The following is a 72,089-nucleotide window of genomic DNA, read 5'->3' as shown; positions in this document are numbered from 1 at the left end:
ACCTTTATGTGTACAAAAGAGAGAAAAATAATCAAGATTATATTCACTTTTGTCTAGCTAGTAAATTACAATTCATTATTACTTTCTTAATTGCTATAAACACACGTGTTCTATTTTCCAGTAAACTTATACTTCAGTATCATGTTGAATTGAACACCGCATATCAAAATTCATTAGTAACACACGTACTGTGTCCATCTTCAAAAAGAAAGATTTCTGAAAGCGTCTAAAACAGTAAAGTACAGAATAACTACAAAACGTATCTGACAGATAAGCATTTATATATATATATATATATATATATATATATATATATATATATATATATATATATATAACTGGGGTTCATCCCAGAAATACCAAGTTAACTACACTGTTAGATAAAGTGAAATAATAAAGATTTATAGGTCCTATAGAAGCAATAACAAGTTAACTGTCAAAAAGAGAGAACCACAAATAACATAATGTCATGCGGCAACTAAATAAAGTAACATAACAAATTTAAAAAATCCAATTGAAGCATGCATCCATGGTCTACCTTAATGTGAATCAAACTAGCACCAGCCTCATTAGCAGCGGCCTTTGCTATCAATGTTTTACCACATCCTGGAGGTCCATAAAGCAAAACACATGTCTATAAATCTTCTCCCTGAAAACAAATAACTTCTCCCTGTAGACAAATATAAAAAGAATATATCAAATGAGTATACAAGCAGCTTTTAAAAGTAGTGATTCAACAATGTGATCATATTCATTTTACCAAAGATGTAGTTTACAGAACAAAAAACAATCAAGGAAAAAGAATGTCAAGCACACGGTTGTTCTGACACAGTGAGAGAAATCATTAAATATCTGGATTGCTAAAAACAAACACATATACATGAAAAAGAGAGATCATCAATGATTGAAAAAATGGATTACCTCATAGAATGCAGGGTATTTGATAGGCCTGACAATTGGATTCAAAAAAATTCCTGCTTTAATGAATCCTATCCACCATAGACGCTCCAGCAGATACCTATATCCTCAAGAACAATCCAATATCAAAATCAAAACCCAAATCCAAGAATCAAGAATTAACACCGAAAACGCTGAAAAGAAAGGAACTTGATAATGAATGAGAAGACCACCGTGTTTGCTACCGTCGACGATCAAGGGGACTGAGAGTCCGAGAGAGAGGTCTGGTTTTTCGTCGAAGTGAAAGAAATGATTACAGCGTTGACAGATTGAGTTGTTTTGACATAATTTTTTCAGCACCTAACGCCCAGTCCCCGCACCTAGACTGCCAAATAGATATCCAACAAAACCTTATTAGCAAAATCCCCAAATCAATATCTAACAAAACCCTAAAACCCAAAACAAACCAAAGTCGAAACCCTAAGATTGACGAAGAAAGAGGCTTACCAATGAACAACAATGAATCGGACTCGCTCCTTCTTCAAATCGAAGAACTTGACCAATGGTGACGAGGGCCTCAAAATCGGAGAGAGGTTGAGAAGACTCTTCTCTATACCAAAACTCAGCCCGGGGAGTGCGTTTGTAGCTTCTATCTCTTTTGGGGGGAGAAGAACCTCTCCTGGTTTTGAGACATGAATCAATCTGAGTTTCTGTGGAAGTTCACTCTAGGTCGAGAGAGGGGCTGAGTTTTTGTGGAAAGAGAGTTGAGTTTTTGAGTCTTGTGGAAAAAACACGGGGTCTAAGGGCAAAACAGATGGATAAGTTAGTTGTGTCAAAAAAATATTTTTGGTCAGATTAAGAGAAATTATTTTCCGGTTTACTCAGACAACATTTGAATGATGTCCTAATTTTCCACTTTTTCATGAGAATTTATCAGTTCTTTCAAACGACAGATATCTGTTGTCTTAATTTTCTAACTTACAAAAAAGATGAAAAAACTGAAATAGTATGGATTCTCATGCTATTCAGACAACAGAATTAATTTATATGTCGTCTAAAGAAGTTTAAAAGATTTAGACAACAGAAAACAAAAATTCTGTCGTCTGAAGTGTGTCGTCTGAAGGCATTATTGGCATAGTATTACAACTAGAAGAAGTAATCATATTTAGGTCAGGCTCACATAAATTGGGTTTCCTTCAACAATTTGTTGGTTTTGCTCCTTAGGTACTCATGTTGTAGGTCTATCAAAATGATAATTTTTTTCTTGATTAATTATTTTTTCTAAACAAATGAATTTAGAGATGGAGAGAAAGACGAAAATAATTTGAGGAGTTGGATTGCATGTAATTATTAAACATTTTTAAGTTGTCTGCAATAAATGAATTTAAAGGAGAATGAGAAAGAAATTAATGTATAGATATTTAATTAGATATATAATGAAATATATTATTTAAAAGGGTGGTGCTATTCACACACCCCATCCAATTTTTATTTACACATTACCCTAACTACCCTCTCTTGCAATTATGTTTCTTTTTCTTTTTTCTATTTAGCAAGTCGATCATATATTAAACATCATTATACAATAAATCAAAATTTTTTTGCCACCAAGATATAATTATGATTATGTTACGAAGATCTTCCAAATAACACTAATTTTTAGTAGTAGATATGGTTTTGCTCTCCACATTCTAATCTCAAAAGAACGATGAAAAATCATCTCGCTAAGTTAAGTTTACAGCGCAAATACTTCAATTGTGTATATTAGAGCATGAATTATCCAAATAATTTGGCAGAAAATAACAAAAACCAATGTACCAATCCACAATATTGCTTCATAAAAATAAAAACTAATAAGCAAGAGCAACTAGAAGCATCAAAACCAATCCACCCTCAATAGAAAACACAAACCCTTCCCTTCACAAAAAAAAAAAAAAAAAAAAAAAAAAAAAAAAACTTGCTGAACCCCCCCCCCCCCCCCCAAAAAAAGAAAAAGTATTTTGAATTCTTCTGTTTCTGCGGAAAAATAAGAGTTTAGGATTTGGGGATAATTGACTTGGCAAATAAAAAAAATAAAAAAATTGCAAAGAAGGGTAGTTAGGGTATTTTGTGAAAAAATTTGATTTAAAGTAATAGATAAATAGGGAGGTGTGTGAATAGAGAAAAATAGTGTGTGAATAGCACCACCCTATTTAAAAAATAAATAACATATTATGTTTAATCTCCATTAGTTGTTATCTGATTTGATGGTCTATAACCTGAGTATAATCTTGAAGCTGCCACTGCCTGCAAAGGAAGATCACCACCCTTCCATTCTATTAGCTTCCGACTTTCCAATTTACAAAAGTGTGGATTTAACAAAGATTTCCATAAACATTTAGCGCATAATGTATCTATTTTTTGTTTTTTGTTTTTCTTGAAAGTGGAAATCTAAGGATCATGACTAGGATTATGCTTTGGTTTTGTATCATGATAGTGGAAAGTGGAAACCAACATAAACAATCCTATACCCTGTTACCCGGTAGCTTTTAACTTTGTCCTCACATCCACAAATGAGGAAACCCTACGAGAGCAACAACCACAAACTTTAATTTCATTTATGAAAATAATTAATAAAAAATGTGGAGACACTGGAGAATATGGCTTAAAATAGCCAAGGTTTAACCTTTTCGTTGATCTTTATATCGTTCTTAAAACACTAAAAGCAAGCACTATGAGGTTATAATTAGCAAAGGTGAAAATAAAATTGACAATAGCATACTTTAATCTGGCAAGAAGAAAATGAGCAATAAACCCTAACTTTCCATCGACAAAAAATAGTAATATCATGTAATACACTAGTTAATATGACAAACTTTGTGGGTGGCTGGGTGGAAGCATGTAATTCTTATACCAATATGATAAGAATCAAATGATGTATGCTATCATAAAGTATTAAAGTACACTCACGATGAAGGGGTATAAAAATCCGATGTGATAAATTAAAGTTGGTTTGTATTTGTTTACACGTTTTCGTGCTCCGATCCTACTAATAAATTTTTTTGCTTTTGCTTTTTCCGGCAATCTTTCCTTTTTGCTTTTTAATACACTAGTTTTTTTTTAATGAATGGAGGTCAGCCCTTTATTGATAAACAAAAACTTACATCAAGCAAACATCAGCTGCAACAGCAGCTTGAAGGAAAGAAGGTGTAGAAAAGAAGAAAAAATCTTGAGGCTCACTGCATGCATGAGCAGCAAGGATATGGGCTACCATATTAGCAGTCCTACCCTTGTATGTGATATGAATATCTGTGTTTGCAGCCAAGATTGCTGCCAAGTCGTCGTACAAACGTCCAAGAGGCGAGGTGTTGCTCCCAATATGGTTGGTCACTTGGCGCTGCACCATGAGTGCATCACATGGTGCAGCAGTTTCCACCACAGCAGGCCTAAATTCCTGGTGGAGTAAAAACGCCACAGCCATCGAACATGCCAAAAGCTCGGCATGCTCAGCAGATTGTAGTCCAGTCAATGGTCGACCTCCTCCTGCCACCATATGTCCAGCCGAGTTCCGGATAACAAACCCAATACCACCCTTCCTAGTGATATGGTGAAAAGCACCATCCACATTCACTTTAAAGGTACCTATAGGTGGAGCTGACCACTTCACCCCCCGAACCCTTCGAGTATTCGATCGAAGATCTGTGGAATTGTAGAAAGTGAAGTCATGAAGCCTAGTCATGGCCTTCAAAACAACATCACACGCTTCACCTCTCTTTTGTTCCCAGACCCGACAGTTTCTTTCTCTCCAAATCTCCCAGAGGAAGCAAACCAATACACCCAAATTTTGGATCGAGAGAGATTGAACACAAAACTCCAGCCATCGGATAAGATTAAAACCCTCAGTTTGAGGACTATAACAAACCTGTCTCAGCACCCCATGCGATTGCAAAACAATTGAGAATAAGGACATTCTTTGCAAAGATGCAAAGTAGTTTCTCGGCCACCCTCACATAAAACACAAGTCTGTGAATCCAAGTGAACTCTTCGTGAATCTAATCTTTCCATAGAAGGGATAATATCATGACAGACCTTCCACATATGTATCTTGGCTGAGTTAGGAGTATTCACCTTCCAAAGTTTTTGCCAGAAATTGCCATTCACTGGGAGATCGAAAGGAATAACGCTCGAAGAGACTTGGACAAAACTGCTATAGGTCGATTTGCCCGAGAACACCCCATCCTTGGCCAACCTCCATACTAATCTATCGTCAACTACACGTCGACTCAAGGGAATCCTTGTAATAACCTCCACTTCCTCCGGAGAAAACAGATCTTGTAGAAGAGACACGTTCCAATAACCTGTCTCAGTAATTAAATCTTTAACCATATGTACCACTCCCCCTGAGTTAGGACCTTCAGTAGGTCTGCCCAAAGGTAATTCCGGTATCCAACAATCCGCATACACTCCCACCTTGGAGCCATCTCCAATCTGCCAGTAGGAGTTAGCTTTCAACGTTTCTCTAGTCGATACAATACTTCTCCATGAATACGATGGTGACGCATGAGTCGGTGCTGTCCAAAAAGTATCCTCCGGGTAATATTTGGCCTTGTAAATCCTAGCTACAAGAGAAGATGGATTAGTAACAACGCGCCACACCTGTTTTGCTAGCATGGCCGAGTTAAACATTGACAAACTTCGAAACCCTAAGCCTCCTGCTTTCCTAGGATTACATAGAGCATTCCAAGTCTTCCAATGAATCTTCCTCTTATCCAAAGTACTTCCCCACCAAAATCTTGCACACATTTGTTCCAAATCATCACAGAACCCACTAGTGAGCTGGAAGACACTCATAGCATAAGTAGGAAGGGCTTGAGCAACCACTCTAACTAGAATGTCCTTCCCTGCCCCCACTAAGAAACTTACCCTGCCAATGAGAAATTTTTTTTGCCAAATTCTCCTTAATATATTGGAAGGTAGCGGTCTTCTTCCTACCAACATAAGTGGGAAGGCCAAGATATCGTTCATGCGAAGCAACCACCTCCACACCCAACAAGCTCGATATTTCATCCTGCACCCCATTCGGCACATTCTTACTGAAGACTACCGAGCTTTTATCAAAGTTAACCAATTGACCCGAAGCCCTGCCATAAATCTCAATAACCTCTTGCAATTCAACGCAAGCCTCCAAAGAGGCGTTTGCATATATCATACTATCATCCGCAAATAATAAATGGTTGACAGAAGGAGCATCGGGACACACCTCAATACCAGGCAACAGACCCATCTCCTGCTTCTGTTGTAACAATGCAGAGAAGCCCTCTGCTCCAATCAAAAATAAATAAGGTGACAGTGGGTCACCCTGCCTCAACCCCCTACTCGGAATCACCAACCCTCTTGGTTTACCCCTAACCAGAAACGAGTATCTAACAGTAGTTACACACTGCATCACCATTTCAATCCAAGTCTGAGCAAAACCTAACCGAACCATCACCTTTCGAAGAAATAGCCATTCCATTCGGTCATAAGCCTTGCTAAGATCAAGTTTCAACGCCATCCACCCCTCACTGCCATCACGTTTATTGTGCACAAAATGTGCAATCTCATTAGCCACAAGTATATTATCGGTAATCAAGCGTCCAGGTACAAAAGCACTCTGAAAAGGGGAGATCAAGTCCGGCAACACCAGTTTCAATCTGTTAGTTATAGCTTTAGAGCAAATCTTATAAAGAACATTGCAGAGAGCAATAGGCCACAGGTCCGACATGTGCTCCGGATTGTCCACCTTAGGGATAAGGCAAATATGTGTAAAGTTGATCTGACGAAGTATCTGACCAGAATGTAAGAAACTAAGAACTGCTGCTGTGACATCAGAGCCAATCGTATCCCAATAATGTTGGAAAAAAATTGGAGGCATGCCATCCGGTCTAGGGGACTTGGTAGGGTACATCTGAAACAAAGCGACTTTAACTTCCTCTTGAGTATACGGCGCACACAATAAGCTATTCATATTTGAAGTCACTAAAGGTTGTATGGCATTTAATATAACCTCCATAGCATCATAATCCAGCTCAGAGGCCGCAAACATCTTTGAGAAATAGGTTGACACCACTCTCTCCATACTATAATCCTCATCACACCACACTACTACACAAGATTACATCAATGACGTTTGAAAAACGTCATTAAAACCATTTAATGGCGTTTTTAAACGCCATCCCCAGACGCCGTAATAACAGACGCCGTCTTTTCCTAGGCAAATTAATGACGTTTTGAAAACGCCATTAAAAACATTCAATGACGTTTTGAAAACGCCATTAAAAACATTCAATGACGTTTTGAAAACGCCATTAAAAAAATTCAATGACGTTTTGAAAACGCCATCAAAGATATTCAATGACGTTTCGAAAACGCCATTAAAAATATTTCCATGACGTTTTTTAAACGCCATGAAATTTTTTCCAACTTTTAAAAAAAAAATTAGATAAATTGATTTTCTGATTAAATGCAGAAAATCAATTATAGTATTGGCTAGAATATTACACCTCACTATGATAAAATTCTATTACTATGTAACTCTGAATTAATAAAATCAGAAATATCCAATCTACAATACTTCCGTCATTGTAAATTTTATTAATAAATTCTCAAACAAGTAAGCTTAGGGGAAAAAAAATAAAAAAAGATAACACATGTTGCTTTAGCTAGTCTAAACCAGAGTATATGGAATGGAGAATAGCAACTGCTCTTGACATTTATAGCATGCTGTATTCACCAGTTTTCCCTGATGCAGACAAAGAAATGTTCTCTCCCAGTGAGCTTGTTTCCCCCTGCATCCAAAATATATAGTCAAGGCAAGAAAGCCAACAAAGAAAACACACATTACTCGCAACATATCTGGGCTTCTTTCCAAAGTTTGGTGATGGACTATTTCCTGAATCTTAATCAATGTACAGGAAAGAAAACTAAAACTTTGTTTATTTGTCAAACGTAAATAATTTCTCAAAGAGCAACTACACTTGAAATATGTGTACTTCTACCTACAGAATGACATCAATTAATCGAATTACAACAAAAATTTTACTTATGAGAATGACCGCTTTCTAAATGAGCAACAAACAAAATTGAAAAGAAAAATACTAGAGGGTAAGACATAATTGGAATACTAGTGGAGATACATGACAAGACAAAAACCATAGAACTTCAACTTCAAGTACATTGGATTAAGCAAGAAACACATAGGGAGGTTCATGAAAGCCATACCTGAAGCAACAAATCGATATCCCCAGGCAAAGTGGGTTCTTGGCCAGGAAAGTAAGGATATTTACCAGCAGCTTAAAAACCCAAAAATCCATATTAATCATGCTGAAAAACATGAAAACAGAGAAACAAGCACGTAACAAGCACATATACAAAGAGCTAATCTAAAGAATAACAAATAACATCTTTAGACAAAGAGCTTTATCAAACAAGATTGACATGATATTTCAAGAAGTAAAAATGTGGTAGCGAAGTTGCTTTCTGCTACATTGACAATGGGTTGCCTGGCAAACTTACAAATAAATAACAGGAGTAGATCTCGGCCGGCTTAGAGTTCTGAGTTTCAAAACATATGTATAAGCATTAGAAGAAGCATGAATAATTAGAATAATGCAATACAGGAACAAACACTTGGTCCACCTCTCCACCAATTACATTACACTCGTGATATTAGACTTACATATCGATGTAAATAGCATTCTTCTAGACCCATGGTTGTTGTTTTCTGTACAAACCTGCTTAAATGTTAACAAGAAATCCAGATAAGAATGTTAATATTCAGTCTATTTTAACATACTAAAATTCAAGGACTGATAAAGGTGTGAAAGCCTTTCAAACAGATTGTTTTGTAACAAGGTTGCTGCAAATTTGAGAAAATTTCATAAGACCGGTAGCAAGAAAGAAAAATTCACCAACAACTACTCTTTCAGTGATTTCATGCAAAACTCTCCAGATTTGAAGTAGACATGTAAAGCTACTATTTTACAAAATTTCAGGTCATTCGCAGTTCAAATGAGTGGTCAAACAAGAGTCCAAAGTAGCAGAAAATACTGATTTCTGCAGAAATCCTGAAACAATGCAGTAATTTCAAAATGGCATAAGTATTTCATTTTAACTCCGTTTTTCATGAAACCAAGCTCAAAATGATCATTGAAGAGTCTATTTTAAGCTATCAAAAACCGAGAGTAAAACAAGAAGTATAGGGTTTTCGAAAATCATGGAATAGCCCACTGGTTCAGCTTGGGTGCTGTCTTTGAGGCATAACTTCAAACACATGGTGCGCAGTAATTGAACTTGATCCCTCCTAGTCCTAATCATCCTAATGGAGTCACTGGACAAAATTGCCTTAAAATATGGTATACCCAAAACCAAAAATACTCAAAATCAAAACCTCTACAACCTGAAAATTGTCTGAACCTGGAACCCATCGAAATCCTTATTAGAATCACAGTTCGAAAATACCAAACGAGATATCAAATAGACCCAATCACATAGGGATTTTCAATGTAAAGAAAATGTGAGAAATTTTCAATCAAATAGACCCAATCACAGAAAATACTCAATAGGAATAAAACCCAAGAGATATTTCAGATTTAACCTGTGAAATTTTGACAGAGAGCTAGTCAGCCTCTTCTTCTGCTTGATGCAAGAGAACAGTGACTTGACATGGGGATCGGCCTCGCCGTAACATCTTCAGGAAGCAAGAGACGATGGATTGAGACCGAGGATGAAACTCAAGTTGTTTCTGCTTCTTGCTCCAGATCGAGAAGAAAAGGGTTATGGGAGGGAGCGACGGAGAGAGAACAGAGAAGAAAATAGAAGAAAAAGAAAATTAAAGTTGATTGGAATGTGTGAACAAGAAAATAGGCTGGGTGCGGGCGGGCAATTTAAAAAAAAATCAAATTTTTTCAAGTATGACGTTTACAAACGTCATGGATTAGCCTATAATTATGGCGTCTAACGGACGCCGTTTATTATTTCTTAGTATGACGTTTATAAACGTCATGGATTAGTCTATGATTATGGCGTTTAACAAACGCCGTCTTTTATTTTTTTTTATGGCGTTTTCGGAACGTCATGTTGTTTAAAATTTTTTATGGCGTTTCAAAAGTGTCACAAACCTTTTACTATCAGATTATTCATGACGTTTCAACCTGAAAACGTCATTAAAATGTTTTTTGATGACGTTTTTGCTAAAATGCCATAAAAAAACTGTCATTAAAGGCTATCTTTGCAGTAGTGCCATACTCCACTATCATCATACAAACCATCCAATGTATTCTTCCTCCGCCTATTTGAAGCCTTTCGGTGAAAGAATCCAGTGTTTCTATCCCCCTCTTTCAACCACGTAACCCTAGATCGTTGCTTCCAGAATGACTCATCTTGAGATAACAAACCTTGTAAATGCTCCATCAAACGTTTCTTCTCCTCTTGTACCTCCTCTGTAATGGTTACATCCATCAACTCCTCCAGCCGAGCACGCACCCCCAACATCTGCTGCTGACGCCCCCGAAAAATTTGCTTCTGCCATTTATCTAGCCTCAAGCGTGTAGACGCAATCTTCCTTGTGACACAGTACATCGGCGTGCCCGTCACATCAGAGCTCCACCCCTCCTTAACAACTCCATCACAGTCAGCATGCTGAAGCCAGTATGTTTCAAATTTGAAGCGGTGGTGGCGAGATTTGGTTGCCAAGGGAGTTGTGCTAGCTTGAAGCAAAATAGGGATATGATCTGAATCCGACGGAGGCAAATGACGAAGTCGTGAATGGCTGAATAGATCACACCACGATGGCGTACACACTGCCTTATCAAGGCGTAATTGTGTACAAGAATTCCACCAGGTTGTCATCGATCCTAGAAAGCCAAGGTCCAATAAATCGCCATACCCTAGAGCTTCACGAAAACCCCGCATTTGTCTCTCTGGTCGAACTGGTCCATCAATCTTTTCACTGCTGTTCAAGATTTCATTGAAATCTCCAATCACCAGCCATGGCAATGAATCAAGATCGCTCAAATCCTTAAGGAGTTGCCAAGACCGGTCTCTTTCAGCAGTGCAAGCATATCCATAAAACCCCGTAAGCCTCCACAAGGGCTCACCCGGATTTCCCCCGATCTGCAAATCAATGTGATGAGCCGAAACAGTCTTCACCTCCACCTTAATATCCTCATTCCAGAACATAGCTAACCCTCCAGACTGACCCGTGCTCAAGACCTCCTTATATTGCTGAAACCCTAGGGCACGATACAATTTTAGAAAATCGTCAACCCGGGATATTTTTGTCTCACAAAGGAAAACGAGTTGGGGCTTGGTCTGAGAGATAAGATCCTTCAATGCCCTCGTAGTTGTGTCGTTGCAGATACCACGACAGTTCCAACTAAGAACGTCCATACTTGTGGCCGTGCGTTCGTCGCGTTCTAGAATCCTAGAAATCAAGATGACAAACTTTGTGGGTGGGTCTGGGTGGAGGCGTGTAATTCTTATACCAATAGGCGGATATTTAATTTACTTAATGTACAATTAAAATCAAGAACTATACTTAGTAGTATAACTTATTGAAAATATGAGAAAAAAAGTTAAGTATATATTTAGTATTTACAAATAAAGAGTCATTTTGAAGTATTAGAGTACAAAAAAATAAATATTTTGAATATTTTTTTAAATCCGACCACCTAAGCGCCATGTAGGCTAATCACGGCGGCTGGCCACCACATAACGCCTAGGCAGTAACTAGCTAGGTGGCCGCCCAGAGGGGGTTTTTAGACACTTATTTATGTATAATCTTTTGTTTCATGACTGAAAAGAAAATGTCAGACTAGTCCAAATTTAATAAAATGTGCGCCTAGAAGTAGTGGCGGACACATGATTTCATGTTCTAGGGGCGAAAAAAGTTTTTTTTTTTTTTTTTTTGGCAAAGAGTATTTGGGAGGGGGGAGGCAGGTCCCCCCGCATAGGAACATTATGATCGACCGTTGCCTCGGTTACCTGAGGCAGGCCTTGGCAGGAGCCCAACTAACATCTAGGCCCTCAGCCGATGATTACAATTGGGAGTAGACAGACCCCGCAACGTCCCAAAACCCACACTACCACACTGAAGTGGTCAGGTGGTAGGACCCGCAGGCATCCGCAATCAAGGCTACGAGATGATTTAAACACTTGTGAAGTTGGCACGTTTCACCAGCGTTCACATGGACCCCGCTAGACTCCAGCACTCAACAACCTACAAACAAGGATACATTGACAACTTTGGGGCTCGAACCTTGAATGGGGGTGCCAACTAAGGCAATATCTTTGCTTTTGCCAATCCTGCCAAAAAAGATTGAACTACCATAAAAAAAAAATCCAATGAATATAATACGTTATCAGAACACCTTCCAATGAATGTACACAAGTTTCTTATTATTTGGCAATTAGTCAAGAGACTGCAGAATGAATATAAATGTTGTTTAATTAGCGTGTAGGTCTGGGGGCAAATTAACAATGAAATAGTATAAAGATGAAGGCTTCAGTTGGCAAAATCAAACATTGCACACTGCCCCCTGTAGTCCTAGTGTGCGTCCGCCATTGCCTAGAAGGAATGATGGGATATTTTAAACTTGATCAAATGGCAGATTAACCTACTAATAAAGTTTTCTGCCTCTTATATAAAGGCTTTGATTCTGCTATCAGAAAGTGGAAGTTTAGGTATAGCATCACCCAACTAGCTAAAAGAATGGAAGCAGGAAGAAGTAGCAGCAGGAAGCCTTACTTGGTCGTTATTGTGATACAAACAATATATGCAGGCATGTTCTTGCTCTCCAAGGCTGCATTGAATGGTGGCATGAACACTTATGTGTTTGTGTTTTATAGACAGGCTGCTGCAACTCTCTTTTTAGTTCCTCTTGCTCTTTTTCTCGAATGGTAATTTAAACTCTATTTCTTTTCATTATCTCTAACAAAGAGAAGGATTACTGATGAGGAGGACCTTTATCTGCATATGATAGGAAAACGGCGCCACCGCTGTCTTTCATGACCTTCTGCAAGATTTTTCTGCTTTCATTTTTCGGGTAATTATGTCCGTACGATCGATCCATCTCTTACTACGCTTTCACTTGTTGCTACTATATTAGTTGATCATGCCTGCTCTGATTTCACCACCAAAACCCCAAATCAGATCAAAGAATCAAAACCAAATGGAATAAAATAGCAAGCAATTGGGTATTTCTGATATTTGATGAAATCCCAGTCGAGTACAACAAATCTTGATCATGTCCAACATACCCACTTCTCTCTCTGAAATCTGCTTAATTCTTTCCCGACTTACCATGTCCGAAGAAGACCCGTCGCCCTTTTCTTGAACCCTACTTCAATCTAAGCAGAACCCATTATTTCTCAACTAAAATTGTATCAACCCAAAAACTCGATCAAATTCCCAATTCCTCAATTTCCTTTCTTTGCTGAGTATGAGAAAGATCAGACGATTCAAGCTCAGAAAACTACTCTGCCGGGTCACCCGATGCTTCTTCCTCCGAAAGCCTACTGAATGCAAGTACTTCAAGTCTCTCAATCCAACTTTCAATTTGACCCCTCGCAAATTACCCATCTCCTCCATTTTTAGCTCGTTGACTGAACAGTTCTTCTGTCCTAACACCACTTAGTCGCCTCAGCGAACCAGATCTGTTAAACACGTCACTGGGATGATCACCCACTTGGGTGGATAGAACAAGGTGATCATCAGTTATAATTTATAAACATTGAGCAAAATTAACAAGCTGCCGCCAAAAATACACAGTACGCACATATGCGGGAAAACACTACGCAAGAACGCAATTATTAACAGCACTATGTACGGAGTATAATACATATGTATATATACGTACTCCAAAATTCACTTATATCTCTATTACTATAAATGGGGACGCTATTTTGGTATTAAAGGGTTTCACCAAATTTTAAAGTGCCTGTAATAAAGAATGACATAATTATCAAATTAAGCTAAGAAAATATAAATAGACAAAAGTGTAAATTGAAAAAGTAACTAAACCACCATTACTATATGTCTAAAAAAAAAATCACTATTCTTTTTAGTCGATCAATTTCATTAACCTCATAATATCACCCGCGATAAACACGGGCACGTTGCTAGTATTAGATAATAGTATGGGTTTACATTTTTTTTTTTTTTGACAATAGTAATATATATACAGTTCTTTAAGCTAGTGAATTAAAGAAATTACTATGATTGTGTTGGGTATACAGGATTACTGTAAGCTTGGACTTCTGTGGCGTTGGCCTTCTTTATACCTCGGCGACTTTGTCTGCTGCAATCAGAAACAGCCTTCCTGTCATTACTTTTCTGTTGGCACTTCTACTCAGGTACGTACGCACGCTCCTAGCTATATATAGTATTCAAAAACCTTCTCCTCGGTTCAAATATACGTGACCTGCTGAACAGTATCAGCCCGGCCCATAGAGATAAATGCTAAAATGCATATGTTGTTTTTAATTTTTTTTTTTTTTTAAAGAAGATAATTTCAATAAAAAAGAGACATGTAAATCCAAGAGTGGTGAATAATTTTAGGGTTTATGTAGAACTTAGGATTTGCTTTGCCCCATCGCCTTGTTTTTCAATAACGAAAAAGAAAAGTGCACCTAGATAGCCAGTGAGACTATGAAATCTTATCCTCAGCAAACTTATATAGGATGCATTCAGGAGACAACATTAGGACAAGTAAGCAATACATGCCCAAAACATGCTTTGTAATTTTTCCTAAATAAATACAGCAAACTAAAGAGTAAATTATCAACATAATATGGCTGGTATCCGAAAGTGGTAACTAAATTGTGACGCAGACTGAGGTATGAGACGACCAATGAATTAATAAAGAAAGAGAAGTCCTGGTACTTAAGCAAAATGTGATACGAGTCTTTTACCCAAAGGAATTAGAATAACCTCAATGACAACAAAGTAATCCGAAACTTGCTTCAGTTCATTTTTCTGAGTCTATATAGATATGAAATAATTTTTTCCTATAGGATGGAAGTATTGAAGCTAAGGACAACCTCAGGTGTGGCTAAGCTTGCAGGCATATTATTTTGCACGGCAGGGGTGGTGACCCTGGCCGTATACAAAGGCCCCCGTTTGAATCTCCTGGGGCATCATAATCTCTTTCATCACCATAACATCCAAGAACATGAAGGCCATGTTCCATCTGGAAAAACATGGATAAAGGGTTGCTTCCTCGTGCTGATGTGCCACATCTTTTGGGGCTTGTGGCTTGTGTTGCAGGTGACCTGTTTCATAACTCATCTACTCTATTGATGGACAATTCTTGGGTCTAAATCAAAATGGACGGGATCATAAAATTAAATTCTCTTTTATCAGTTTCTTCTAACTTTGTAGGGTCATGATCAAAACTATTTAGTTTCAATCTAAATCATCCTTTAAATATATATATATATATATATATAATTATAGAGAGAGAGAGCCGTTCAGAAGAGGACGTCCGCACTGCTCCAAAAGTGCGGACGTCCGGGATTTCTTTTCGATTAGGCGCCGACAGAGACCAGGGGCATCATATCCCGGACTCCCGGACCAGTTTGCAGTGAAGACGAAGGCCAAGGAGATCGAGGTCAAAGGTCTCGGCAGCGACCTCACCCAAAACTTCAAGCCCGATCAAGGTCAACTACAAAGTGGTAGCCGGCGAGTCCACCCGACTGCAAACTGGTCCGGGATGCCCCTGGCCTCCGTCCGGTAAGAGGGGCGCCGCTGTCGGCGCCATATATATATATATATATAGAGAGAGAGAGAGAGAGAGAGAGAGAGAGAGAGAGAGAGAGAGCCCTTCCACTAAGGGACCCATTTTTTTGATCATTTCTAGGGATATAGGGTATTAGACCAACTTTTCAATTACATTTTGGCATCTCAACTGTTCAGTTTTTAAGTTCTAATGTGTAGATCATATCTGCAAATTTTCAGCCAAATCGGTGATCATTAAGGTATCAAACTAGATTAAATCAATGGACGAACCACTATGACTGCAAGATAAAAAAAAAAACAAAAGGAAATAATTTGGTACTTAGTACAAATTTATTTGGGACCGAGTATTTTCCTATACTGATAAACACAAAAAAAGACCAAGGAAAAATATAGAATTTCATCATGTGTAAATTCATCGAGTTGTCCTTTCAAAAAAAAAAAAAATTAATCGAGTTTTCCCTTGGAGGTGATATAGGCAGGAGTTATGAAAAGCTACCCTTCAATGCTTCTCTTCACAACTCTACAATGCTTTCTAAGTTCAATCCAGACGTTTGTCATTGCCATCGCTGTTGAGAGAAACCCCTATCAATGGAAGCTCGGATGGAATCTCAAACTTGTGGCAGTAGCTTACAGCGTAAGTACTCTCAAACCACAATTTAATCTCCTAATGTGGATTAGTACTAGAATTTAATTGGTAATATCAATTTGGCTGCAGGGAATTGTTGTTACCGGCATTACTTTCCATTTACAAGCGTGGGTAATCGAGAAGAAGGATCCAGTTTTCTTGGCTATGTCGACACCATTGGCTTCTATCATCACACTCTTTGCTTCTGCAATTCTCTTGGGAGAAATCATTAGTCTGGGAAGGTAAATGACAATGTTTGCTTACTTTCATGCATCGAATTCCCTTGAAAATGTAATCACAGTTTTGGTCACCATCTTTTCTATATATGTTAATTTTGCAGTATCTTAGGTGGGCTCTTATTGGTTGGAGGGCTTTATAGTGTTTTATGGGCGAAGAGCAGAGAGCAAAGTATAGTTGATGAGAGTTGCTTAAGAGCTGAAGCAAGGGCGTAGCTAGGGGTGATGTTCAAGTTATGCGATGTTTCTAGTTTCACACAGCTTGTAAACCTTTCATTAACCCCTCTACATCTTTCCAAATTTTGTGACTTTCCATTATTCATTTGCTTACATTTCAATAAACCATTCAAGTTCCAATAGATTTAAATCACAAACATATGAAAAAGCCATATAACTATCATTTTGTTAGTATGAGAATTGTATGTTGGCATTCCCCTTATACAAAACTTATCCACCTGTCGGACATGTGCTGCGACTCAACATGCCTTCAGCTTTGCTGTCACCCTCTTGCTGCCCCTTGCTTGCTTTCGGCTGCATCATTGCATGACTGCCTCACTTTTTGCTTTCGGCCCCGTGCCTAAGAGTGTTCTAGCTAAAAGTGTGTGAGTGATTTGATCTAAGCATTTGGATCAGTAACACATGACAAGGACCCACTGACTCATACAAAATTTGGGTTGTGCGCTGTGATCTTCTGGTGATTTGTTAGTATTAACATATTGGCAAGGAGAGGCAATATCCCATTGAGATGGATCCGGGTGAGGAAGAAAATCTTGGAGAGGTAATTAATATCTCCTTGAGATGGATCCGGGTGAGGAAGAAAATCTTGGAGAGGTAATTAATATCCCCTTGAGATGGATCCGAGTGAAGAAGAAAGGTGAAAGCAACCATATCTTTTCCTTGCTGCCCACTTAATTCAATCATGGAGACCTTGCTGTCGTAAATGAAAAGGGAAGGACATGGCAGCTAGGTTCTCCATCTTTCTATCATGGAAATCTTGCTGTTAAATAAAAGGTTTCGATCTAGCCTTGTTGTTAATCTTAATATCCACTCAGTGCAATCATGAAGACCTTGCTGTCAAAGATAGAAGTAGGGAGCAAGTGCATCTGGACCTCGTGGTCTTACTCCAACCAAGCTGAAGAAACTTGGTTATTGTTCCTCCTATATATATAGGAGTTCTGTGGTTTTTGAGGGTGTGTGTCTGAGTTCAAAGTTCAAGAGATTAAGTTAGTCATGAGTATATTTCATTCTTGATATTCTCTTGTATTAAACACCGATGAGTTCAGTTGAGAAAATCAACTATGTTTGAGTTTTCAAGACCGATGTTTTCAAGACAAGTGGAGCACATTTAGAAGCTGTAGACAAATTACTGAGAGGTAGTTCAACTGGCTAAAAGAGTTTAGCTAGAGATAACCGAGTCCAGAGTTATCCGAGAGGTTGTAAGTGTACCTTGTATTTTGTTTACTATTTTATAGTGTGTGCTTAAGCACTTGGCCCGAGGCCCGCAGTTGTTTACCTCACTTTTGAGGGTTTTACTGCGTAAACATTTTCCTGTGTTCTTTACTTTTCTGTTATTTATTCTTATGCTTGCATATGGTAAATGCTTTATACTGTTGGTTAGGGATAGATAGGTTTTTCCAATCCCTCAACAACGTCCAGGAAAATTGATTGCAAATAATTGTTAATTGCCTATTCACCCCCCCTCTAGGCCATTCTAGTACTTTCATTTGGCATCAGAGCAGGTCACTAGTTCTCCTAGTGAGATCCGTAGGGTGTCTAGAATGGATAGAGATAGAGAACGTTCTGGTTCTATAAACTGTCCACCTTTTTTTTATGGGAATGATTATTCTCAGTGGAAAATTATGATGCAAGCCTTCTTACATTCACAGGATGAACATATCTGGAATATTGTTGAACTTGGGTGGGAGGTTCCCACAAAGGAAACTAAGTCTAAAGAGAGTGAGAGTTCTGCTTCCGTAAAAGAACCTAAGTCTAGGCAAGATTGGTCTATAGCTGAAGTGCGTGACTTTAACAATGATGTTAAAGCACGGCACAGCTTGTATACAGCTCTTTCTATGAAAGAAAAGAAGCGTATTGGAACTTGTAAGACTGCGAAGAAGGCATGGGATCTTCTTCAAATGACTTATGAAGGAAACAAGAAAGTTAGGACTCAGAAACTTCAGAAATTAATTTCTGAGTTTGAGACAATGACTATGGGAGATGATGAGTCCATTGATGATTTTCATTCTAGACATATGACAGGTGACAAAAGCTGGTTCACTTCTTTCTCAGATGAGTTCACATGTGGATCTGTTACTTTTGGAGATGGAAGAAAAGCAAAGGTAATCGGTAAAGGGAGTGTTTGCACACCAGATATTCCCAACTTACAGAATGTTTTATATGTGGAAGGGTTGCATTCAAATCTGATCAGTGTGAGTCAAATGTGTGATGATTATGAAGGTGTTTATTTCAACAAAGATAACTGTGTTGTACTTGATAATGTTGGCAAAAGTATCATGGGAGGAAAGCGGTCCAAAGATAATTGTTTCTGCATACATGCAAATGAAACTAACATGTCTCAGGTGTGCATGAAGATCAAAACCACAAATGATATTTTGGAACTTTGGCACCAACGGTTGGGGCACATCAACTTTCAAGATCTTGTGAAGTTGTCCAGCAAGGAAGGTGTACGTGGCTTACCAAAATTAAGTGGACAAACAGATATTGTCTGTGAAGGTTGCAAGCTTGGTAAACAAATAAGGAGTTCACACCGTGTAATCAATGAAATCACAACCTCCCAACCTTTGGATCTAATGCACATGGACTTAGTCGGACCTATTCAGACAGAAAGTATAGGAGGTAAGAAGTATATACTTGTCCTTGTTGATGATTTTACCCGATTCACATGGGTAAACTTTTTGAGAGAAAAATCTGATGCTTTCACTAGTTTTAAAGGGCTATGCAAAAGGATTTTAAATGAGAAAAGCTCTTCAAATACTAGCATTGTTAGGATTAGAACAGATCATGGAACTGAATTTCAAAATTCTTCATTTGATAACTTTTGTGATGAACATGGAATTATGCATGAATATTCTGCACCTATCACACCACAACAAAATGGTATTGTTGAAAGGAAGAATAGGGTTTTGATTGAAATGGCAAGAGTATTGCTGTGTGGTTCTGGAATTGCTCAAATGTTCTGGGCAGAAGCTGTCAACACAGCTTGTTACACCACAAACCGTGTTTTTCTTCGCTCAGGTACTGATAAAACTCCTTATGAACTGTGGAAAGGTAAGAAACCCAATGTAAGTCATCTGAAAACTTTTGGTAGTCCTTGTTTCATTTTTCGTGATAGAGAATATCTTGCAAAGTTTGATGCTCGTAGTGATAATGGAATTTTTCTTGGGTATTCATCAAATAGTCGAGCTTTTAGAGTGTACAACAGAAGAACAAAATCTGTTCTTGAAACGATCAATGTAACTATTGATGACTCTATTGCTCACTCTGTACCTTTCTTTGCAGATGATGATTACTCTTCTCTTAGCAAAAATCAAGGACAACCTGGGAGTGAAAGTGACCAAGAGACAAATAAATTAAATGAGGAATTATTTGGTGCTCCTTCAGTACATAGACAAGGACATAAGCAAGTTCAAAAAGACCATTCTATTTCAGATATCATAGGTGGTCTGAATGATGGCTTAAAAACCAGGAGTCAAGTGACAAATAAGGTATGTGAATCTGCCTTAATCTGTTTCGTGGAAAATAATGTTGATAGGATCAATGAAATCTCTCATATTGGTTTTATTTCATTAATTGAGCCCAAAAATGTTAAAGAAGCCCTGTGTGATAATGATTGGATTAATGCAATGCATGATGAACTTAATCAATTCAGCAGGAATGATGTGTGGTTTCTTGTTCCTAGACCTAAAAATTGCAATGTTATTGGAACTAAATGGATTTTTAAAAATAAGACTGATGAGAAAGGGTTTGTCACTAGAAATAAAGCTAGACTTGTAGCTCAAGGATATGCTCAAGTAGAAGGTCTTGATTTTGATGAAACTTTTGCCCCGGTTGCAAGACTAGAATCAATTCGACTTTTGCTTACTGTTGCTTGTCACCTTAGGTTTAAAGTCTATCAAATGGATGTTAAGAGTGCTTTTTTAAATGGTGTTCTGCATGAACATGTTTATGTAGAACAGCCACAGGGATTCACAGATCCTCACAATCCTAATCATGTTTACAAACTAAAGAAAGCTTTGTATGGATTGAAACAAGCCCCTAGGGCTTGGTATGAGCGTCTGTCTGCTCATTTACTAAGCAAAGGATATGAGCGTGGGGCAGTGGATAAAACTCTCTTTGTTAAGAGAATTCACAAGCACATAATGATAGCCCAAGTATATGTAGATGACATCATATTTGGGTCTACCTCTGAATCTCTTGTGAAAGAGTTCACAACTGCGATGGAAAGTGAGTTTGAAATGAGCATGTGTGGTGAATTGAATTATTTTCTGGGTTTGCAAGTTAAACAATTTCAAGAAGGTATGTTTCTGTCACAATCCAAGTATGCAAAAAACTTGGTGAAAAAGTTTGGGATGGAAACAGCATCTGCAATCCCCACACCCATGAGCACCAGCACAAAAATCAGTGAGGATCTTGCTGGAAAAAGTGTTGATCAAACACTGTACAGAAGCATGATAGGGAGTCTACTATATCTTACTGCAAGTAGACCAGACATTTCGTTCAGTGTTGGTGTGTGCGCACGACATCAAGCAAATCCCAAGGTATCTCATCTTGAGGCAGTTAAGCGCATCATCAGATATGTCTCAGGTACGTCCGAGTTTGGTATTTTCTATACTTTTGAGACTAACGTGGAAGTTGCAGGTTACTCGGACTCAGATTGGGCAGGAAACTTGGATGATCGACGCAGCACCTCGGGTGGGTGTTTCTTTGTTGGAAACAATCTGGTATCATGGCATAGCAAGAAGCAGAACTGCATTTCTCTGTCCACTGCTGAAGCAGAATATGTTGCAGCTGGAAGTTGCTGTACACAGATGTTATGGATGAAACAGATGCTCCGGGATTACGGTTTCAATCAAGGTAAGCTTGCCATTTTTTGTGACAATTCAAGTGCTATTAACATATCAAAGAATCCTGTCCAACATTCTCGTACTAAACACATTGATATTAGATATCACTTCATTCGTGATTTAGTTGAAAAAGACATACTTGGACTTGATTTTGTGCCCACTGAACATCAATTAGTTGATTTGCTTACTAAACCCCTTGATCACACTCGTTTCGAATCACTTCGTAAAGCTATTGGGGTCTGTGCTAAACCTTGATTACATATGCATCATGCTCTGTGTGTTTCACTTAGTTTGTATAGATGCATGGTTTGTCCAGGAGTTTTTTAGTTCTTAATTCTAGTGAAAGGATTGCATGCCTGTCTGCAATCCCTGTGATGGTCGTGAGGAATTTGAAATCTAGCTAAAGCATATGATTCCTGATTTCATGCTTACTGGTAAAACAATGTTAAGTGGTGCGACCTTGTTACCTAGCCAACCTGGGAGTCTAGTATGATCCAAGGTCTGTGTTTCACTCTTATTCCTTGATCTACTCACATGCACACTTGAATCTCTTGTGGGGATTACATCTTGTCAAAAGTTTGTCTGGACTTGAGGTTTAAAATTTCTAAGTTCATTATCTTAGTGTGCATTTTCTTGGTCCTTCCATATTAAAATGAAAGAAATATTCTCTTGAAGGAGTTTGGTCAGGCTATTCCCAAAGTAAACAGGTCTCGGTCGTGACGAACGATATGAGATTTTGGGATAGAAACAGGAATGGTTTGGTCCCCCGGTGGTTGTTGATATTATAACTTGTGACTCGAGTTGATAAGTCCTTGGAGTATCCTTGTTATACTTAGTGCCTTAAGACCACCTGGTCTGAGAGTCACTGGCGTAAAACTCGCTACATGGGTCATTAAGTTTGTGCTTATATTTAAAAAAAAAAAAAAAAAAAAAAAAAAAAAAAAAAAAGGGTGTTATAAGGTTGAAAAAAAAAAAAAAATGTTATAGTTGATTCCTTGCACATGAACTTGTTCTCATTTATGACCTCAGTTCGGCTACTTCGATTGGATTACAACCCCACATTGATTCTTGTTCACTATTCATTCAAGATAAGTGAGCACCAATTTTGTTCATGTCTACATTCCCTAAGTTGGCTGGCTACTCATGGTACTCATTTTTCTTGTATCTAACGCTGTAAGTGAGTAAATTGTTAAAATCTTCGCTTCTGCTCGTTTCATTGTTAATCACTGATTTTCATAAGGGATCTGGTCATGTCTCATTGCCTGCCTCACATTCAAGTTCATTTTTTTTACTAGCTCAGTTTGAGGGGGAGTTGTCTCAGAATATAGTAGTTTGAGGGGGAGTTGTTGTTATTCTTTTTGTTTTTGTTTACCTTGTTCTACTTCTGCTATTCCTGATGAGAATGTTCGTGTGGAGGATACTGAGCCTGTTGAAAATGTTGTAGAAGATACTGCTAATCTGTGTGTTCCATTCTCTGTTGACATGGGAAGCTATCACTTTTCTCTCCCAGCTGGTGTCCGTATTGAGTATATTGAGTAGGACCCCCTTGCCATTCCTAGACAAAAAGGGGGAGAAGATGTTGACTGCTATTTCTGGATAGTTTCTGATGTTTTTGTGACTTTTGTTGGATGTTAACTGTTGACGTTTTTGAACTTTGGTTAATTCAATTTCAGTTGCTTTTTACTTGGTATGTTGTTTGTTTGTTTCAGGAGCAATGGAAGTGTTGGATATGATGGAAGATAGATTCTGAGAGTCTAGGATTAGCAGAGCGTAGTTTTGTATAGGAATGCCAAAGGGGGAGATTGTTAGTATAAGAATTGTATGTTGGCATTCCCCTTATACAAAACTTATCCACCTGTCGGACATGTGCTGCGACTCAACATGCCTTCAGCTTTGCTGTCACCCTCTTGCTGCCCCTTGCTTGCTTTTGGCTGCATCATTGCATGACTGCCTCACTTTTTGCTTTCGGCCCCGTGCCTAAGAGTGTTCTAGCTAAAAGTGTGTGAGTGATTTGATCTAAGCATTTGGATCAGTAACACATGACAAGGACCCACTGACTCATACAAAATTTGGGTTGTGCGCTGTGATCTTCTGGTGATTTGTTAGTATTAACATATTGGCAAGGAGAGGCAATATCCCATTGAGATGGATCCGGGTGAGGAAGAAAATCTTGGAGAGGTAATTAATATCTCCTTGAGATGGATCCGGGTGAGGAAGAAAATCTTGGAGAGGTAATTAATATCCCCTTGAGATGGATCCGAGTGAAGAAGAAAGGTGAAAGCAACCATATCTTTTCCTTGCTGCCCACTTAATTCAATCATGGAGACCTTGCTGTCGTAAATGAAAAGGGAAGGACATGGCAGCTAGGTTCTCCATCTTTCTATCATGGAAATCTTGCTGTTAAATAAAAGGTTTCGATCTAGCCTTGTTGTTAATCTTAATATCCACTCAGTGCAATCATGAAGACCTTGCTGTCAAAGATAGAAGTAGGGAGCAAGTGCATCTGGACCTCGTGGTCTTACTCCAACCAAGCTGAAGAAACTTGGTTATTGTTCCTCCTATATATATAGGAGTTCTGTGGTTTTTGAGGGTGTGTGTCTGAGTTCAAAGTTCAAGAGATTAAGTTAGTCATGAGTATATTTCATTCTTGATATTCTCTTGTATTAAACACCGATGAGTTCAGTTGAGAAAATCAACTATGTTTGAGTTTTCAAGACCGATGTTTTCAAGACAAGTGGAGCACATTTAGAAGCTGTAGACAAATTACTGAGAGGTAGTTCAACTGGCTAAAAGAGTTTAGCTAGAGATAACCGAGTCCAGAGTTATCCGAGAGGTTGTAAGTGTACCTTGTATTTTGTTTACTATTTTATAGTGTGTGCTTAAGCACTTGGCCCGAGGCCCGCAGTTGTTTACCTCACTTTTGAGGGTTTTACTGCGTAAACATTTTCCTGTGTTCTTTACTTTTCTGTTATTTATTCTTATGCTTGCATATGGTAAATGCTTTATACTGTTGGTTAGGGATAGATAGGTTTTTCCAATCCCTCAACAACGTCCAGGAAAATTGATTGCAAATAATTGTTAATTGCCTATTCACCCCCCCTCTAGGCCATTCTAGTACTTTCACATTTATTGTACTGCAAAAATTCCATTCTTTTGTATATAAAGAAACTAAGCTATTTTGATCATATTTTAGACAGGTTTATAGACAGGTTTTTCTGTCCAATAAAAATACTACAGGCTTTGCGACTCATCACCGTTGTGATGCTTAAGGCTTGTTTTGGTTTTCTCTCTGTTTTCTCCATGCCTGCCGTCTAGGGCGGTTTTACCTGGAGTTCGTCTCCTATCTGGCCCTGCTTAATCCCCCTTGTATTCGACTTTCCTCTTTTTAGATCCCTCGCTCTTCATCATCTTCCTCTCACTGTTCTTGTATTCTGCTTTGGTCGGTTAAAGTGGGGATTACCCACAGATGCACTTGGTGATGCAACAAGGGTTTGTTTACCTTCGGGTGCCAATCTCTTCGGTAATTCTCAGGATCTCACATGTTCTTTTCATTTGGTTTATCCTGACTCCTTTCATCTGCTCGATCTAAAGCTTTGGAAAAATTTTGAAGCTGCTTGCCTAGCGGTAGATTAGTGACTGTGCTTCTTCTCGTCGATGTGGCGGCTCTAGTTTGGGCCAACCTATGTTAATGTTTTCTTTATTTGGGCCTTCAGGCCTCTGTTGTTAGCTCTTATGGGGAGTTCTTTTGGGCCTCTTTGTAATTGCTTTTTATTAATAAAAGTTATTATTTGACAAAAAATAAAAAATAACAAAACGTCTAGTTAGTTACCCTAGAATGGTACTGGCCTGTATAAATAAATGAATGTTTGGGCCAACCTATGTTAATGTCTTTATTTGGGCCTTCAGGCCTCTGTTGTTTGCTCTTATGGGGAGTTCTTTTGAGCCTCTTTGTAATTGCCTTTTATTAATAAAAGTTCCTGTTTGACAAAAAATAAAAAATAAAAAAAACGTCTAGTTAGACCCTAGAATGCTACTGGCATGTATAAATAAATGAATGACATCTGAATCTGAGACACGAAAACTGTTCATCTAAAGCTTTAGGAAACATTTGTACTCAGTATATTCAGGCTAGCATATATATATATATATATATATATATTAGCTATTAGGGTTAGGATCAATGGACACATTATTTGACACGATTTTTTACACTTCTTTGAATCCCTTAGATATAAAAGCATTCAATGGTTTTGATTTATTGTCTTTAATGACATGACATTAAATTTCTTCCCACAAAAATTAAAACTAAATTATTTTCTTTATAAAAAAGAATTAAAATAGAAGATGAGATTATAACACAATCAAAATCTAATAAGAACTCCAACTTCTGAACAATATTACTATTCTTAAGGGCGAAAAACCAGAATTAGAGAAGGAAGAGGATTCTATAAGTGAGAGATCAGAGCACAGAGCCAGTTCAATTGGGGATTCTACTGATAAGCAAGAAGGTTAGCCAGTCCGGTGCTTCTTGATTTAGCATTGACTATCGGAAAGGGTATTGCTTGGATGGTGCGGTATTTAGATTCTCAGTCACTGTTCTTGCTTAGATGAACAGTAATTAGTGGCCACCATTGTTTTTCTTAAACATACACTGAAGAGAAGATCCCCTAGGGATCAGTCTATAGAGTTATCAAATGCTAACAAAGGCAGCACTGCATTGATAGAGAAATACTTTTTTTTTTTCAGGTGCCAACGAGTCTGATATTTCACCATTGAAGTTACAAAAATGAAAAGACATTCTTAAGTGGTCAATTGGATCATTCTGAAGTTGAAAAGAACTCTTCCATTCGTAGGACTATTAACCCCAATTCAAAACCTAAACTATAAAATATATATAATCTACAACTCTAATTCGATGGATATATCAAGTTATCATCCCCTCTTATGGTTTCATAATTGGTCTTTGATCTGTAAGGAAGACGAGTTCTTGTTCTTCTCTTACGTTTTTTTTTTCCTCATCTAAGTTTTTACGTGTTTTTTTCTTTACAAAAGAAAATTTAATCTAATATTATTTTAATTTTTGTTAGGAAGAAATTTAATGCCATGTCATTAAAGACAGAACCATTAAATGCTTTTATATCTAAGGGCTGCAAAGAAGTGTAAAAAATTGTGTTAAATAATGTGTCCATTGATCCTAACCCATATATATATATATATATATATACAGATTTTATCCAGAGCGGAGTTCCGCTTTGAAATTACGGAGTGAACTTCGAGTTTTGGGTCGCTTTTAGGTCACATATCCACATCTCGACCGTTCAGTTTTTAGATACTAGTTATAAATCATCTCTGCAAATTTTCAGCCAAATTGATGATCGTTAAGGTATCTAACTCGCTTAAACCAATCGACGATCTGAATCTGTCCAACCTGAACCGTACTAACTTTAAGGCAGTTATCAATGCCTTAACGGTCATCAATTTGGCTGAAAATTTGCAGAGATGATCTATACACTAGTACCTAAAAACTGAACAGTCGAGATGCGGATATGTGACCTAAAAGAGACCCAAAACTCGAAATTCACTCCGTAATTTCAAAGCGGAACTCCGCTCTGGATAGGATCTGATATATATATATATATATATATATATACCCCTTGTATTCTGTAATTTCATTAATCAAGGCTTGAGGGCAGCAGCACTAGCCCCGCTTTAAATATATATATATATATATATATATATATATATATATATATTTATTTATTGCCCTTCCACTAAGGGATTCCTTTTTTTGTCCAATTTGTGGGATCGATTATTAGACCAACTTTTTGATCACATATCAACATCTCCACCATTCAGTTTTTAGGTCTACATGAGTAGATCACCTCTGCAAATTTTCAGCCAAATTAGTGACTGTTAAGATATCGAACTAGATTTAATCAATGGACGAACCAAATCTGTTCAACCTAAACCGTTCTTGTTCATAATTAGTAAATCACTATTATGAATACCCAAATAATCATCAATTTGGCCGAAAATTTGCAGAATTGATATACTCATAGGGACCTAAAAACTGAACAGTCGAGATCCCAATATGTGACCGAAAAGTTGGTCTAATAGGTTATCCCTTAAATTGACCAAAAAAAGAAATCCCTCGCTAGAAAGACCCTATATATATATATATATATATAGAGAGAGAGAGAGAGAGAGAGCGCCCTTCCACTAAGGAATCCCGTTTTTTGGTCATTTTAAGAGATTCTTTATGAGACCCTTTTTTCTATTACATATCGGCATCTTGACCGTTCAATTCTTAGGATTCCATTAATAGATCACTTCTGTAAATTTTCAGCCAAATTGGTGACCGTTAAGATATGGAACTAGATTAAATCAATGGACGAATCAAATCTGTCCAACTTGAACCATTCATGCTTATAATAGTAAATCACAATTATGAACGTCTTAACGATTTTCAATTTGGCTGAAAATTTGCAGAAGTGATATACTCATATAGACCTAAAAACTGAACGGTGAAGATGTCTATATGTGATTGAAAAGTTGGTTTAATAATCGATCCCTTAAAATGACCAAAAAAAAAAGAATCCCTTAGCTAGAATGGTCCTCTGTGTGTGTGTGTGTGTGTGGTCTCTTGCTTTTGGTTATTCTCAGAAAATCATGTTAGGTTTAATTCAGAAAATCATGTTAGTTTTAATAACCAAAGTTGCAAACATAGGAGCTATGTGAAGTATGTCAATTCTAAACAGCATCATACTTTCACTTTCATTCTTTTGTGATATGTCTTTTACCAAAATTTTAAAATTGTTGGAGAGGAAATATCTCACATTAGAAAAGTGACAAAAGATAATTTAATTTATATTGTACTGATGCGCGCCTTTTTTCATTAAAATTCAACACCTAATAGGTTATTAAGTTAGGACAGTATCGGTACAATGGTGGACCACGGGCCACACTAGCTTGTTGTTGTTTAACATAGAATCAGAGCGGATCCCTCTCCAATCACGTCTTCAATTGTCAAACACCCGATTTTTATTCATTAAGTTGGTCATCAGAAAGATTTCGATTGGATTATTACCAAGGATCTGATGTGGGCCTTGGATTGTTACGAGATTAGTCAAGTCTCTAATGTGGGACTTGTGCCCCAATTTTCATTGTGGGAATTGGATTTGTTAATTGATTTCACATGCTAATCCAGAGTTAAGGTTGTACATGAGGGAGCGTGTTGGAGAGGAAATATCCCACATTAAAAGAGTGACGAAAGATAATATAACTTAGAAGTGGGTGACTCACACCCAATTGTACAGAGGCTTTTTGTTAGTAAAACCTAACACCTAACAGTTGGTTAAGTTGGGACAGTATCGATACAATGATGGGTCACATACCACATTTGTCGCTGTTTAACGAGAATGATAATGAGCTACTTTCTCATGCTAGAAAAATGCTAGGAAAAATAGAATGCAGATGATATGTCACGCACTTGTGACATTTGCATATCATAATTTTTATTGACCGTGTATTCTCTTTGTCTAGTTTTTCAAGGATCAATGCCTTCTTTGCTATGGCTTTTTGAGGATCAGTACCTTTTTTTTTTTTTTGTGGCATATCATAATTCTTCTTGATTATGTATTCTCTTCTACCCCTCCACCAGCACCTTCTAATCTCAGTGTAGTATCATTCCTTGCACCATATTTATATTAAATAGATTTTCTTAATGATAGTAGTGTTTTGTAAGGATTACCACTTTTTTTTTTATGACAGAAATAACAAACAACACTAAAAAACAAAATCTCTACAAACACTCCCTCCCAGCTGATCCAAATGGAACGCTGGGGACACAGAAAGGGGTAAGCAAAAAAACCAAACCGAATTATTCTGAGCATTATGCGCTAAAGAAGCCAAACGATCTGCTACAAAGTTTGCTTCTCTATAAATATGCCGAAACAAAATTGAATCGTACTGCTGTGCGAGCTAGCTGATATCATTTACTAGCATCTTGATCCCTCATGGTATTTGACATCTTCCTTGAACACAGTCCATAAGAAGTTTTGAATCTCCTTCCACAATGATATTTGAGTACTGATGCAAAAGTGCAGTATGAAGGTCATCACGCAAAGCTGTTGCTTCTGCCACAATAACATTTGTATTGCCTAATCTTCTATTAGTTGCAAATAAAGGATTCCCATCTTCACTACGAATAACAATACCAATGGTAGCAAAACCATTTCTAACTGAACCATCAAAGTTCAATTTAACTTGATTAACATTAGGAGGTTGCCATTTTATATGAAAATACGTTGAAACTTTAGGGAAAGAGACTTTAGGATTAGCCGTAAGATAATTGGACTTAAACATAAAAGCTTGAAAAACAGTAGTATAAGGATGAGGAACAACTTGCTGGAAAATTAGTTTATTTCTGCTATTCCAAATAGACCAAGTAATGAAGAAAATTGAAGCAAGATGCTCTGAAGAAGAAGAAGGTGAGTTACTAATATGTTCAATCCATGATATAAAAGAACTATTCCATTGTAGATGCTTAGGAGATTGAGTTAAGGATCAAACCTGTCTAGCAAAATTACATTGTATAAAAAGATGATCAACAGATTCTACATCAATAGAACAAAATGGACAAAGTGGAGAAATGTTATGATTATAATGCACAATTTTATCTCTTGTCTTTAAACCATTTCTAAGTAAAGACCAAGCAAAAATTTTAATCTTTGGGGGAATATTTAACTTCCACATTTTATTCAGAAGAGAAGCTCTAGAATGGGTAGGAATATTTTGTGATTGAATGCAAGTAGCACTCTTAACTGTAAAATGGCCTGTTGGTGAAGGTCCCCAAACAAAACTATTAGAAGTCGGATTTATAGGTAAAGGAATGGCAATGATCATTTGCACAATATCTTGAGGGAGAACCGTCTGTAAAGCTTCCTGATCCCAATTCATATTATGAATGAAGTTTGCGACTGTGAGAGTCCAATCCAAATTATGTCTTTGATCTTTTGGAACAATTAAAAATAAAGGAAAAGGGAGAACCCAATTGAAAGACAAAAAAAGAATAGATTGACCATCCCCAACAATCCATCTAATTCCTTGAGAGAGAAGGTCTCTAGCATCCAAAATGCCTTTCCAAGCTAAAGAGTTAGAAGCCTTTTTCGAAACTGTAAGAAAGTGATTATTCTTCAAATACTTTCTAGTAACTAATTGTACCCACCAATTATCAGGTTGTGTTAAGATCTTCCAACCAAGTTTAGCTAAAGCAGCTTTGTTAAAATGATTAGGTAATCTGACTCCTAATCCACCTTTATATTTAGGACTACAAACTTGGTTCCAATCAACAAGAGGTTGTGATTTTCCCCAAAAAAAGGTTTTGAATTACTTATTCAATCTATCAATAAGACGTTTAGGGCATTTGAAACAAGATAGAATATGATTTGGCATTCCAAATAGATTAGACTTTAATAAAGTTAACTTACCTCCTCGAGAGAGAGTATGACATTAAACAAGCTTGAAAATGGGCACCGATCACTCCAATTCCCAACGCTTTGCTTGTGAACATCGGAGATATTATTGAGGTAGCATATAAATCCATATTTTTCAATAAGACTAATTGGTTTCACTTGCTAAAAGAAGTTATTGCTGGGCTAATTGCTTGGCTATTTATTGTGGCATTTTACTTTGGCTCTCTCTCTCTGCAATTTCGGCAACTAGAGTTTGGAGTATTATGTACTAGCCCCTTAACATGTGCTCCGCACATGTCAATTAGCTTTTTTTTTTTTTTTTTTTTAAATTAAAAAAGTTATAACAATTTCTCTCATAATTTTAGGGAAGCTTCTCATTTTTTCATGAGAGGTATTGCAATTTTTTCAAATATAATATACTCTATTGACTATTTTATCCTCATATAGAAATAATTTATTTATTAATATTTATATTATGTGAGGGCATGTATATGGTACTTCAAAAATTTAACCATTCACTCAAGAATTGGCTTAATTATATAAGATGTTGGCATCTATATGTTAAATAATAATTGTTTTGATATTTTAGGCAATCTCCAATGGTGGGTTTAAAGTCAAAATTATAAACCCTTAATGTTTAAGAAATCTAGTCGCCATGATTTGAACACCCACGAAACTACTCCACCGAGCTGTCTAATCTACCAAAAGTAGTCTCGTGAGTGTTTAAATCACAACGACTAAATTTTTTAAACATGAAATTCAATTATATATGTCATCTTCAACATAAACCAAAAGCATTAGTTCATGTTCATTTGCTCCCAAATGACACAGAAAATGATGAAGACCCAGGATTGATGGCCATCAACCCACAAAACTTATGTTTTTATTGTATTTTTGTAAATAGATTCCACATGTCAATTTTATCCTTACATTTAACTGAAAATACCAAAAGGTCAAATGGAGCCTAAGCTTATGTATCAGATTGTCATCTTTTGAAGACTAGGTACCAAATTGTCAAATTGGTCATACCTCAGATACACCATAGAAGCAATTTACCCATAAGAGAAACACCGCTAGCTAAATAAGTAAGTTTTTTTTTATATGAATGATATAATAAATTAACAATTATAATTCATAGAATTTCCTCCCAATAATAGGAAGCTCAAGTCCTATAGTTTTGTGGGGTTTATGTATCTTTCATCTGCAACGGGAAAAATATTATGAATGAGATCTAACAAGTTTCCCATAATGGGAAAAGGAAAAGGATCAGAACCAGGGAAAGTTATTAAACTTGCAGTCCTGCTTGGTAATTGATCGCTTGTTCTACTTTACATAAAGGACTCCATTGAGTACTTAAACCTCTCTCAACTTCATCAGATCGATCTGATATCTAGAATGAAGATGCGGTTTACTTGATCAGTCGGCCTCACTTCGCTGACAAGAAGATGGTCCAACGTCTTTTGTCACTAGATGGTCAAAAACGTTACAAGAAATCCATCCTCGTGTTGTAGATCTTGTTCTCAAAATTGAAAACGCATCCTTCATCTGTAAACTCTATTACATGGATCCCAAATTGTTTGTAAACTAAACTAAGTTCGTTAATCAAGTATGTTGTTATATTGGTTGTACTTGTTGCAGCCTCAACATCTTTGTCACTAATAAGACTAGTTTTATATGTCAATTTTCATTAAAGTTGGAGGAAAGAAAAGAATTTTAATATGGTTGACAAATACGGCTCTCAATTTTGTAGTTTTGTTTCCTCTAGCTTGAAAGAAATTTGACTTATATAAGAGCAACTCCAACAGTTTCCCTAAATCTTGTTTTTTTCTCTCTATTTTAGGGGAAAATAGCCTTTTTTTTCCTCTAACAGATTTCCAATACCTATCTCCATTTTAGAGAAACTGAAGAGAGAGAAAACAAAAATCCTATATTTACAGCAAATTCTTTTTTGAGTTGAAGGAGGTTAATCTTTATTGGTAATCAAGCAAAACTTAGGGTACAGGCATATCAGCCTCTATTACATCATAAAGAAAGAAAGGAACATCAGACCAAATAAAACTTTGATCATTAGATGAAGCATAAGTTGCCACCATATGTGCAGCTTTATTTGCTTCTCTTCTAGCGTGCACCACCTTGGAGTTAGGCAGAAAGGCCAAATCCACACTTATATCTTCATAAAGTCTCCCAAGAGCAGAGGTATTTTTAGTGGTAGTTTGACAAAGCTGTTGTTTCAAGACCAAGCAATCAGTTTCAAACAAAGCCGGATGAAGAGCGTTAGTCAACACATAACTCACTGCTTCCTTACAGGCCATTAGTTATGCATGTTCAGCAGATTGACAAAGCTGTTGTTTCAAGACCAAGCAATCAGTTTCAAACAAAGCCGGATGAAGAGCGTTAGTCAACACATAACTCACTGCTTCCTTACAGGCCATTAGTTATGCATGTTCAGCAGATTGAACATTGGAAATGGCTTTGCCCACTGCCCCCAAGAAAGTACCACTAGCATCTCGAATAACAAAGCCTATTGCAGCCTTGCCTGAGCCCCGATTATAAGCCCCATCGAAATTTACCTTTAGCCAACCTTGTGGAGGAACTTTCCACTTAAGAACTCTCCCTAGATTCTGGGACATTTGTAGCTTCGAATTATGGAAGATAAAACTGCTCAACCTTGCAGCTAACAAAAGAGCAATATCACTAGATGAAGTAGCTTTGTTCTCCCAGACCCTAGCATTCCTCTCCTTCCAAACACCCCAAATAAAAAATAACAATTGAGTGAAAGCAGTTTTGGGAAGCTTCTCTGAACAGTAACAAAGCCAATTAAGGGCATCAAGCTGATCAGTCTCCATTCCAAAGCAGCCACTGTTTATCGCAGAATGCGAAGCCATCACCTCCCTTGTAAAAGGACAATTACGGCATAGATGAATGATAGTTTCATCCTCTCTAGTACATATATAGTACACAAGTTTGTGAATCCAACACAACTTGCTTGGAAGCAAGTCTATCAAAAGTCGGAAGAATATTATGACATATTTACAGCAAATTCTAAAATTATAGGGAATCATTTTTTTAGGAAGTTTTCACTCTTTATCTCTTCTCTCTTCAAAAAATATTTATCTTCATCATTAATTATTTGATAACATTTGTGAAATTTTAAAAATATTACTATATTTAATCATTTTTTTTTATGAAATACTATATTTAATCATGGATAATAAATATTAAAATATTAGGAAATAAAAAAAACCCTATGAGAGCAGCGCCGCTCTTCCTCAACCCTAGCCCACCGAGGCTAGGCTATCTACCTCCGGCCACCAACAGCCGATCTCTAAGCCAGCCATGGCTCTGGCCAGTACACAACAACAAAGGATGGAATATGATGGTGCGGGTTCCGACTCAACACCATGGAAGTGCAGAGCAACCTGATTGCCCTCTGCCTATTGCTTTACCTGATCTGGGGAACCTAGTCTTCTCCGGCGAAGGACGGAACAAGATCGATCAACCCCAAATCGAGGCACTCCTTGTCAAGATGATCTCAATCAGATCTGGCGCGGGGTGTTGGAATATGGGCGATCGCATTGGAGGTCCACTAGGATTGTGCCCGTGGCCTCTCCTCCATCATCAATGGCAACCTATTCCAATCTCATTGTCATCGGACTCATTGAGCATGACGGCTACTGTCTCCTCCACGAGGCCAAGGCTAGGCCTCTCTCAATCCCAATTTGCTGCTGAAGCCCTGGTTTTAATGGGGACTGTGGATCGATCTACTTCGTCCTGGCCAGGGACGTCAAGGCGAGGTGAGAGGCTCCGCTTGGGCGCTGCCGGCGGTAAAGCATGCAGAGATGGAGTGGCGCTCTCGATTGCGGTGGTGCACAGTGGTGGATGGCTCCTGCTCTGGTGGATGGTTTTAACGCTATCGGCGCTGGTGCTGTTGTTTTGGCTTATCAAACTCCTCATCCAGCCTTTCTCGTCAATCTGGTTCCGATCAGATTCGATGTTCAATGACTTGGGCGGGGATGTCCTGATGGTGCAACTGTCTCTGTGGTTGCACTTGGTGGTCGTCGCAGCGTCAGGTGGCAGTGGAGTCCGAGACACGGAGCTGCTAGAAGGTTGCGCGGCGCCGAGATTGGCTGGGCCTTTTGGGCTTGCTTACTCTTTTTGGGACTGGGATGAGGTCTTTGGGCCTTATCTTGGGCCTCATGAGGAATGGGTCAGCCTTCTAGGGCTGAGTCTCATTTAGGTTTTATTTACCTAGCCTATTTACTTGTCTTTGTAACATAGTTTATAGGCTTTCTTGAATAAGTGAGCATGGATACCGTCAAATGATCGGACCTAATCTATGTATCGCTGTGGTTTTACCACAAACTCTTTATCTGCCCAGAGATGGTTGAGGGAGGATATGTAATGGTCCTTTCTAGCCTGAGTAATATTAATATATCGACATGATATTTTTCAAAAAAAAAATAAAAAATCATGGATAATAAATTATAGAGAATATGATAGAGAATCTATTGAAATTGTGGAAGAAGAACTATAGAGATTTTAACCTTTTTTTTTTTTTTAATCAAACCCAAAACCGGGTGCCAATATATTCATTTAAAGCCAGAATAAACCGTTACATACTCTTCCGCTGCCATCTAAAGACAGACAAAAAGATAGTGGTAGTACCCACAGTGGTACATAGAAATAGACCCACTCATTTGACATTCATGCACGTAGACATAGCCAGAATCCTTCTTTGGTACAACTCCAGAGGCGTTAGAGATGCATAGAGTGCACACAAATGCTTAGGTTCCTAATACATAGAAATTTTAACTTTTAAATCTACATAATATGATATGAATTTTATAGGGAAGCTATTGAAGATGTTCTAACACTACCTCTTTCAGTATTCAGGATATTGAGGCTCCATCGAGTGCAACCAATGTTACAACAAACTTTTATCAAACTTGGTTTGGTTTATGAAAAAGCAGGAATCCCTGTATAGAAATAAGGATGTGGTGCTCATCTTATGTGCATAAGTCGTGAACAAGATCTAGAATACGATGATAGATTTTTTTGAAAAAAAATTCTGAAGGAAGATTGCCAAAAAGTTTAGGAATTAATGAAATGAAAACTAGATTAGAGTACGTTAACATTATGGTTTCATCATTGTCCACAAGGGCTGGTAGCTCAACAGAAAGTATCGCTAAAATAATAATTGGGTCTTAACGATTATGATAGTTCGCTGTCCATAGTTCGCTATCCTCATCTGTTTACATTGTTGAGATTATGAAATCGGTATATCGTAAAAATCATCTACATAATAGAGCAATGTGCAGCATGCTACGAGTACCACTACCTACTGTACACGTTTTATTGGGTTAATTAGTTTCAAACTTCAACGCCATGTTCACATTTCATAGTTCCATTTTTATGCAACAGCGATTCAGATTAAAGCATTAAACGGGCCCAACAAATATATAGTTTGATCTTTTGCTCGCTAGCTACGCACCTTAAGTCTCTCATATTCTTAGTGGAGAAGACACGAAAGTCCCAAGGAAATTGCGAGTAATGCTAGGTGAACCACCTAGAGCCCAGGTTAGGTGGCAACTTATGTGTCGTATCCATATCATTAAAGCATAATTTCTTATTTTTATATTTCTATGTTTTCTTAATTACAAAAATTCCTTTTTTTTTCTTTTTTACTTTCTTGATTTTGTCTAAACCCTATTTTTTTTTTTTGTGATATTATCTGGGCAACGTCTTCTCTATTAGACGTTGTTTTCTTTTCTCCTCCTCTCACCCCTCCTCAACCCTCTCACCTCTTCTTCAATTGATCAACGCCTTCTCAATTTGATCTCGGTTTCCTCACAAGTATCGTCAACAAACCCTCTGCCTAAACGTGGTTAGTTCTTTTTTTTTTTTTCTTCCTAAGTATGAAACACGAATAGCATAGCTTGTTCAAAATTAGGGTTTAGGGGGAAGTGGATTTGAATTAGGATTTGATCAACACATTCTCAGTCTGATTTTAGTTTCCTCACAAGCATTGTTAATAGAGCCTTTGCCCATTCTAATCGTGTTTCATACTCAGGAAAAAAAAAAAAAAAAAACTAACCACGTTTAGGCAGAGCGTTTGTTGACGATACTTGCGAGGAAACCGAGATCAAATTGAGAAGGCGTTGATCAATTGAAGAAGAGGTGAGAGGGTTGAGGAGGGGTGAGAGGAGGAGAAAAGAAAACAACGTCTGATAGAGAAGACGTTTGCCCAAATAATATCACAAAGAAAAAAAAAAGGTTTAAGAGATAAAAGAGAGTTTCTATTGGGACCTCCAAATCTGCTCACTTGACCTCACTCTATTATGAATTATTAAATTAAAATGACATATATAACCTACTATAAAATGACTATTAGGGACAATAATTATATCTAAAAAATTGTTATATTTATTTTCTCTAGACTTTCCAATTCAATAATATTAGATTGCATTCTTTATTATTTTCCCTATCTATTTTCATTTTCTAATTTCACTACATACTCATTAAAGCATTCATATATATATATTTATTAAGAAATAAAACTATGATTAAGATAAAAATGTATGATATGCATATTGGTCACGGAGAACAAAATAAATTGTATTATGCCCTAAATCTAAATCTACCCATTATATTTGTAAAAAGAAGAAGAAAAAAAAAAGAGCTAGCAAATAAAAAAATATATATATATATTTAAATAATTAATCATGAGGTACAAAAAATAGAGAAACATTAAGAAAAAATGATTAATCTTTATTTTTTTTAACAGCTAAAAAAGAAAAAGTAAATAAAAAAATCACATAATAGTTCAAGTTATTTTATTTTTATTAATTTTTAAAACTCAATACCTTGTGTTTTATTTTTTTTTATTGGATAAGAGATTTATGTTGTCAAATTAAGGAATGGAGATGTAATTAAGATTTATAGAGTAATTAAATCATTGAAATGACTAAGTTTTTTATTATAAAGATCTTAGTTTGTTTGTAGATTAATTATATGAGTGAGGTTATTTGAGGAACTTTAGTGAGGTTTAATGAGCAAATTAAGTATTTGAAAATTTGATAGGAGGTGTAAAAAGCATAGAGGTCAAGTGAGTAAATTTGGAGGTTCCAATAGAAAAACTCGAGATAAAATCAAGAAAGTAAAAAAGAAAAAAGAAAAAAAGAAGGAATTTTTGTAATTAAGAAAACATAGAAATATAAAAATAAAAAATTATGCTTTAATGATATGGATAAGTCACATAAGCTACCACCTAAGGTGGGCTCTAGGTGGTTTCTCAAAAAGTGGTTCACCTAGCATTACTCGGAAATTGCATCACAAAAATGCAAAGTGGGCACTGTGCAAAGCCATAGAACTTACCAATATCTATATAAATGTCAAGTACATGCAGCTATATAGGTAAGTTGACATGTTTTAGTAAAAAAAACCACCAAAATGCATCTTCTACTTTGTTTTTGGTGAACAGAAATAATGACCTTATCGACCAGCGTCATAAAGAAGTGCATGCTTGGGAACAAAGAATTCCGGCCATACCACCTGCCTCTTTTCTCAAGTTCATATACCAAACCAATCCATTACCATCAGAAACCAAGCTTCGTGCATTATATTATATGATTTCATACATAGTGATCTTTCATTATGGCTGATGATAAGTCAAGGCGGAGTTACTAAGTACTATCTAGCTAGCCTCTCTGATCGTGTCTTGCTCTATAAGTCTTGTGGGCAATGATTCAATTCCCATTTCTTCTCAACTAAACTACCTACTTCTAACGTGTTTAGAAAGGGAAGGAACCAGTTTTGAGATGAACTTGACCTTTAAACAATCTCTTTTGTATCCACATATTGTTGTTTTTCTTGTAAAATCTACACACTCACGACTACAAATGAGTCACCTAATGAAAGATTAAATGGAAGGCAACTACCAACTACCACATTCCCATCAGTGACCCAATGAAGGATTGAATGAAGGCGAACAAAAATATTAGCGAACACCTCCCGATTCTACAACTCGTAGGGAAATCTCAATCACTGTTGGTTACCATCTCGGGTGAAGTAGGTAATAATCACCTGAGGTAGGTAATAATCTTGGTTACTATGCAGAGAGAGCTTCAATCATACAACGATTGAAGATACAATTTTCAAGAAAAATATCGTTTCATTTTACAGAGACGTGTACTTAAAACTATTTTTTTCTTTAACCCATGTATATCGTCATGTCTCTATATCCAACATATTCTATGAATAATAATGACCGACTTTGAGACCAAAATCAGTGTCAGCACTCAGCAGTACTATGTACTGTCCAGGTTTTTTCAAACCAATTGTTGAAATCCATGACGTTTTTATACTTTGAGTTTCTTCTATAATTTCAACTCTATCCATAAAATGGTCGGCTCTTGCAGCTGAAGACGAATGAATTTGTTTATCATGCCGCATGGGGTTTCTTGGTTTCAGACTACAGAGGGATGTCCCAGTTCATTTAATCTTGAGCAAGTTAGGCAATTTTACACATAGGGGCTGTTTGTGTATTAGCAGCTCATGATGTAGTAGTAGAATTTCTCACATAGCCAAACACGAGTGTAGGAGTAAAGGAATGATTAATGGACTTGGGTGGCGGCGGCAGTTACGTTTTATGTTTTTAGCTTGCTTCATCATTCCGACTTTTTTTTTTCTTTTGTAAAAATGACAATTATTTCTTCACCCCAGCCCATCTCATCCTATAGTGTCAGTAATATAAGAATATGTGACATTCCCAGTGTCTATTATATCAATAACCAATCAACATGTCACAGCTCACCAGCCTCACCATTTAACTTTATATATACAACTAATTAAGTAGTAAACGTTGATAATGCAATTCAGTTGCTGCATCTTTGTAATGTGAGATATAAACTAAACCAAACAATGTAGAAACACTCTTTCTCGAATATTTTAGGGTCAGCCGTGTAATATAGTTAGTTAGTTAAGCAACTAACGTTTTCGAAAAGAAAAAAACCATATATGAAGAGGGTGCATGTTGTATTGGATGGTAATGGAAACAGAGAGATTACGTATAGAAGTGAAATTAAAGAAATGGTGTATTGATATTCTGCTCATCAACATCCCAACAAGAACAACCTTCATAACAACGCCCTCAAACAGGCAAGAGCTAGCAGACAATCCAACGTTCACATTTAAACTTGTACCTACCATATAATTAACAACGTTCACATTTGTAGGCCAAGAATTTCCCCCTAAAACATCATCATTCTAATTCACAATTAAAAGCCGATAGACAGAATTGAAGAAACCCATACCATTCAGCACCATATTCCCAACAGTGACAATTCGGCCACCAAACTACAACCCCTCATCCAAACACTACCGTCTGATTCAATAAAACAAACACGTGTACGCTTAGAAAGATGTAGATCCCAATGATTAGCTAGGCTAGAAGAACCACAGTAGAATAATTCAAACTCCAATAATCACCCATTAGAAACTGAAAGAAAACGGTCATGTCTTTCCGGCCGTTGCGGGGTGTGTACGAAGTAATGGATTTTACAGCCTAGATAGCCTCTCCATTTTCACCATTGCCACTCCCTCGTGGCCCCACGTCCCATTTTTCCCACTAACCCCACTCCCTCCTCCCACTCCCTCCTCAATCTCCGTCATCGATCGCTTTCTTCCACTCTATAAAGCTACGGCTGCACTCACCAATCACCAAACCTTAAAACCTCTCACAAGCTCTCTGCTTCTTTCATTGGAACCAGAGCTAGCCATCGAAGATGACCCCCTTCACATTCCCAGTTTTAGCCTCTCTGCTTCTCTCAATCTTCTCCATCGCCTTTGCAGCTGGTACGTATACAATTCCATTCATTTACATGCATATAAATTTTGTACTAAAATCATTATATTGATTTGATTTGTGGTACGTTCTTGATTTGCAGAAAAGGGTAGTATCGGAATTAACTATGGCCGAATAGCGAACAATCTACCAGCACCAACCCAAGTTGTGGAGCTGCTCAAATCCCAAGGCATCACCAACGTCAAGCTCTACGACACCGACTCCGCCGTCCTCAATGCCCTGGCCAACTCAAACATAAGCGTCGTCGTTTGTCTCCCCAACGAGCTTCTCTCCTCCGCCGCAAACGACCAGTCGTTTGCCGACAGATGGGTTCAAGCCAACATCTCCCACTACTACCCCAAAACCCAAATCGAAGCCATTGCTGTCGGAAACGAAGTATTCGACGACAAGAACAACACCACCGACTTCCTCGTACCCGCCATGAAAAACATCCACACTTCCTTAAAAAAGTACAACCTCGACTCCTCCATAAAACTCTCTTCCCCAATTGCCCTCAGCGCCCTCCAAAACTCCTACCCTCCTTCTGCCGGATCGTTCAAACCCGACTTGGTCCAACCCGTCATCAAACCCCTCCTGGATTTTCTCCAACAAACCGGGTCGTATCTCATGGTTAATGCCTACCCGTTTTTCGCTTACGCGGCTAACTCCGATAAGATCTCCTTGGATTACACCCTGTTTAAGCAGAACCCGGGCAACTTGGACTCGGGTAATGGGCTTCGTTACATGAGTTTGTTGGAGGCCCAACTGGACGCCGTTTCAGCTGCCATGTCAGCAATCGGGCACAAGGACGTGAAGATGGTCGTGACGGAGACGGGCTGGCCTTCTAACGGCGACGAGAATGAGATTGGCGCCGGCAAGGAAAATGCAGCGGCGTATAACGGGAACTTGGTGCGTAGAGTTTTAACAGGAGCCGGAACGCCGTTAAAGCCTCAGGACACACTCAACGTGTACTTGTTCGCTCTCTTCAACGAGAATCAGAAACCAGGTCCCACATCGGAGAGGAACTACGGGCTGTTCTACCCGGACGAGAAGAAAGTCTACGACATACCACTCACGGCGGCGGAGCTCAGTGACGGCCAGTCAACTCCGGCCAACGAGAGTAAGACCCAAGTGACGACGCAACCATCGGGCAACACGTGGTGCGTGGCGAATGTGAATGCCGGAGAGGAGAAGCTTCAGGCCGCGCTGGATTATGCTTGCGGAGAAGGAGGGGCGGATTGCCGTCCGATTACTGATGGGTCCACGTGTTTCAATCCGAACACTCTTGAGGCGCACGCTTCTTATGCGTTCAATAGCTATTACCAGAAGAAGGCTCGTGGAACCGGAACCTGCAATTTTGGGGGTGCAGCTTATGTTGTTACTCAACCTCCGAGTACGTTTTCTTCTCTACCATCTCTCTTAAACTTGGTTTCGATTTAGTATGAACTTTTATCATGTTTCGGAGTATTATGTAATATTATTTGTTTGATCTTTAGTCTAATTAGGGGCTGTTTTTGTTGCAGGGTATGGGACCTGTGAGTTCCCAACAGGTTACTGAAGGAAGAACGATGGAGCTGTTTGAGGAATGATTATCCAGATGGAGATTCAGATTATTTAATTTTATGGATATTAGGGAATTTGATTGAATTAATTTTATTGCATTTGTTATTACTATTAGTATTAAAGCGAATAGATATGGTGGTATGGTGGCTTGACTTGCTGTAATTAACTTCCTATTATATAGATTTCTTATCTTAATCATCTATATCTTCCTTCTCCCTACTGTCTTTGTCTTATACGATTGTGTACGTAGTAGTCAAATATTATTATATATGTTGGTGATAAACCTATGTTAATTTTCATTGAGATGGTGGATGTTTGATTTTGTTTCAACCAAGTGTCCAAGTTGTTGGGCAAGTCGGTCTAATGACTAGTTCTTTCTTCTTCTTCTTTTCACCAAGAAAAAGTTAATTAAATGGGCTCATAAAAGGATTGGCAAAAATATAAATGATCAAGCTCATACGGCCAAAAGGGAAAACCCAGGTCATTTCCAAGTCAAAAATCTAAAGAATATTAGTAACCATCAGAGAAAAACAAAGAAAGAGTACAGTGCACAGCTGCTACTCTCTGTTTTTACAAGAAATACTGGACCAGTGTCTTGTGACAGTGTAATTTTTAGAAATACTGGACTCTGGTCCTCAAGGGAAGGCTTAAGGCCAAATGATGACATCCAAATGATAGAATTATCAATTAAAAAAAAGAGGGCATTCGAATTAATTAGATTCTATGTAGGGGGCGGATCTTTGGCCACTTATTAGAAATCTATTAATCGTTAAAAGACAATTGATAAAAAAAAATTTAATAAATGCAATACATAATATAAAGGGAAAATTTTGCAAACAGTACACCAAGTAAAGGCTACTAAAAATTTCCATACACAAAGTTCCAAACCGAACATTTTGGTACATGAAACCTGAAACCCGACCCACTATTTAGACACAACGTCAATGACGCCGTTAGTTTCAGTGCCACCTAGCCTAATTTGAGGGGTAATTTGGTATCTTCGAGTTTTTACTTTGAGCACCCGGCTCTTTCTCTCTTACTCTGGGCACCCAACGTTCTCTCGCTCTCCCTCTCTTTGACTCACTATGGGCACCCATCTCTCTTCCTCCCTCCCAATCTCAATCACCTCTGCAATTCCAACCATTACCATCAATCAACACCCTTCAATTCTCAAGCTTCTCCACCGAAACCAAACTTTTTAAGGATTGAACAACTACAAAGACGCAATCGTGAATCTCTCATCCTCACCTCCCACATCTTCTCTCTATTGGGTTCATCTGTTCAAGATCTCCAACTCCAATCTAGGGTTTTTGTTGCTGTGATAGTTGAATTGATGGCTACAGTGAGTGAGGAAGATATGGAGTACGAGAGTGATCCAGAGGAGGCTTAACTCTATTAAAAAATAAAATAAAAATACTAGTAACAAAACCCTGCGAATATCCTTTCCCTCTTGTTCATCGTGTCTATCAAAAGCAAAGCTTTGGCTTCAGGCATGGCTAGCTATCCAAGAAATTCAAAGTAAGTTCTATCGCCTTACTTCTATGATCTAAGCATTGAACCCAGTCCCTCACCTTTAATTGCGAAAACCCAATTTGATCAAGAAATTCGAAATTTGATTTGATATTGTTGTTGGACAATTCAAGGTTTCAATTACGACCGCTGGCGATGCGGAGGCGGGCGGCGGCGAGCGACGATGAGGAAGGTGAAGGTGAGGGGAGGAAGAATCGTGCGTGGATCCAACGGCTCCTATTCACTCTGATGAATCGGACGATAGAAGAAGAAATTAATGAGGATATTCGTCGCTCCAGAGCTTCTGGAATGGCCCAAGAAGGACAAGCGCCGCCTCCTCCACGCCTTGTACCATGTCAGCGATCTCGAGCGCACCATCAAGTTTTACACTGAGGCTCTCTGGATGAAGCTGTTGCGGCAGAGGGATATTCCGGAAGAGAAGTACTTGAATGCTTTCCTCGAATTCGGGCCGGAAGAAGTGAACTTTGTAATGGAGCTCACTTACAATTATGGAGTTACTTCCTATAATATTGGGATTGGGTTTGGTTACAAAAGAGCTTGGAGGAAAGATAACAAGAGAGTAGGTAAAGGATTGGGAAAATTTTCAGTCGCGGCCATGGAGGGAGAGAAAGAGAGAGAGAGTCAAAGTCAGAAAGATGTAAAAGTACTAAATTACCCTCTAACAAATGAGTAATGACATAAGAGTAAACGGCGTCAGTGACGACATGTCTACAAAGTGGGTCGGGCTCGAGAGTCCGTGTACCAAAATGATCGGTTTGAAACATTATGTATGAAAATTATTAGTAGCCTTTACTTGGTGTACTGTTTGCAAAATTTTCCCAAACCTAATATAAATTCAAATAATCATTCATTAATATTTTTTTTTCTCTCTCCTTCAAATTCTTCCAAATTAAAAAAATCATTGATAACTACCCTATATTGGAATATCGAATAACACTTTTTAGGAGTGGCTGCTGGGTACGCTATCTATTGCATCTAAGGAACATGTAGCTAAGTTCTTAATGCATGTTATTGTGTGGTGTCTGAAAAAACAAGAATAGTTAACTTTGGGAGCAAAAGAGACAGCATGCTTCTTAGGCTGTTTGGTATGAGGAGTATAAAAAAATTAATCTGCAACCTTAGGAGCCTAGGAGAGCACGTGAGAAGTGGAGTAGACCAGAGGTGGGTTGGTTGAAAGTTAATTGTGAAGGTGCATATCAGCCGGCTACTAGGAGGGGAGGCGCTGGTATTGTTTTTCCTGACTCTGAGGGTATTTTCCTGGTTAGAGCAGCCAGGCCTTTTCCTTTACTCACATCACCCTTTCATAGAGATGGTGGTTCTTAGGGAAGGAGTATTGTTGGCAAATGCTTTACAGTATGGGCATGGGGTTTTTGAGATTGATTGCTTTCTACTGGTTCACGCTCTTGATGCAAGGGAACCAGATTTGTCTACAATGAGCTTGCTACTAGATGAAATTAAGGTAGTGTTGCAAAGGCATTCAAAGTATAGAGTGAAATATGTACCAATTATAGTGCACACACCAGGACCAAGTCCACATACTCCTACCATGGTATGGCTGGGATTTATTAGTACTAAACAATAAACTATAACTACACCAATCATGATCCCCTGGTCAGCTACTGACCATGGATCATTTGGTCAGTCACCGTCCGATTGAAATCGGACGGCTGACAGATAAGTGATGAAATCTGGGATGAGTTCTGTCAGCCGTCCTATTTCAATTGGACGGTGACTGACCAAATGATCCCTGGTCAGTAGCTGACCAGGGGAACGGGACAAGCAAAGTAAACATGAACTAAAAACCAAACAAGCCAGACTGGGCCCAGTGCATGATACCCAGCGTAAGACCCATCTAAGGGGATAAGGAGATCACACCAAACCATAGCCGCGCTCCACCTGTCGTACCACCACCTTCACTAGACCATCCAGCCGCAGGACTCCGGCAGCCATCGCCCCACCATCAGATCTCTGCTATCGACATCCCTCTGAATGCACCGCCATCAACGACCCACAAAATCGAGTTGGGTCGCAACTAGTCGAGCGCACCCCAATCCGATTCAATTTTTCCACCCCACGTCCATTGACGCTTCAAATTCAGGCTTTTAGGCAGCAATTCGAACTGCCCTTCACCATCCCTTCACCATGGCAAGGCTCCCAAACACGCAACGTTCTACCCTTCTCCCAATTTCATCATGGATCTCAGGCCATTGTCCACACAAACAGCCAAGAGAGGCTCATTTACCATTCCGTCTGATTACCATGTCACGAGGACGAGCCATCAGACGGAGGAGGAAAGCAAACTAGCGGCGCAACAGGGACTATGGTTTTTTCTCTCTTCTTTGTTATTTACATGAGGTGCTTGTTCAAAAACATACTTCATACAAAACCCTAATATAAATTTGGAGAACCCATAATAATTTATTCATCATGTAGACAAGAAAATCATATAGAATGATAAAACCCCAAAATATTACTAAAGATAACCAAGAATCACACACACAACCCTCAATCAAAATGTCAGAAACAGAACTTCCTAATTCAATCGACTAACTGTTCACACTCATATGAAATATTGATATAACTTTACCAAATAAGTTTGTAATGGAGTGATTTTCTCTACAGATATGTAGATGGAGAGAATGAGATTTTCTTTCCGTATTGACATCAATCTCTTTTGGTTCAGTCCATTAAAGTCGAGTGTAAAAAGTAAGGATATTGGGTAATATAACATATTAGATGAGGGAAATGTAGGTAAAGTCAATAAAGTGAGTTAACTTCTGGGAAGCAACATTCTAGCAATTTGTATAATCTACCTAGGGAAGTAGGAGCTTTGATTATAAGTTGATGGTTGTTGTTTTACCAAACAGGATCACATGCTTAAATTAAGAAATAAGTGGTAATTTCATAGGGCTTTTGTCCATTTATCCTAATTCTAAGGTACTTACCCTATTAAGTTTTTTTTAATTCCCCCTTACCCATAAAGACTCTAATAAGATCTTCCCTAATACCCAATTAGTTTTTTTTTTAGACTACTTTACCCTCATCCATTTGTTACATATATATATATATATATATATATATATATATATATATATATATATATATAGAGAGAGAGAGAGAGAGAGAGAGAGAATGGAAGAGAGAAGCCATAGAGGACTTCACTGGAGTCCGTCCACCGGCTGCCGCCCACCGGACTTCTCTGAAAACCTCGCCAGAGGTCCCTAAAGAGGTCGTTAGAGATCTCATAGGTCGCCGAAAAAGTTTATTACCCCAAATAGACCTTTATTGCCCTCCAATCAACCTCTATTACCCCCAATAGACCTTTATTGGGAGGCAATAGAGGTTTATAAAACCTCTCCGGAAGTCTCCAAAAGAGGTTGTCGGAGATCTCATATGGAGCCGGAGAGGTTTATTGGCCCGCCCCCTCGCCCCAATATACCTTTATTGCCCTCCAATAGAACTTTTGGTCGCCGAAATGGGAACTAATCTCTCTAAAATTAGACAAATAAAAACTTGGATTAAGGAAAAAAAATGAAATGATTACATCAATTCAAAACATTTATTATTCCCCAATAAACGTTTATTACCCTCCAATAGACATTTAACATACCTCTATTGCCCATCAATAGATCTTTAACAGACCTCTATTGCCCCTCAATTGTCACGCCCCGAATTTTAAACATAATTAAAATTCAATATAATCCCATAATTATACAAGCGTGATGGTCCAACCATCAATACATAATACCTGGAAACTTTTTTCTTTTTAAACCAAATACGTACTAATGCCATGAACCCCCTATGTCAATACAGACTCGCTCCAACAGAGTCGAATATTACATAAGTTTTACAAATTAAATTGTCATAACCAAAATAATAAGTAAATGCTCCTCAAAGCACTACTACAAAAAAAGCATTTTAGGACGTTCAAAAAACGTCTTCGAAAACTTTAGATGACACGCAAAAAAAACGTCATCTATCAAGGAGTCATTGTAAGTCACTTACGAGGACGTTCCTCTAATGTTTATAAGGACACCAAAAAAACGTCCTCTAATCTTAAAAAAAACGTCATCTAATGTCTTTAAGGACACTAAAAAAGTGTCCTCTAATGTCTTTAAGGACATTAGAAGAGCGTCCTCTAATGTATATTAGGACACTTAAATTAAATCCGAGAAAAGGGTCATCTAATGTATATTAGGACGCTAAAAAAACGTCCTTATATCTATTATAGAACACAAAAAAAAAATGTCCTTGAAACGAAAAGAAGACATTTACATACAAATATACTTGACTACAAGCACATTCTAGTAACTAATTCCTAGTTATACATTCTAATCTTCTCTAATCCTAGATGACAATAGACATACATACAAATGTACAGATCTTTATCTAAAGAAAACAAATAACACAACATTCATTAAGTAATGTACAAGGGAACCCTCCACCTACAGTAGGACTTTCATGATCAGATAACACTGGAAGTCTGGAACCACCTAAATGTAGTTTATCTACAAAACTGAAAAAGTTACCAAAAAGATCAATTACAAAACTCAAATCATTGTACAAAAAGACAGTTTTAGTAGTAGTTACCTAGAGGAGCATCATGAGCATGGAACATGTATATAGACTGATGACGAAGAGGAAACACCTGAAGAAACTCAAGCTGCTGCTTAGCATGTCTTTTTAGTTTTTAATACTCATGAAGCTAAAATTGATGCGTAGAAGTACCAACATTACAATAGTTTCAGAAAATCAACAATATGACTAAAGCAGAAAATTCAGTCTTCAATCACAAGACCTATACCAGAAAATCAACAATATTGTTGTAGATAGCTGTCCAATCTTGTCAAGATTGCATAATATCAATTAACAAAGAAGAAATATATGCTTTACCACTCAATTCAACTAAGAAGAGAACTTATATTACTGCATTTTCTTTATGGGGTAGACAAAATCAAATTCCCACATGTATATAAATGAATTTGAATCACACACAGTTGGAGACAGTAAGCAAATTATTAGTGAAAAAGCTTACAAGATCAGTTGTTTGGAAACACAAGCAAAAGTTAGAACGTAATAAGTAGAGGGCATGGCACCAAAAACCTTCTAGCCTTTTCATAGAAAGTTCTCAATTGCATAAATACCATACCACAGTATTATTGATTCCATTTTCTAAGCTATAAACTTATTTGAAACTCAGCCCACATATCACCTATACCATAATAACTAAGACAGATTTTCTTAAGGCAAATCATGAATTTTGGCAGAGGCAAAAGAAAGAAGCAAAACAAAGTTCCATCTGGAACTATGTGATTTGCCCTTGTAGAGCAGTCATATTTCGAAATGTAATCTCTATGATCCCAAACTTAGGACATAAGCAAAAGTAATTACCGTGTATAATCCCGGTAGTTAATGTACTTTATTGGCCTTTTGATCTTTCTTTTGCTAGTCCTCAACCTAATATCAAAAGTTTTACATTAGTGCAACTGAGCAATATAACACTACTATTAATCGATTAAATTACAAAACGTACTACATAGCAGCATCTTAATCCAAAACTTAATAGATGCAACCACATATGGATGTCCACATCAAAACACACAAGCATCTAAATCATGCAGAACCACGCAACATTCCTTACTTGTAGAGTAAACCAATAAGCCATAATCAAAATACAAACATTCCTTACTTTACCTGTTAAAAACTTTAACATTTAAGCATGCCAGCAGCTACTAGCAACTTAAGTTGAGCATCTGTTCTGCCAAGTAAAAAAAAACAATGATTAAATAAAGTACAGAAAAGAGAGAACAATACAAATGTACATCGAGGAATAGAGAGAACAATAGCTGGTTCTTGCAGAAATATGAATTCTGGATGAGCTGTATCAGAAAATTAGCACTCCATAACTGATTTTAATTGCATTTCACTCAATACATGGATAAAATTCTCAATAAGAAATGTTTAAACAAGAATCATCCAAAAGAAAAACAATAGAGGAGAGTGACACTAAAGAGCTTGAGGACCACTTTTCCATTCTTTCCTCTAGTTGTCCATAATGGAAATATCTTAAGTTGTCAATAATGGAAATATTGTACATGTATAAAAGAGATTCAGCCTATGCCAATCCATCGTTTCAACAGATCAGTGACAATCTTCAAAGTTGCCTCCCATTAGAAATATGTACCTTCGGGTGGTTGGACAAGCTTCCGGTTGTGTGAGGCTGTCATTTCCTTCTTCAGCTGCATCAATATGTTTTCCATGGTGAAATCCCGCTGCCAATTTGCCAGCATTCCAAACTTCTTTGAATCAACCTGTTCCCAAACACTTCATTAAATAACATGAATCGCAAATACAAAATTCTTGAATAGTGAGAGGAAAACCACTCATACATATTTGTAGAAGAAATCACTGCAACAAGATGGAAATCTGACATTGGCTCAACGAAACAAAGTGCAATAACTCAGAATTTTATATGAAAGCAAGTTTCTGACAGTCTGATTTCCTAATTCTTAGGACATATGATCCCTATATGAAAGCAAGTTTCTGACAGTCTGATTTCCTAATTCTTAGGACATATGATCATATTAATAGTGGTAAGTCTTGATTAATTTCCTAATAACATTGAAATCATATCCTCAACCTGTATCCACTATAAGGACTGGGATAATCACATATGAAAACAGGGAACAGAAATTAAAACCAGGAGCAAAGCCAATAATTGTCAAAACCAAGCAGTTGAATAACATCCTAAAATACAGGTTATGAGACAACATTACCACTCCAGTTTCATGATTGACACAAGTCATCTTGATGCGTGTATGAAATCGTACACTTGGTGGCTTCTCTGGATAATCTTTGTCACAGAGATGGAGTCCATGTGGATTAGCTAAAGCATCACTAATATATCATTGAACAAACTATTAATTTAAAAGACAGTATGAGATGGATTTATGCAATAGCAAAGCATCCTTCCAACTAAAATAGGAAAGAAATAAAACAACTGTACCTATGCAAAAGCTAACCTTCGAGCTACATATGATTCCCAAACAACGTACTTGTTCACAGTTCTCATCTCCTTATACAAGTTCCTACAATTCACACAAACAAAAGACCATATGAAATCTGAAAAATCAGGGTGCAGCATTTAAGATTGACGAATTGGTTTCTCAGATAGTAATCAATACAATATGACATTATCATCAACAAAAGCAAGTCAGTAATCCACTAACATATAAACCCAATTGCTAAAAGAAAGAAATTTTCCATTATAGGCGATCACAAAGATAATACAATTCTATATTAATTCATTCCATCGAATTCAAGCCTAAAGCAGTTGAACCCAAGAACCCAATCAATTTAATAACACAGATTCACACAAAAAGGAGAAGAAAGTTAGCAATTAGAGAGAAGAAGACCAAGAAAACGTAAACAAGCTTGACTACTCTATGGATCAAATAACAGGTGGAATCTTAAGAAGTCCTCCTGCGAGAAAAAGGATATAATAAACTGACTGAAGAGCACATTTTACAATTATGAAAAGACCCACCAATGTCAACTACACCATGGAGGATAAATTCCTTTTAGTGATACAGTCAAACAGTGTGGCTAATGATTATGGTAATGATCAATATTACTAAGGTTGACACATAAGATGTCTTAAAAGCCATTAGATTAAAATCGTGCCACCAAAATATGCGAAGTTACACCTCAGAGAAATTGTCACAAGGAAAACTACTACGATCATCTAATTCAATTCAAATCCATTGCTCAAAACTTTTAGATAAACACAACTTCCATCAAATTTTGGTTATCCATCACAATGCACCTTGAACACAAAAACTGATACCTGTCTGTCGCTCACAAGAATCGCATTGCAACGTTGTGAAGATGATGAAGATGCAACAGCATTGGTAGCAGATGATGATGGAACATCAGATTGCCCAATTTCCCTAAACAAGAAACAAACACAACAAAGCATCAAACTTTCAGATACCCACAAAAAGAGAAACACAAACCTTCCCAAATGCCAAATAGTTCAATTAACTTCCGCACATAATCAAAAGCTTTTCAGTCCCATGGGATCGGAATAAAAACCAGCAATAAAGGGTTTAAGATCGATCCAATTTTCGACCAAACCAAGAAACATAAATAATCCAAGCACAGAAGCAAAAGATTTTAACTCTAGCAACGAATCTATTTCGGGGAAATTATAAATGGAAATTGGAGACACAGTCCCAACTATCTAATTTCCAAATAACCTAACCATATAAATTTATCAAGCAATTAGAAATTGATCGACTGCAAAGCCTTAACACCCACTTACCCAGAAGCTTCAACCCTACAATTGAATCAAAGCAACAGAAATTAATTATCTAAAGCTCTCTCTATTGTAAATGTAACTTACTAACCCCAGCCCTAGAATGACTCGAGTCGCAGAAATAGAAAGAGAGGAAGATGGAGAGGTGTTTACCGGAGAAAAGAAGGATAGATGGTGATGAGAGATTTCTCCACATACTCGGTGAAGAGAAGGATAGATGGTGAAGCGAGAGGGAGAGAGATCTGTTCTGCTTCTTTTCCCGAAGCGAATGGTTTTTCTATTTTTTTAAAACGCATGTTGAGCTGTGTTAGCGACCACGTTTGATACTCCGTCGCTCTTGATATTGAAAACGCGCCACAGACATGGCCTGCCGTCGTATCCCATTTCTATTACTGCGACGCCAATAATTGCAGTCGCTAAAATGGGACCAATGGCCATGGCAAATTTACGCCGTTGCAGGCTACCGAAGCCGTTGGAGTTTTTTTTTGTAGTGGCAGTGAAGCACAGAGACCCATTTCAAAATTGAGCTCAAGCAATATGTAATCAACTATGAATTTAAAATACCCACTTCAGAATCATCAATATCAATCCAAAAACAAACATCCTACAAAGAAACTCTAAGAAATTATTTGAGAAAAAAGAGAGAGAAGTTGGTACCTTTCAGAGTAGAGAACTCTATGAGCATACTGGAACCAGAGACAGCCTGAGCACTTAAGAACAGCAAAAGAAGACTATGCAAGGAAGAAAAGCTATAGATCGAAGTCAGTGATGCTCGATGGGTGATTGAGCATCAGAGCACATTGATAAAACTCGGTTTCTTTTTTCTTTTTTTCTTCTGCTCTGATACCTCAGTTTGAGTAAATGAACGGGGTGAATTCTAAAGTGAATTTGGCGAGATTCCATGGTGGGAAATTGAAACTCAGAGAGGGAAATTTTGGAGAACCCGGGAAAGTGAAAATTTAGGGTTTTCGCTTTCAATTTTGCTGCAGAGTGCCGTGATTTGGGAGACTGATATATATACTTCTATATTATTGTTCTCTATGTCTGGGTTTCAGCGAATCGAACCTGGGACCGTACCAAACTCAGAGGCGCCTTAGTTTAGCTGAGTGGGTGGCCAGGCTCTCCCCCGTGTTTTGAAAAAAAAAATGGAACGTCCTAAGCATGATACAAGGACGCATTTTAAAAATGATGTCATTGTATCCAAAACCCATGTGTCCCCAATTTAGGTTTCTGTAGTAGTGAAGCTACTATAAACGGAAGTCTTTTCAACGGTAAAGTCACAAAATTGGCTTCCAACCGTATAGCTGTAAGCACGCGATCTCAGCTTCAACCATGATTATCCTGACCTACAGGATTAACCCCTACACCATTGAATAGTGCACCGGGTTGCCACATAACAAACCCAGTAAGCTTATGAAAGCTTGTATGAGTAACTCAAAACACACACGCACAACTCACCCAAACGAGGAAAACCTATCAACCCACGAAAAAGGAACACACACCCTGTTTTTCCAAAACAACACATTCTTTTCCCCAAAAGGACAACACATGTCACCCCGTGACAAAATCATATAAAATGTTCCCAACACTTAAAATATGAAATCAAGACCTCCCTGGTCAATTAAAAGAAAGAATCCCTGAAACTCCCTTTTAAAAACACATACTCATGAGCATCAGGTAGCTCCCCGCTACCCCCCATGATGTACAACGGCAACAAACTAGAGCTCTAACTGATCGTATCCACTCACTCGGCCAAATGCGTGAAGTCCCGATATATATGTCTGAGGTCACTCCCAGCAACCCCGAATCCTCAAACCTCCCCGGTCGTCGGATCAAAACATTTAAAAGCGGCCACTCAGGACCAAATGTTACTCAACTCTGAAAAGGAGATGTCACCCCATGACCTCCGATCATCAGACCTCCTCAGTAGCCAGATCAAAACATTAAGCAAGTCGCTCTGGACCCAAAATGTTAAACCAAATCAAAAGAAGATGTCACCCCATGACCTCCGAATCCTCAGACCCCCGGTCATCAGATTCAAATCATTAAGCAACTCACACAAAATTTTGACACTTTTTAAATAATAGAAATTCCCAATTCCTAACACATTGTCTCCCGAAAAGTCAAGCCTCAAAACAATAGAATGAAACCCATCAATCCCTATTACTTAAATCACCCATCAACCCATAAGAATATACATATGTCACGCCCCTGATTTTTACACAAATAAAAATCGATATAAAAATCCCATAATTATACATGCGTGATCGTTCAGTCATCAATATAAAATACCTGGAACATCTTTCCCTTAAATCAAGTACATACTGATGCCCTGAACCCTCCAAGTTAATATACACTCGCTCCACAGAGTTATATATTACACAACTTACGAATTAAATTGCCATCACAAATTAAAACGTAAATGCTCCTCAAAGCTTACTACATAGAGGAAGTCATACACTGGCAAAGCCAACAAAATTTGCTTCCTACCCGTTCTGCTGCCAACAAGCTACCTCAGCTCAGCCACGATTACCCTGACCTGCAGGATTAACCCCTACACCATTGAATAGTGCACCGGGTTTCCACATAACAAAACCCGGTAAGCTTATGAAAGCTCGTATGAGTAACTCATGAACATCAATCAACAACTCACACACATTAGCTTAAGGAAACCATGCAACCATGATTCCTTCTAGCATTACATATCCTTTCCACCGAAAGGACAACATAAGTCACCGCTGTGACAATGTTCTATTTGCTAACTTAACCATCAAGAAGCAATTCAAGTCTCATCTAGACAATAAAAGAAGAATACTCTCGGAACTCTCCTTTAAACTACATACTTATGAGTCTCCAACAACCTCGACCGTTACCCCCATAAGCTATAATGGCAAACAGACTAGCGCTCTAGCTGATCGTACCCACTTGCCCGGCCAACTGCGTGATTCCCTATTTCTTGCCTTGGTCACTATCTGCGACATGTCACCATCTGTGACCTATGATCATTCAGACCCCGTCTGGTCTCTGAATCAACCGTTGGTCACCATCTGTGACTCTTGATCTTCAGACCCCATCTGGTCTCAGATCAACCATTGGTCACCATCTGTGACTCTTGGTTTTCAGACCCCTTCTGGTCTTAGAACCAACCGTTAGTCACCATCTGCGACCTATGCTTTTCAGACCCCATCTGGTCTCAAAATCAACTATCGATACTTTTCAAACAATAGAAAACATCTTTTTCCACAATATTGTTTCTTGAAAAGTCGCCTTCAACAATAATATGTACACAATCATGCATATTATTCATCACACATCACTCACAAGAATATATATATATTTCCTGTAAATATATATATACGTAATCATTCGCTCAAGAATGCCTACTAATACCAACTATAGTTTGCAGTTAAATAAATAACGCCCAAACAATAATGGTAACTCCGTTCGTAAATGAACCTTGTGAGATTACTCACCTCGAAACTCCTGCTGCGTCTTCAACAAAGAACAAAACAGCCAATCCACCAAATAACCGTCCAAAAAACCTCGTCAAGTACCTAATCACATATGGTTTCCACTTAGTAACGATTCACACTTGATTTAAGTTTGAAACCCCTGTTTTGAACTAAAATCCCGAAGTGGCGCCAATCGAGGCAAAACCACATCTGAGACCTCCCAAAGTCTCCGGAATAGGTCCACGATCGATATGACCCAACCACAAGTCGATCGGACGCTCGAATCCTCACGGATCGAATAAATCGATCGGTATGAAACAGTAAAAATCATAACAAATCCATTCGAACTCCAAAATTTGCGTATTATATATCGAAACGCTCGTATCAATGAGTAGAACATATATAATACCAAAATAGTTCCTTACATGGCCGGAACGCAGCCGGAAAGCCGCCACAGGCGGTGGCGCACCGCCGCCGGCCAAAACTCAATATTTCACAAAACTCCCAACATCAAAGCTGATCATCTAAGCATGCTTGTGAATTCTCATAACTAGCTCGAAGTCAGAAAACAAGCATAAAGGGTCCAAAACTACCTCACAAGCTTTGAATTTTTGCTCAATCTGAGTTAAACCGATTTCCACGTAAATCGATCCAAACAAACACCATAGATCGACTCAGACGGCCCGCACGAAGCCAAGGAAGGAAACTTGAAGCTGTACTGTCGCCGGAGCTACGTTTTCTGGTCGGGTCCGAAAGCACCAAACTGCTCCGCCTTGCTGCGCCGCACACGGTGGATATCGCCGCTAGAGGACACCACAGGGACGACCAGACGGAGGAGACGAACCAGCTGTCCAAATTTCACGGCCAGAGATCATCGGAGCTGCGAGTTCCGGCCAGGTCGAATCGTCCGGATCCGGGTCGGGCCAGACGGAAAACTTTGATTCTGAAGGTGCAGCCGAGAGAGAAGAGATATTTCCGGAAATGGAAATATGGAATTATGATTTCAGTTTCTATATTTATACTAAAACAGAAACTTCTTCCGATAGCCATAACTTTCTCATACAAACTCCGATTGACGCGTTCCGCATGTTCACGAACTCGTATCGACACGCTCTACAACTTTCGTGAAGGAAGTTTTCTGAGAATTTATAAAGTCAAACTTCACACGACCCCCTAAACTGTGAAATTCGAATAATTACACGTACGAAAACCATTCCACTTCACATACAACCTACAAATAAAGCACAATAACAATTATTCGTACAACTGGTCCATTATTAATTACCGAAATTAAATAACAGAAATCCAGGTCATCACAATATATATATACGTGGACATTCACTCAGGAATGCCACTAATATCAACTATAGTTTGCAGTTAACTAAATAACTCTCAAAACAATAAAGGTAGCTCTGTTCGTAAATGAACATTGTGAGATTACTGACCTCAGAATCTTGCTGCGTCTTCTATACAGAACCGAACTAACACACTCACCAGCAACTCGTCCAAATAACCTTGAGAAGCACCTAATCACCAATGGTCTCAAATCAGTATACGAATCACCAAATGATTAAAGTTCGAATCCCCTAATCGAACAACAACCCTGAAAGTAACGCCAATCGAGGCAAAACCTCATCTGAGACCACCCAAAGTCTCAGAAATGCTTTTACGATCGATGTGACAAAACCACAAATCGATCGGATAGTCGGATCCTCACGGATCGATAACCGAAACTATCGAAAACGGTAAAAACCATAACATATTTATACGATATCCAAAAATTGCATATTATATATCGAAATACTCGTATCGACGAGTAGATGATACATAAAATCATAAACTGTCCCTTACATGGCCGGAACGTCGCTAGAGTGCCACCACAGGCAGTGGCACAACCACCGCAACCACTGCCTGCCAAAACTCAAAACCACCACAATCCATCCATCCAAAATGGGCATAACATCAAGTGGAGCAACTTTAATACCTGAGGTTCAAGCCAACTCGGCTTAGATCTCTGCCCAAAGCTAGCATAATACTGTTCACCTCGAGTTGCAACTCCAAACTGAGAATCGCTCAAAACCACCGATCCGGTTTGAGCTGCTGCCGTCGCCAGAGTTGGGATTTCCGGTCGGATCCGACTACACTCGGGTTCGTCACCTTGTAACGCCGCCGTGAGGTAGAATCGCTACTAGAGAATACCACAGGGAGGAGCGAACGGTGGAGACGAGTCGATCTGGGCTTCTTTCACTGGTAGAGGTCGCCGGAAAACCGACTGCCGGCCGGGTCAGATACAAGGGTTCGGGTCGCCCGCATTTCAGGAGAGAGAACTATGTCAATTATGAAAATACCAAAATAGAAATTCCTATTTATAGTAATTTCCAAATTAGTAGAAACTTCCATTGACTATAATTTCTTCATACGAACTCCAATTTCTGCGTTCCACATGTCCACAAACTTGTAACAACACGCTCTACAACTTTCGTGAAGAAAGTTTTCGGAGAAACCCAATGGAAAAAAGTCAACCCTTTGACCCCTTGAAAATAAGGCGTTTCGAGTACTTATTTGTTCGAAATACTTCCACATCATCCTTAAACCACGAAATCGTCCAAACAATCAAATTAATAATTTTCAGAAAATCATTAGAAATTAATAATGAATTTCTGGGGTATTACACCAATAGCCCTTTATTACCCCCTAATAATTTTTTCTTTCTTTCCGGGCCTTCTGCCCCCATTTTATACCCAAAGTTTGATTTTCCTTTTAACTTCACAGTTCCATGACTTGAACATAACTAAATCTCTTCATGTATTCAAGAATCAAAACAAATTTGAATTTGAACCAAAAATAGTTGAAGAGTTCTAAACTGCAGCCAAGCACAATAAACCCGAAATAGTCAGTAGACCTCAAAATTTCAGTTTCTTCAATCTTGACTAAAACTCGAATTCATGTATATAATCATGTGCAACTCAACAAATAAAGCAACTATTATACTTGAAGGAAATTACCCAAAAACTGCCCGAAAACCATTGCAGCCTTCGAGCTTTATTCCTTCGGTCGTTGTTTGAACAAAAGAAGAGCACAAGGTGGTCCACGACGTCAAGAGGAAGCTTCAGCAACTGGTGAAATGCCGAGAAACTGTAGGAATCGGAAAACCCGATCGGAAAAGTTGTCACCTTCTCTCCTTCGATTCTCCATCACCATAGCTTTTCATGGAAAACCAATACTGCAGAGACTTTGACGACATCGAGCCTGTGCCAACGTCGGTGGTCTGCCGCCACTTTGCGGCCAGATATGGGAGTACCGGTTGGGTATTTCGTCGCTCCAAAACGGGTCTCGACCATCCCCGCGTCGTGAGAAAGAAACAGACCCCGGCCTCCTCCACTCCTGCTTCTCTAAGACGACGGCGACGGCCGAAGAAGCGGAGTGGAGGCATTGAGAAATAAATCAAAGAGAGAGAGATCTGCCGGAGGGATGAGAGAGAGAGTGGCATGATGTAGTTTCTTAATTAAGTTAAGGACAAAATGGTCATTTGTTGTTAAATTGTGTAGATGGGAATAAAAATCTATTGTTGGGGTAAGTGGGATAATTTTGGCTTATTTTGGTGCTTTGGGTCAAGGTCCTTATTTAATAATCACCTCGAGGCCAAACTATGCCTTAATCTTGATAAAAATAAGTGTATTGAGGTCCGTGCTAATGGAACTGGAGTATCAGATGTATGGTGGTCCAGAGTAAATTATTATTTTGTACTGAAATATTAAGTGTACGATGATCCAGGCTAATGTCATTAGTTTTTCATAATAAACACTTGCTGTTGATTAGTTTGATTAATTTTTAATTTTATTTTTTGCCTGTGTTAACCTCTCTTGAAGGTTGCATCAACGAACCCTTCTCATTTTTTAAACTTGATGGGGAGGCTAATGCAATTTCACTCAAATTCTAATAGTGTTGAGATCGATTAGGGACGAATTAGAAAGACCAACGTAAGAAGCTACCACCACCCAGGGGCGGATCCAGGATGCAGATTTAGGGTGGGCTAATTTAACACTTGATTATAAGATTTTTTTTTTTTTCATTGATAAAGTTTTCAAGAATTTTTAAACTAGATTTTACAAGATATTCTAAAGAAATACTATTACAAAATGTTATAACTAAACAAAAAGGGGAGAAGAAAATGGGTGAGAAAGAAAAAAAGGCAAGATTTGCCGTTTTTAAGAAAAACTAATAGAAAGAATCAAACAATTGTTAAGTTTGTAACAAAAGCAAAAAAAAAAGGAAAAGGGAAAGAGCAAAAAACCAAAAAAAACAGGAATAAAGGAGGAAAGGGGACAATGGGACTCAAACCAAGGTCAGAAGTGGGAACAGCTAAATTACACCAACATTTAGCCAACTGAACCGACGTAGGTCTGATGGTAAATGGGCACATATACTCTATAAATTTTTGACTAAATTCTGGGTTGGACTATAGCCCAACCAGCCCTTCAAGTGGATCCGCCCCTACCACCACCATGGTGTTGTCAAAACGCCATGAACCTCCTTGTAGAACCCCATCAAAGAAAACCATCTCGTCGATATGCTCCACGAAGCGTCGAAGATTGGCCACTTAGACTTGAATATCATCACGAGATTTCCAAATCTTATTATACATACCCTAAAAAACCACGGATGCACCACCATCAGCGACTAAGAGCAAGTTCACCCGTTGAGGTCACTGGGTCAGATACTATTCACTACTTTTTGCCTTTCATTTCCACAATTTAGGTCATTGGGTCAGATACTGTTCACAAAAGGTCACTGAATGTCAGTTAGCAGGTCACGAAATTGACACAGAAAGTGACCCAGAGTGACATTTTGTGAACATTATCTGACTCAGTGACCTAGATTGTGAAAATGAAAGGCAAAAAATAGTGAATAGTATTGACCCAGTGACCTCAACATGTGAACTTGCTCTAAAGGCTGACTTATAGAAGCTAACCGGCAAGCATGCATGTGGGTGTTCTTAATTCATAAGAAATTATTATTATTATATTTGTTATAAATTCCACAGAAATATCGCTGAGTCAAATCACTTGACAATGTCATGCGTCGGCTGTTATTAGTATTGAATCTAGGGGTATAAATAACAAAGAGAAAAAGAATATAATGTATGGAGGGAGAGGGTGCCAGAAGAATGTTTTGGTGGGTGGAAGTCAATTAAACGACAAAAGCTTTGCAACCAATTGAGAAGCAGTGTACGCTTCATATCAATTGCCTATATCTATAGGAGACTGGAGGAGGATTTTGATTTACACATACAGAAATGGCATCTATAAGTAATCACGGATAACAAAACCGTAACCACTCATATATGTCCGTCCTCTCACTGCCTCTTACGTAGTCTGTTTTTCTTTTCTTCCTTCTAATATTCTGATAGACAGAAAAGCCCAAGTCGTATTAATAACCTTGCAGCTCTGATCGAGCTCGCAACATATCTCTATCATCCATCCATTCATCCATGTTGAGAATGGTTCTGCAACTTCAATTGCTCCTCTTTCTTTGCTTCATAATTCTTATCAGTACCCCCCTAAATCTTTCATTAGCTTTTGATTTAGAACTAGGTGCTGATGAGTTTAAAAGAGATGACTTCCCTCCCCCACCGGACTTTGTTTTTGGTGCTTCCTCCTCTGCTTATCAGGTACGGACGTCCGGTATTATAATTTCCACTTTCCAAAACAGAAAGCTAGCTAGAGATGAAAGAAGAAAATCAATGACGGGGCCTGGTTTTGCTTCAACAGGTGGAAGGTGCTGCGGACCAAGACGGGAGAACCCCAAGCATCTTGGACACCTATACTCATGCTGGTTAGCTCCTACAACACTTCTGCTTACTATTTTTAATTTTTTAAGCGTTTCTAGTAATAAAAGTTATTTATTCAGTTTTTTTTTTTTTTTTTTACAAAAGTTATTTATTTAGTTAAAGTGCATAGAAGGTATATATATATAGTCAACTTTTGACTTCTACTCCAACGATACTAACAATTTGCAAGTTAAATTGAAAAACAAACGTTGAAATGGAAAAAAAATAAAACGTTGGAGCATTTGACTTTTTTGTTATTTTCTCACTCTTGGCTATCTAAATATGACTGGAGATTTTGACACAAGTTAGATTTGACTTTCATCTGAGTATTTTGTTGGAGTGATAAAATTATCTCAGAAATAGTCAAAATTTAAATTTATTTCAAAATGACTATTGAAGAAGGGATGCTAGCTAGTCTTCTTGCAAGCACATTATTCTCACCTATTTATTTTCTGCTTCATTTGCTCATTCATTTTATTATATTATTTCTAAAGAAGTTAGAATAAACTTATAAAAGTAGCATGTACGTGTTCATAAAAAGTTGGAACAAAAGTTAAAAATAAAAATAAGTAAATAACAGAATGGTAGCAGGCTGGCAGCCAAATGAGAACCAAAGATAGATGGGACATAACGCCAAAGCATAACTGATCATAGTCGTTACAAAACATAATGGCAACAGCCAAATGAGTGCCAAAGCTACTAAGGAAAAATAATTCTGACTAGGGTAGGGAATGGAGAAGCTAATTTGGAAAGGTTTAGCTTTTGAGTTATTCGGCTCTTTTACTTTATTGCTCATCACCTTTAAGAAAAACGCATACAAATTCAACCACTAGAATCTCATTCTCTTTCATGGAAACCGCAACAACCAACAACAAATTGAGATTTTGCCATTTTCACCATTGACTTTTGGAAGCACAAAGCTTGTTAGTATGTCTTTTGATTCTTGGTACGTGCCTAATTATCAAATCAGACGCAGTGATATTAAGAATTTGCGCTTTTGATGTCTCGAGACACCCTCAATTTAAAACATTGATAGAGAGCATTTTCCGTTATTGAATCTTGCAGTCGGCCAAAGTTGGCAATTTGCTAGTTGCATGCATATTCCAAATGTGTGAAGACCATTACTAAGTTTAAAAATTTAGGGAAAATGCATGGAGCCACTGGAGATGTAGCGTGTGATGAGTATCATAAATACAAGGTACGCATTGCCATGTAGATTCAATTGGGTTTTTCAGTGATCTTTAATTTCATATGTATATGTATTGATTGACTAGTAGTTATTGTTGCTTTGCAAATCTTATTATTGTTGCTTAATTGAATTATTTATACGAATATTGTTTGCTATGTGCCATCCCGAGCCTCACATCCATCCCCCCCCTATAGGGGGCGGATCTGTGGCATCACAAATTATAGTTAAAATTATACTTCAATTGCCAACCATTAGATTAAAAGACTATCAATGGATGAGATGAGTCATAAAGAATCAATCATTATCTATCATTTTTCTTTTCTTTTTAATTAATTAATCAAAATTCTTTATTGTGACATAATAAAAATGAATAATTGCTACTCTGATTTGGATTACAATTAAGGAATCAAATCTTTCAATTGTTTTCCTATTGAAACTCATCTATTACTGGGAAAAGAAAAACGAATTGATCAGATGAGGTCTTTGATAGAGAACGATGAAAATTGATTGAGTTTCAATCTCTTCTCTACCTCTTTCTCATCTCTTTCCTCATCAATATGGCAGAAGCATAATCAAGATTCATCATATTCTAATGCAAATCTCCAGTACGTTACCCTTAATTTTTTTTTTTCTCTCTCTAGGACTTTGTATGACTTTTTATTTGAGCAATTTTAATTGATTTTGATGGTGTAGAAGTATATTGGTGAAATTACTAATTTTGGTAATTATTGATATTCCAAAATAGGGTAATTCTTAGCTTTGAAAATAGAAGACTATTCGGTTACATCAGTTCGTCGCTAAAATATCATTACCTCCTACTCGAATGAAAATACAATCAAACTTTGCAAACGACCCAACTACAGCTCATGGCGGCTCTGGATTTTCCTTTGACGGAGTGGTATTATTTAGAAGAAAATATATTTTTGGGGATCGATTGGTAAAGCAATAGACCTAATATTAGATATAGAAGAAAACTTCTCTTGAATCGGGAAATCGGGGTTGTATTGGATAATTGGAATATCACTCTTTATTTTCAGTTAGAGGATTTTGAACACAACACAGAGATAGTTATGAAAGTGAACGGCGTTAAAGGAGAATGTTCTTGTGCTTAATTGGCTAACACCATGGAGAGAGACAGCATTGAAGAAGAGGAAATAATTTCTCTGAAGATTGTCTTTCTTTATTTTTCTTTAATTAATGAGTTTTAGTTGTGATTAAATTAATTAAGTGAGAGAGGAAAATAATAAAGAGATTTGATTAATTAATTAAAAAGAAAAGAAAAGAAAAATGATAGATAATGATTTATTCTTTATGACTCATCTCATCCATTGATAGTCTTTTAATCTAATGGTTGGCAATTGAAGTATAATTTTAACTATAATTTGTGATGCCATGGATCCGCCCCCTAATCGGTATAATACTTAAAGTTTATGAATGCAAAAATAACTTTAACTAGCGAATTTGAATGAGGCCTTGGATTTCTCATTAGTAGTCTACCATCCAGAAATATCCTAGTTTGTGCACATATAATGATATAATTGATGGCTTGTTGGTGGAAGTAAGCTTACTATATCTAGGTTTCGTTGCAACAGATCTAGTTTGAAACGGTTGAATTAATATATTATTTTTGGGATGCATCCATGTATCATATATGCACATATCTAATGATTTTAATTGTAGGAAGATGTGCAACTGATGGTGGATACTGGTTTAGAGGCGTATAGATTTTCCATCTCATGGTCAAGACTTATACCCAGTACGTATATAGTAGTACGTTATCAATTATGATTAATCCATCCATACATTCCATATAGAGATATAATGAACTGAAATTTATTGTATGTCCGTGTTATTGTTCTAGATGGAAGAGGACCCGTGAATCCAAAGGGTGTACAATATTACAACAATCTCATTGACCAACTAATCAGCAAAGGTAACCAAATACGTACACATATGTATGCTTGTAAGTTTCCTATATATATATCTGTGTGTGTGTCTGTGTGTTCAATTAACAAATCAATTTGAAGCATGCATGCAGGAATCCAGCCTCATGTTACTTTACACCACAGTGATCTCCCACAGGCACTCGACGATGAGTATGGAGGATGGGTTAGCCCACAGATTGTGTATGTAGAAATATTATCCTATACATATCTAAACAAATGTGGATGTAGATGTGGATAAATATTAATTATTGGATTGGATTGCATTGGGTTCTGATATTGCAGAAAAGACTTCACTGCATATGCAAATGTTTGCTTCGAACAGTTTGGCGATCGAGTTGGGCATTGGACTACTATGAATGAGCCAAATGTTTTTGTACTCGGGGGTTATGATATTGGATTCCTTCCACCACAACGATGTTCAGCTCCATTTGGTCTTAATTGCTCGAGGGGTAACTCCTCAACTGAGCCATACATGGCAATTCATAATTTCTTGTTATCTCATGCATCAGCAGCAGCACTCTACAAGCATACCTACCAGCACAAGCAGCGTGGGTTTATAGGCATCAATGTATTTGCCTATTGGTTTGTTCCTCAAACCGAAACCCATCAAGACCAAGTTGCTACTCAAAGAGCCCTCGACTTCTATTTTGGTTGGTAAGTAGTGTTGATTAATTGCCTTAATTTATTATAATTAGTTGATTATCGATTTCGATTTGATGTGATATATGTCTGTCAGGGTTATGCATCCTTTGGTGTATGGAGAGTACCCTCAAGTAATGAAAAAGAATGCAGGCTCTAGAATTCCAACGTTCACCAGTGCTGAGTCTTCAAAGGTCAAGGGTTCCTTCGACTTCATTGGACTTAATTACTATAACACATTGTATGCCAGTGACAACTCTGCCGCATTAAACATTCAAAACAGAGACTATGTAGCGGATTCGGCAACCCAGATTTCTCGTATGGTGGTGATTTTTACATTCTGCTTCTTTTTCTCTAATTTTTCGTCTTCGTTTTGTGCATAGCTCGTAAATGTTAGTTTCTTATCACTAATTATATGTGCATGCATGCAGCTTTGGATTACAATACATCAACGTTGGAGGTACGAACATTTCATCAGTAACTAATTAATTAGAAGTTGATGCATATATCAGCTAAGCTAGATATATATTAATGAATTTGAGTATGTATTCAATTGATTGGATTGGATGAATGATATCAGTTTCCGATAACACCTTGGGGTATGGAAGGACTGTTGGAATATATCAAACAACACTACGGCAATCCGCCCTTATATATCCATGAAAATGGTAACTAATTGATTAATTAATTTTCTCTATCTCTTCGCTCATAGCTGAACTAGTTGATTGATAATAGTATTTGATGGATGGATGGATGTGCAGGCCAACAAACTCGACGCAATTCTTCGTTGGAGGATTGGTCCAGAATCGAATATTTGCATGGACACGTTCACAGTTTGCTTAATGTTATAAGGTATGCACCTACCTACATCCATCTCTAACTAGCTTGTTTAAGTGTTAAGATATAAAGTTTAATTATTCTATGTTTATGAAGTTAAAACAGTTGTTTCAAACCTAATGATTGAGATTATAAGCGGTGTAATCTTCTGTTAAGTTTTCATGTTTTATTAGATTCATTACTGATGTCGATCACCATACAAATTTGATGTGCATGAAACTAGGAATGGATCAAATGCTAGAGGCTATTTTACCTGGTCTCTCTTGGATTCAATTGAGCTTTTGGGTGGCTATGAAATAAGCTACGGCCTTTATTACATCGATTTGGACGATCCGGATTTAAAAAGACAGCCTAAACTCTCTGCACATTGGTACTCAAAGTTTCTAAAGAACAAAAACATCACTCCACGTTCGGATTCAGATGCTGATCAACATTACTTCTTTCAGTAGATAATTTTGTTGTATATATGTTTGAAGTTAAACTTATTCATCACTTCAAGCATAATCAAAACTAGATGAAGAATGATCGAACAACTTTTTTTTTTTTCTTTACACTCATATATTCTTGGCTTCATTCCTTTTCAGCTTATTCAACGTACAATTTTTTTTTCTTCCCAAAATCAGATCATAATTTTTTTTAGGACGACGGTCCATTTTAACAAAAGGCATGTGACTTATTTTTTATTTTTGATTATAAGCAGGGGACATTTCATAGTATAGTTATTTGGATTTTGGGAGGTGGAGATGAAGGTTTTGTGGTGAAGATGGAGAGGGAAAGGAGATATAATGGGGTGGTATGGGTCATGGTCTCTTGAATGAGAGAATAGGTGCATAAATAGGAGAAGAGATATGTATGAAATGATGATGAGAAGCAAAAGGGAGCAACTCTACCCTTGTTAGAAAAGGTATGGAGCAAGGAGATTGAGTGTTGGAGTGGGTTTTAGGTCCCAATACTAAGGGGAAAATGTCACGCCCCGAATTTTGAATAATAAATTCAAATCCGAAACCTGAATAATTACAATTACAAAAAACCAAATCTCGAAACTTCGAGTTCATTATTACAATTCACTCTCACAATATATTATAAAGCTCAAATGAGCATAACACACCTCACAACTTACAATTGTTGTAAAACTCTAACAATTGCTCTAACCGCACGATCACCGTCCTGGTTCTCCTGTCCTGTAGGATTACCCGCTACACAATTTGAATAGTGTACCGGGAGTTGCAACAACACAAAACCCGGTAAGCTTTTTACAGCCAGTATGAGTAAACAAGAAAGAACTGTTGATTTATTAGATTTCAAGACTACCACAAACCCACGTTACTTTCTCACTCTCATATATATATATAGACACTTATGAGTTACTCTCAATTTAGCTCATAAGATCACTCACTCTCATATATATATGTAGACACTTATGAGTTACTCTCAATTTAGCTCATAAGATCCCTCACTCTCATATATATATATAGACACTTATGAGTTACTCTCAAATTCGCTCATAAGATTTCCCAACATTTGGTAGACAGACTCATATATATATATAGACCCTTATGAGTTACTCTCAATTTCCCTCATAAGGTTACCATATATATATTGACACTTATGAGTTACTCTCAATTTCACTCATAAGGTCACTCCACATTTGGCAGACAGACTAGAGCTCTAACTGAACGTAACCACTCGTCCGGCCACAGACGTGATTACGATTTAATACTATTAATAACCACCAGCCCGGTACGAGAGCGTGATTCACTAATAGATGCCATGGTCACCTCGTGACCTAGTGATCTCCACAGATCACAACAATTTATTGTTCCTCAACAATAAAACTCAACACCTCTCACAATATATTGTTTCTCAACAATAACTCAACACAACTCCAACAATACATATTATTTCACGTAATAATATATATACAGACATTCACACAGGAATGTCTAATACACCAACAATAGTTCATATGATTGCAAAATAAAGCAATTAAATATATTGGGTTCGTAATATGAACCACGTGAGGTTTACTCACCTCGATAATCCCGCTGCGTCTTCAATTCAGCTCAAATACGATCCACAATCGTCCACCAACTCAAACCGTCAATCACCTAGTCCAATAATGATCTTGACTTAGCCAACAACTCAAATATGTAATTAAACGACGATCCAACGCTCAGATTCAAATTAAACGATGATCCAACGGTCGGATCTGAATTTAATGATGATCCAACGGTCGGATCCTCACGGATCGCCTTTAGGATCATCCTCCAAAATTATCACGAAGATCCAACGGTCAGATCTTCCTGAATCGCCTTTACTAACATCTCCACAAAATTATATGAAAATCCGACGGTCAGATTCTCACGAATCGCCTTCCGAATCACTATTTCTCAATTATACGAAGATCCAACGGTCGGATCTTCGCCCGTGACCTCACAAGGTCACCGGGACAGTCATACGATCAACATATCCAAAATTGAAGCAAAACCGATGGTCAGATCTTCACAGATCGTAAACCGAAGATAAACGTAAAAACGTTTTATAGTAACGTCAAAACGTAAATCCACTATTTATCAACTTTTTCTAACATGACCATGTTATATATCAAAACGCTCGTATGGATGCATAGATCATCGCCTAGATAATGAAAACTCGAAATATGGTCTGATGCGCCGCCACAAGCGGTGGTCAGTGGGTGGTCAACGCGGCGGTCAACGCCGGTCAACCACCTCAGATGGCAAAGTGACCAACTACAAACTGGTTCAAAATGAAAGGGTGATCGACTTCCATACCTGGAGCTAAGTCTGGTTTGGCCTAGATCGTCCTAGATCAAGCGTTGAAGTTGGATTAATCCGGAGCGTCTGATCAGATTCCAGATTAAATCAGGGACGTCGAAAAAGTCAAACCATGATCTAGCGTTCTATACAAAAAATCGTGATGAAAGGCTTACATGGGGATGATCAGCATGAGGAAGAGATCACGAAAATGGAGACGATCGGCCCATGCAACGCCGGAAAAATGGTTTTCCGGTCGGGTCGGGTTCACCTAGCTGGGGTGTCTTCGATCTCCATCTGGGGGCAGCGGCGGGGCAAGGCGGTGGCAGGGAGCGGCTGGGCGGCTCGAGGCGACCTCGGGGAGGGCCGGGTCGTGGCCGGAGGAAGAGCGACGGCGCCGCTGGCGTCGGGTCGGGTCGGCGGGTCGGCAAGGGTGGGGAGGGTTTTGCGCGAGAGAGAGAGAGAGAGGGGGGACTATTCCGCAAAAAAACAAATTTTTTGTCCTTAATGAAAAAAATCAGATATTTTTCCTATTTATAGAAAATTCCCAATTTTCAAATATTCATAACTTAATCATACGAACTCCGAATATTGCGTTCCACATGTCCACGAACTCGTATCGACGAGCTCTACAACTTTCATGAAGGAAGTTTTCCCAAATTTTGAACGTATAAAAAGTCAACTTTGTTGACCCCCTAAAAACGTTCGTTTTCGAAAATAAAATCGTTCGAACTAATTCCACAACTTTTCCAAGCTTCGTACTCGCTCCTACTATCGTGAAATCATTTCTAAAAAAACCACGGAATTTAATTTGGATTTTCCGGGGTATTACAGAAAATGTAATGTAGGGATGAAGTGTGGTGAGTAGGTAATGATGGAGAAAAGATGGCCGGTGATTAAGGCCTACTAAACATAGCAGATTTTTGTAATGATGGGAGTGGAATTTTGGGCAACATGGGAGTTGAAATGGTGTGAGAAAGACGGAAAAGAGATGGAGTTGGTTTTGAAGTAAAAGGGTTAGGATTTGATTATGAGAGAATGATGGTGAATTGATGTAATGATATGCGTCTAATGTTGCTCCTCCATGAATATGGCTGAAAAATACATGGCACCACCATGAGCGGTGATTCACCGGAATCCGAAATTTTACTTTTTGCTCCGCATTTTTAACGGTCATTCTTCCTAGCTCCGACTGTCCACTTCAAAGCCACAAAATAGATCCTTTCCTCATTCTTGCAATAATATTCCTAGACAAACGAGATAATGATTTAGTGAAAGCTAAAATATGCTAAAAAACAAGTTAAATTTGATATCTAAGGGAATGCATATTGTTTATGTTGAATAGATGGGTATGGTCTAGTCTAGCAAAATCACGGGATGTCTTCTCACTATCGGTCTCGTTTATCTATAAAACAAACAAATGTCAGAGGGAAGACAGGGTGTGCCGGCCTTCAACGCTCCGATGCTTAAGTCAGTATCATTATAAGATAAAGATAATGGAAAGCGATAGTAAACAGTTACCTCTTTAAAATGTTAGAGATGACCCATTTGAAAGGGATTTAGGGGGATGCAGTCCCCCTGTTTCCAGTGTGGGACGCATCGCCCTAAGGGATATCGCAACCCTTGTCTCGGCATATCTTTTCTATCCTTTTGTGGCTAGATGAGCCCTGTGCAGGGCCGGCCCTGAAGGTTGCCGCCTGAGGCAGCTGTCTCAGGCCACCGGTTCCGGGGGGCCTCGAAGGATTCAGTATTGTATATATGGCATATATCGTATATATATCATTTTTGCTTTCACATACGCATATTACAATGTTACTCCAATGGAAGCGCAGTTTGTCTGCACCTTAGCCAACCAGAGTTCAACTCCCAGTGGCCTCTTTTACTTCTTTTTTCCTTTTTAAAAAATTTATTTTAACTATTTTTGTATTTTAGAAATTCTTCAAGTATGAATAAAAGTTCATACACATTTTTTTTAATTTTAATTCTATATTTATTTTTAATCCTTTTTAATCAGTTAAATCAATTTTCCTTGGGCCCAGTGGCCCAACCCACCTTTTCCCTTTCCTTCTCCATATAAAAAAGTAGAACCGATCCCCTTGCTTCTCCATATGAAAAATGACCCAAATTAAACCCCATATAAAAAATTTATTTTAACCTTTTTTTTTTTTTTTTTTTTTTGAATAAAGGGCTGGTGCGGCTGCCCTCAAGCCTTGATTAATGAAACTGTCGAATACAAGGAGGGGGGGGGGACATTGAGCCTATACCCCTGATTACCATAAGCATCTAGAAAAATTTCCAAAATAATATCAGAAATCTCTACAGGAGACTTGTATTCTAACAAGCACCAACTAGCAAAGAGTGCAATAGCTACTCCATTTGCTTTATCATAGTAGTGACATAGCGGAAAGATAACACTATATGTACCCCGCGTACAACCTAGCATAAATACCTGCTTTAGCACAGCTTTCCTCCTATGTTGCCGCCGAAAAGTAGATCCGACGGCACTTAGTCTCATCCTGCCGCTAGGCGGTAGCACCCATTTGACAAAGCAAATAAGTCGCCACAGACCTAGAGCAGACAAGGCACGTAGAGTGCATACCCAGGCACAGAGCCCTATTAGGCCTACACAATGTATGTATGATTTTATTGGGCGCATAAAACGCAACCAACCTAGACAATATAACAAAATAAAAATTGTTAAAAATAAAAATAAAACAGCTTGGGCCAGACCCAAACAGTGGACCTAAACTATTTTTGTATTTCAGAAATTCTTCAAGTATGAATAAAAGTTCATACACACTTTTTTTTATTTTAATTCTATATTTATTTTTAATCAAAACACATTATTTTGTATTGTTATTTGGCGAAAATATTATATATCTGGGAGGCCACATTTTAATTCTTCGCCTCAGGCCGTTGGAATCTCAAGACCGGCCCTGGCCCTGTGCTTCCGGTATTTGTGCTTGAGAGGTATATATATACCAATATATATATATATGTACACACACATGTAAATTATGGTCTGACAACAGCTCTACTCTTCTCTGTGACTATCTCATCAATCAAACAGTATGAGCATTACTAAACTCTTATAATCAAAA

The 72,089-nt window shown here is 37.9% G+C and overlaps 4 protein-coding genes and 1 long non-coding RNA gene across 7 annotated transcripts; 3 read left to right on the top strand and 2 right to left on the bottom strand.

The window, feature by feature from the left end:
* Nucleotides 1-4,036: 4,036 nt before the first annotated feature.
* LOC133730791 (uncharacterized) lies at nucleotides 4,037-4,615 on the bottom strand. The gene has a single exon (XM_062158314.1). It carries the CDS (start codon nucleotides 4,613-4,615, stop codon nucleotides 4,037-4,039), a length of 579 nt encoding a protein of 192 aa, XP_062014298.1.
* A 7,791-nt stretch (nucleotides 4,616-12,406) lies between these two features.
* Nucleotides 12,407-18,025, top strand: LOC133727967 (WAT1-related protein At5g64700-like). The gene is made up of 7 exons (XM_062155395.1): nucleotides 12,407-12,813; nucleotides 12,897-12,959; nucleotides 14,152-14,268; nucleotides 14,929-15,181; nucleotides 16,128-16,286; nucleotides 16,368-16,519; nucleotides 16,618-18,025. The coding sequence occupies exons 1-7, from the start codon at nucleotides 12,626-12,628 to the stop codon at nucleotides 16,727-16,729; spliced, it is 1,044 nt and encodes a 347-aa protein (XP_062011379.1). The 5' UTR covers nucleotides 12,407-12,625; the 3' UTR covers nucleotides 16,730-18,025.
* Nucleotides 18,026-40,762: 22,737 nt separating this feature from the next.
* Nucleotides 40,763-42,779, top strand: LOC133731714 (glucan endo-1,3-beta-glucosidase 13). The gene is made up of 3 exons (XM_062159120.1): nucleotides 40,763-40,922; nucleotides 41,015-42,304; nucleotides 42,435-42,779. The coding sequence occupies exons 1-3, from the start codon at nucleotides 40,853-40,855 to the stop codon at nucleotides 42,467-42,469; spliced, it is 1,395 nt and encodes a 464-aa protein (XP_062015104.1). The 5' UTR covers nucleotides 40,763-40,852; the 3' UTR covers nucleotides 42,470-42,779.
* Nucleotides 42,780-49,888: 7,109 nt separating this feature from the next.
* On the bottom strand, nucleotides 49,889-50,869 carry LOC133734844 (uncharacterized). Its single transcript, XR_009858616.1, has 2 exons — nucleotides 50,781-50,869; nucleotides 49,889-50,315 (listed from the first exon to the last, which is right to left on the bottom strand). It is a non-coding gene; the product is annotated as an uncharacterized LOC133734844 (long non-coding RNA).
* A 10,156-nt stretch (nucleotides 50,870-61,025) lies between these two features.
* LOC133734099 (beta-glucosidase 11-like) lies at nucleotides 61,026-66,797 on the top strand. Of its 3 annotated transcripts, none has more exons than XM_062161744.1 (12): nucleotides 61,026-61,444; nucleotides 61,545-61,608; nucleotides 62,669-62,801; nucleotides 64,473-64,548; nucleotides 64,654-64,725; nucleotides 64,831-64,918; nucleotides 65,021-65,392; nucleotides 65,475-65,695; nucleotides 65,809-65,837; nucleotides 65,958-66,045; nucleotides 66,139-66,229; nucleotides 66,438-66,797. In XM_062161744.1, exons 3-12 carry the CDS (start codon nucleotides 62,751-62,753, stop codon nucleotides 66,661-66,663), a joined length of 1,314 nt encoding a protein of 437 aa, XP_062017728.1. In that variant the 5' UTR covers nucleotides 61,026-61,444; nucleotides 61,545-61,608; nucleotides 62,669-62,750; the 3' UTR covers nucleotides 66,664-66,797. The 3 variants fall into 3 exon arrangements, 2 of the variants coding, with proteins under 2 accessions (XP_062017728.1, XP_062017727.1); XM_062161743.1 differs by having other exon boundaries at nucleotides 61,027-61,444; nucleotides 62,746-62,801; XR_009858063.1 differs by lacking the exon at nucleotides 66,438-66,797 and having other exon boundaries at nucleotides 62,746-62,801; nucleotides 65,475-65,700; nucleotides 66,139-66,199.
* Nucleotides 66,798-72,089: the final 5,292 nt, after the last annotated feature.

Source organism: Rosa rugosa, chromosome 2, assembly GCF_958449725.1.
Source record: "Rosa rugosa chromosome 2, drRosRugo1.1, whole genome shotgun sequence".
Taxonomy (NCBI): domain Eukaryota; kingdom Viridiplantae; phylum Streptophyta; class Magnoliopsida; order Rosales; family Rosaceae; genus Rosa; species Rosa rugosa.
The sequence above is the reverse complement of the archived record's forward strand: the minus strand, read 5'-3'. Positions and strand labels throughout refer to the sequence as shown.

What these genes read in the sequence shown, in the direction of transcription:
- LOC133730791 (XM_062158314.1), bottom strand. Translation starts at nt 4,615, where the DNA reads ATGACTAGGCTTCATGACTTCACTTTCTACAATTCCACAGATCTTCGA.
- LOC133727967 (XM_062155395.1), top strand. Translation starts at nt 12,626, where the DNA reads ATGGAAGCAGGAAGAAGTAGCAGCAGGAAGCCTTACTTGGTCGTTATT. An exon ending in CTGTTGGCACTTCTACTCAG is followed by an intron (nt 14,269 to 14,928) that starts GTACGTACGCAC and finishes TTTTTCCTATAG; the next exon opens with GATGGAAGTATTGAAGCTAA. An exon ending in GCTTGTGGCTTGTGTTGCAG is followed by an intron (nt 15,182 to 16,127) that starts GTGACCTGTTTC and finishes GAGGTGATATAG; the next exon opens with GCAGGAGTTATGAAAAGCTA.
- LOC133731714 (XM_062159120.1), top strand. Translation starts at nt 40,853, where the DNA reads ATGACCCCCTTCACATTCCCAGTTTTAGCCTCTCTGCTTCTCTCAATC. An exon ending in CTCCATCGCCTTTGCAGCTG is followed by an intron (nt 40,923 to 41,014) that starts GTACGTATACAA and finishes CTTGATTTGCAG; the next exon opens with AAAAGGGTAGTATCGGAATT. An exon ending in TGTTGTTACTCAACCTCCGA is followed by an intron (nt 42,305 to 42,434) that starts GTACGTTTTCTT and finishes TTTTTGTTGCAG; the next exon opens with GGTATGGGACCTGTGAGTTC.
- LOC133734099 (XM_062161743.1), top strand. Translation starts at nt 61,265, where the DNA reads ATGTTGAGAATGGTTCTGCAACTTCAATTGCTCCTCTTTCTTTGCTTC. An exon ending in TGGGTTAGCCCACAGATTGT is followed by an intron (nt 64,919 to 65,020) that starts GTATGTAGAAAT and finishes CTGATATTGCAG; the next exon opens with AAAAGACTTCACTGCATATG. An exon ending in ACAATACATCAACGTTGGAG is followed by an intron (nt 65,838 to 65,957) that starts GTACGAACATTT and finishes GAATGATATCAG; the next exon opens with TTTCCGATAACACCTTGGGG.